Here is a 72,089-nt window from a genome sequence, read left to right as displayed (position 1 = left end):
CTGAGGCCAGGAATAAATGTGAAACATAGTCAGGCCACAAGGACTGTGGTCCTTGGGCAAGTATTGCTACTGCTCTAGGCTTGGATACAATGGACTTGGGGTGTGCATAGCTGCAACACCAGCTGTGCTGGCCAAGGGAGTGCTCGCATCGCCCCTCCCCTGATTCCAGGCAGTGCAGCTCAGAGAGAAGCTCCTTCCACTTGAAAAAAGGAAAGGGAAGAATACAGGGAACTTTGTCATACACCTTGGCTGCCACCTCAGCCACCATAAAATCAAGTGCCACACAGATACCTGAAGTTCCTGATTGCAGACATTAGCTCCCACATGACATTACTAGACATAACTCTGGACAACAAGGGAACATGCTTCCCTGAAGGGAAGGACTCAGCCCTGGCAAGATTCACCAGCTGCTGACTTAAGAGAACTTGGGGGCCTTGAATAAACACCAGCAATAGCCAGGATACATAGTCTGGAGTGACCAGAGCAATCCCAGCAGTGGATTGTGGTGGCTGTGTGAAGGGCTTGCATCATCATTCCCCCCACTCCAGGAAGCCCAGCATGGAGAATGTGGGGGAAACTGAATGTGGGGGAAACTGAATGAAGAGAGTGAGATGGTAATATAGGGTATTCTGGCGAACCTTATCCAGGCCCACCAATGCGGTACCACCAGGAGTCTGCAAGACTATTGGCGTTTCTGTGCTTGAGCGCCCCCTAGTTTTGACATGGCTGCAACGACCGAAGACTTAGAACCCAACACTCAATTCCCTCTGAATACCAACAACAATGGGTAAAAATATGCCCAGACCACCAACATTAGAATAAGTACAAAACTGTTCATTAATCAAAGAGAAATAAACATCCACAAGCATCATTACATCCAAGAAAACAAGATGTCACCAAATGAACTAAATAACTCACCACTGACCAATCTCAGATTGATGGAGATGAATGTCTTGGTATAACTCAAGGACATGAAGTTATTATCTTATGATTTTGTTTACAAGTATTATATTTTACCATTTATATTTAGCAATATGATCCATTATAGATTTTTTTCCGTGTGTGTTCGGTACAATGTTACAACAAGTTGTTGTTTTTCTCCCTATAGAGATTCAATTATTTGACTTTTGTTCGTCCACTGAATTGCTGGAAAAAGTTTTGTTGTTAAATTAACATACTGAATTGAGAGGGATTGACTTCCAGCCTGTTGTTCTTTTTGTCCACACTGCTTTAATTAATACTAAATTAAAACAACTGTACTTTAATTAGAAAATCTTTAATTCTTTAAATCTGATATTATCACTTTACCAACAGTGTTCTTCCCTTCAAAGAATGAGCTTTTGACTCCAGAGTTCAATCAAGTAATAAACGACATTTTAAAGACTTTCAGTATATTTACTCAATTTATAAATACCTATATCTCTCCATTCATTTAGAATCTTACATTTCTCTCATCATTTTTATTTTGGTTTTCAGTATGAAAAATTTTTATATCTTTTGTTAGGTCTTTACCCAAATGTTGATGTTTTATGCGATTTTTGTTTATTTTCTTTTTTAAAATTATTTATTTATTTATTTTTATTAAACCATAGCTGTGTACACCATGGAATATTATGCAGCCTTAAAGAAAGATGGAGACTTTACCTCTTTCATGTTTACATGGATGGAGCTGGAACATATTCTTCTTAGTAAAGTGTCTCAAGAATGGAAGAAAAAGTACCCAATGTACTCACCCTTATTATGAAACTAATGTAGGACCTTCACATGAAAGCTATAACCCAGTTACAACCTAAAAATGGGGAGAAAGGGGAAAGGGAGGGGAGGGAGGGGGGAGGGAGGGGGGAGGGAGGGGGGAGGGAGGGGGAAGGAGGGGGATTGATGGGATTACACCTGCGGTGCATCTTACAAGGGTATATGTGAATCCTAGTAAATGTGGAATGTAAAGGTCTTAGCAGAATAACTAAGAAAATGCTACAAAAGCTATTTTTGTTTATTTTCTTTCATTTTTAAAGTGTTTACATTTGATATATAGAAATATGGCTTTGTATTTTTTGCTTACATACAATTTTTTCAGATTCACTAATTAATTCTAGTACATTCCTTGCAGATTCCTTAGATACAGAATTATGTCCTTTGTTATTAATAACACTTTCCATTATTCATTACTTTTCCAATATTAATACCTTTAACTTATTTTTCTTGTCTTCTGGAAGTGCGCAGAAAACGTTCAAATAGAAGTGGTGTTTCTTAATCTGACCCCAGAAAGAAAATGTTCAGTTTTACCATTAAGTATGATTTGGCTGAAGGATTTTTGTAGATAGTTATTATTAGATTAAGAAAATTTACTTTTATTTTCTAGTTTGATGAGAATTTTTCTCATGCATGATTATTTAATTTTATCAAGTGCCTTTTCTACCTCCTTGAGATCATGCTTTTTCTCCTTTATTTTGATCATGTGGTGAATTGATTGATTTTCTAACATCAAACTCATGCCTAGAAAAAACCCACATCGATCACCAAATTCTGTTTCCGTTAGTTCTCACAATGTTACAATCGCCTCCACAGAGGAGGGACACAATGTAAGTCTTCAAGATAATCATAAATTTTTTCTTAATATGTTGACTGCAGGGTGCTTTGCTCAGGCTCTCCTTGGCTGGGGTACATGGTTAAAGGGGAGTGGACAAAATGCACATAAGTAACTTATAATATTTCTATTTCTCATTGGGCTCCTTTGGTCACAGAATACAAGAGGAGTTATAATACTTTGATCTCATTTACAAGGCTGGCATTGAGTCTGGGTCTCACCCAACAGGTATCACTGACTATTGTTGCTTCTTTCAAGCACTGGGCTTCCATAATAAATCCCAGCTTCTGGGCAAGTACACCTATGTTAATAAATTTGCACTCATAGCCTTATATTTTCTCCCACTTGCTCTTACAACCTTTTGTTTCCTTCTCCAATTTGGTCTTGTGTTTCTCAGGAGAGTGGCTACAAGCTGTAGCCCTGCCTTGCTCTCGCTGCAGGGGATTAGGTACTGGATGTTTACAATGTGCCTTTCACAGGAACTTCTTTATCTTGGTGAAAGGACCAATGCCTACATATCTGACCTGTAACCAGCTATGTCTCTTGCAGGAAACTTATTTCTACTGGCAGATGCTCTTGTGGCTCTTGTCTTAGTAGATTTAAGTTTATTCCTGTTAAGATAACCACACCCTACGAAAGCCTTGTCCAGGATGAAAGTTAGGGCAAGGATATCAGCCAAGTGAGACACAGAGGGGGCAACACAAACAATATGAAAAATATTAAATGACAGAAATTTATTACTTATGGGCCCGTGAAGAAAGAGAGGAATAAGTGAGGGCCAATAGGAAGATCCCAGGGACCGTGTGCACAGCCAACAGGTGGTGACCAAGAGAAAGATGGGTCTTTGGGCTTGGGCCTTCATTGGTGTCCAGGGCATTACCAAAGCAGGGTTCCCATGAGGAGCTCTAACTGATGAGCTTAGCGTAAACAGGTGCACATCTCATAAGGGTAACACCATGACTAAAAGATGGTCACTGTGCACATCTGCCATATGCAATTTTGGGGTCACTGGAGTGAGTCAGGTTGATGGAGTGGTGGTGAATGTCCCAGAGGGAGGTGTTCACCAGCAAAGGATTATAGACAACAGATGTCTGGACCAACCACACTTAAGAACTGGGAAGAAGTGGAGAACAGAAAGAGTGTCCAGGAAAACTGTCCTGCTTCCACTATGAGAAGGTTGAACCTATATTCACAGTGGATGCTGAGGAACTTAAAATATAAAAATCTACTACACATCCTCAGAATTCACTCCTACACGTGCTCTTCTACTCGTGCTGATGTAAATTGTAAACACCCTGTAGTTCCTTCCATATATAGGCTATCTTCCCCAGAAGCAGGTACCACCCCATCTATGTGGTGCTGAGAACTAACTCGAGGGCTTAGACAGGCAGTGAGGGGAGTGAGGGGTGCGATGGGAGGAGAATGACCTCGGCCTGTGAGCACTTGAGACAGGTGCTGTCACTGGAAGACTTTTCTTCTAACAGTGAGGCTGAGACTCCCTAACACAGCAAGTGAACTTCTGGGAAGATGGGGGCCAGGGAGACAGGGGTTCCAAAGTTCTCAGCATTGAGTGTGTTGCCCAATTTCCCATTTCTCCTTCCAGAGGCCCACATCTTCCCCTTCAAGCCTGATCTAGGCATGATCTGCGGCAGGATCCAGCACCAAAATGTAGCTACCAATCCAAATCATCATGATCAGCCCCAGGACTTGGTTTTCATCCTGTTCTGCTCTACAAAGAAAAGATTGACCCTTTCAAATTTCCCTGAAGGATGCCTTATTTTCCATGTGTGTGCTTGGTTGGATTCAAAATGTCCTTTCCCTATGCTAATTTTAAGAGCACCCAGAAGAAACCAGATAGTACAACCTTTATACCCTTTGGGTTTTGAGAAATCCTAATTGCCACAGATCCAGGATCTCCGGTCACTGTGCCATGACCCTCACTTTATCCTCAACCAACACTGGTGATCTTCTAAATATTGCTGCATTTCAGGTATCACTCCTGAGCCATTCTCCCAGGAAGGAGAGGATTCCTGGTACATTAAATTTTAAAATAATCCAATTCCATAATTCCATTTTTGAGAGCTTGATTCCTGCATCCACTTCAGACACCATTTATCACAAGAATCCACACAGGAAACAGAACCATCAAAAGGATAATAGAAGTAAACTTTAATAAAGGCACTGTTTACAAAGGGATGGGGGAGGGGGATGAAAACCACCAGAGATAGTGAAAAACCATGAGGCTAGTAACTGGAAGGCCTTTGCACCCCAGGCCTGACAGAAGAAAAGGAGGGGGCAGTTATCAAGGCAGAGAGCTAGACAGAGAAAGAGAGAGAGGGGTGCAAGGCCTGCTGCCTGGTACAAATTGTAATTCTTACTTAAAGATGCAGCAGGCACAAGTTAGCAGTTCCTAAATAAACTTTTCTACCTCCCTCTCTTTCCTTCCTCCAATCTCTGCTACATCTCTCTGTTGACTACACATACCAAAAGGCAGAAAATAATGCAGCCTGTTGTTGAGTTCATAATGATCAACTTCCCATAGTCCAGGGTACAGTGGAAAGCAAAGGAGAACCGATCTGGAGAAACAAAGAAAAGCTGTCCAGCTCACCCCCAGTCAGTGGTATGTGGTATCTTAAGAAAGACTATGAATTCTGTCCTGTATATTACTAACATATTTTTCTGAATTGCCAATGCTGTCTAGAATGCTGACTTAAATCACTTTTTTTTCTGCCTCTTACTTTCTGTCTGCTGTTTCCAGATCAATTCCGTTTTCATCTAAATTTTTTTTAATGTGTTAGGAATATGAAAGAGATAATTTCAAAATAAATTTCTGTTCTCTTTCTCAAAGTGCTTTTAAGATAAATTTTCCTCCTGTGTACTTATGGTATTGTTCCTATTCTCTTATTTTCCAAATATATTTCATAAATCATTCCTATTTCTAATAAATCATTCAATGAGCTGGGAACTAACCAAGCATAGAGTTTTCCAACAGGCAATTAGGTCATGGACATTTACAATAGGCCTTTCATGGGAAAACTTCTTTATCTTGGTAAAAGTACCAATGTCTACTTACCTGACCTGTACCAGGTATGTCTCTTGCAGGAAACTTATTTCTACTGGCAGATGCTCTTGTGGCTCTTGTCTGACTAGTGTTAAGTTTATTCCTGTTAAGATCACCACACCCTAGGAGAGCCTCATCCAAGATAGTTTTTATGGCAAGAGTATCAGCCAAGTGAGACACAGAGGGGGCAACACACAATATGAAAAATATGAAATGACATACATTTATTAATAATAGGCCAATGAAGGAAGAGTGGAACCAGTTAGGGCCAATAGGAAAGTCCCAGGGACAGTGTGCAGAGCCAATAGGTGGTGAGCAGGAAAGAGATCACCCTTTGGGCTCAGGCCTTTACTGGGGTCCACGGCATTACCCAAGCAGGTTTCCAATGGGGGCCTCTAATAGATGGGCTTAGAGCAAGCAGGTGCACATCCCAGGTGGTCACACCATGTTTAAGAGATGGTCACTGTGCACATCTGCAAGGCCATATGGGATGTAGGGGTCCCTGGAGTGAGTCAGGTTGATGGAGTAGATATGTCAAATGGGATGTGATCACCACAAAGGATTGTATAAAACAGATCTTGACCAACCACACTGAATAACTTAAAAGAGGTGGAGAACAGAAACAGTGTCAAGGGTAACTGCACCCTGTTTCCAGTATGAGAATGTTGAACCTATATTCACAATGGATGCTGAGGAACATGAAATATAAAAATCCACTACACATCCTCAGAATTCACCCCTACAGAATGCTCTTTTACTCCTGCTAATGTAAATTGAAAACACCCTGTAGTTCCTTCTGTATATAATATATAGGCTATCTTCCCCAGAAGCAGGTACCACCCCATCTGTGAAATACTGAGAACTAACTCAAGGGAAGAGATCGGGGAAGTAGGGGTGTGGGGAGAATCACCTCATCTTGTGAGCATTTGAGACAGATGCTGTCACTGGAAGACTTTTCTTCTAACAGTGAGGGTGAGACTCTCTAACTTTGCAAAGGAACTTGCGGGAAGATGCGGGTCAGGGAGACAGGGGTTCCAAAGTCTTCAGCATTGAGTGTGAGTGCCCAATTCCCCATTTCTCTTTGTTAGCAGTCCCATCGTCCCCTTCAAGCCTGATATAGGCATAAGCCATGGCAAGATGGAGCACCAAAATGGAGCTAGATCTAAATCCTCATGATCAGCCCCAGAACTTGGTTTTCATCCCGATTTGTTCTACAAAGAAAAGATTAACCCTTTCAAATTGCCTTGGAGGATTTCTTATTTTCCATATGTGTGCTAGGATGGTTTTAACATCTCCTTTCCCTATGTTAATTTTCAGGGCTGATAATACTACAACCTTTATATCACTTGGATTTTGACAAATACTAATTGCCACAGCCCCAGGATCTCCCATTGCGGTGCCATGACTCTCACTTTATCCACAACCACCAAGGATGATCTTTTGAATATCACTGCATTTCATCTATCACTCCTGAGTCATTCTCCCTGGAAGGAGAGGATTCTTGCTATACTAAATGCTCAAATAACCCAATTCCATTATTCCACTTATGAGAGTTTGATTCCTGCATCACCTTCAGACACCATGTATCACAAGAGTCAACACAGGAAACAGAACTATCAAAAGGATAATATAAGTGAACTTTAATGAAGGCACTGTTTACAAAGGCATGGGGGAGTGGGATGAAAACCACCAGGGATAGTGCAAAACTCTGAGGCTAGTAATAGGAAGTCCCCTGCACCCCAGGCCTAACAGAACAAGAGAAGGGGGCAGATATCAAAGCAGAGATCTAGAGAGATAGAGAGAGAGAGAGAGAGAGAGAGAGAGAGAGAGAGAGAGAGAGAAAGGTGCAAGGCCTGCTCTCTGGTACAAACTGTAACTACTATTAAAAGATGCAGTAGCCACAAGTTAGTAGTTCCTAAATAAAATTTTCTACCTCCCTCTCTTTCCTTATTCTAATCTCTGCTACAGCTCTTTGTTAACTAAACACACCAGAAGGTAGAAAATAGGCAGCTTGTTGTTGAGTCCATAGTGCTCAACTTCCCATAGCACAGGGCACATTGGAAAGCAAAGAAGAGCTGATCTGGAGAAGCAACAGGAAGCTGTCCAGCTCACCCCCAGTCAGTGCTATCTGGTTCAATCTGTTGTTTAGCATTTTTTTTTTTTTGTTCCATTTTCAAGGTAAGGTGAGGGTACAAACAACAAGGTTACAATGTTTGCATTTGTCAGGGAGTCCCTTCTTATAGTTTTGTCCTATGCCCAAAAGGTGTATATACCCTTACATGATGTCCATTAAGTGGGAGCACACCAATCCCCTCTCCTCCTCCCCTCTACCTTGTTCCTCGTCCCCACAACCTGAATTGAATTGAATTATTCTCTTATGTCAGCTTGTAGATGACCCGTTGTTTAGCTTTAAAGAGTGGGCCTTCTCTAGCAAAAGGGCTATTAGAAATTAAAACATGGATAGCTGCTCTTTGTAGCTGCAGAGGACAGACGGAATCAAAAACTGCAAATCAGTTTTGAGGTCTGGTTCATTTGATTCGCTGTAATAAAGTGTTAACCTGAGTAAATGCACATAACATTCTCTTATACTCTATGGTGAAGTATACAGCGTCCTGTTCTGCTGGTCAGTCAAATATAAAAATGTGCTTGAGAGCTGCATAAACGTGACACAGACACACAGTCACTGCAGCTGCTGAGCAATCCCGCTGCTTTGGGCAAGTGGCGGCGGCGGGGCCAGCCCAGAGTCCGGAACACCAGTTCCCGCCCGCTGGTCCTCCAAGCCGGCCCCTGCGCCATAGTCACCTCCTGACCAGGCGCAGGAGGCAGGGATCCCACCGGCTTCTGCCAGCGGCGCCAGCTGCTTGGGCTGCAGTGGCAGCCTCTCTCTTACCGCCAGGCGCTCTGGGAAGCCGCGCGTCTTATAGATGGCGACCGCCAAGGCGGGAGAGCGCTCCCACGGCGGGGACCGCCAGCCTCGGCTCCTCCCACCCACCATGCTGCGCTCCGCTTGCCGCGCCTCAGCGCCTCTGACCTTCCCAGGGCCCCAGGCCCAGGCGAGGCCCTCTCCAGCACCTCCTTTGCGCAGGCGGGCGGCAGAGGCCCGGGGTGAGGGGGATCCGCGGAGGCTGCAGCCCCTACCACCACGCAGCCCGGCTCAGCACCAGCCCCTGCCAGCTCCTCCTGCCCAGGAGCTCAGAGCTGGGGGCGTGGCCGCCCTCCCCTCGCAGGGCTGGTTGCTGGCAGGCCCTGCCCTGAAGGGGAGAAGCCTCTGGGGGCGCAGGAGATGGGGCCTGCCCCAGCGGCCACTCCCTGGACCCAGCTCCAGCAGGACCCTGGCCCCTGCCTCTGCGGGGCGCCCCCGGCCTGGAAGAGTCCCCAGGGCAGGGAGCAGCTCCAGGCAGCAGCTCCAAAAAAAAAAAAAAAAAAGAAGGGACAGTGGTCAGCTTGAGCGACCTGGACCCTCCTTGCGGTGTTTGGAACCAGAATCTGTCACGAAGTCTGCCCTTGGCACCACCACTCCAACTAGGGCAACCCCTGCCAGGACCTGGACCTGCACCCCCTGCACTTCCTAGATGGCCGCACAGTTGTGCCACCCATCTCTTCCGCAGTCTCCCTCTGCCTAGAGGCAGTCATGGCCAAGAACCTACATTAAGAGACACATTCAGATACACCACCCATTTGTAGAGCACCTGTAGCGTGCCAGATAAAGAAGATGTCAGATAAACAGCAGGTCAAAACTCTGGTGCTGGGGGACGAAGGCAAGATGGCGGACTGAAGCCAGCTTTCCACAGAGGCTCCCATCCAGAAGGAGAGTTAAGGGACAGAAGTTTAGCAAGTAAGCTGATGGTTTGGAGCTGAGCCAAGGGAGAAGGTTGAAGAACACACATCAACCCTGCTGAGGGGAGCTGCGACCCTCAGGATACAAACAGTAGGTACAAAATCCATGGCCAAGCTGATGGGAGTCCCCTCCCACATGAGAATGGCTCATAGTATATCTTCTACAAACAAGCTGGCAGAGTTCAAACATTCTTCTATTTTATCCCATGGGAGAGACCCTCTAAAAACCAGAACTCCTTACCCTGCTAGGGTGCTATGGTACTCTCCTGCCAGGCATAAAACTGTTTAAAACTGTATATATTCTCCACCTGCAATTCTGAACTCCCAGCACTCCCCTCCACTGTCACTTCGAGATTTGGAAACCTGTCCCCCATGGAGTCCAGATTCTTGGGAATTTTCTCGAGAGGTGTGGACAGGGCATGGGCTGTTGCAGGTCTGTGCTGATTCTGTGGCAGGGGGTAAGGAGAAATGGACTGAAGGAACCATATGGGAGAGGGAGAGGCGGTGCCCTGAGGCACAGAGCAGCAGCGCTACCAGTGGGAACAATAGGGCTCACACCCCTGGAAATATTTTGGAGAGACACTCCCTATCTCTCTGGGCAACCAGAGAAACCCGGGCATCTTCTCAGGTGGCAGACACTGGCGGAACAGATCTGAGACGTTAACACAGGCCCAGTGAGTAAAGTGTATGCCTGAGGTGGTACCTATTTGGGCCGGGCACAGCTAGACGGAGAATAGAAGAGGCCAGCGCAGAGATGGCATACTCCCAGGGTGGGGATGCGCCAGGAATGCTTAGTGAGCCTAAGAAACACCCCACCCTCAGGTATCATATCTGAGATAAAGGCAGGGGGGCAGAGGCTGGAACTCAGAGGCGAGTGTGAGCTCTAACCACACCTGCCACAACACAGACCTCAGTAGAGACAGAAAAACCAGCTTTAGGCAGTGGCACAGACCAGGGCTGACTCTCGGTTACTGTGAACTCAAACAGCACCTGGTATACAGGGGAATATAGCCAGGACAGAATCACAAATTCTCTGAAAATGTCAGCAACATCAATCAGGGGTGGGTCTGGAACTGAGTGAAACGCCTCGGCTTCCATTAACCACCCAAAGTTGTCAGGCATTAGCTCCCCATGCTGGATGGTGACAGAGTGTGAAGGCCTGGCCAAGGAAACATAGATCCCCCTGGAGGAGAATCTCCTCATTGGAGGCAACTAGGTCACAGCCCTGTGGGGTTACCAGTGACTGGGCAGGACAGAGGTGGAAGGTGGGGAAGGAGGCATCAACCTTCCCAGACTAATTCATTTGCTGGTGTGTGTGTGTGGGGTCCTTTTGACTCGACGGAGCACCAGAACAAGTCATACTCCAGCTGCTAGCAGACCCCCTATCTAGTTGCTGTAGACCTTTTGAACTCTCCAACTTGAGAGCGTGTGCTGAATGTGATGATTGATTTGGATCTCTCAGACTGAACCAATCACCCGAGGACCATCCAAAGTGGTACCCTAAGTGTGTGGTTGTGGGAATGTTTGTTTTCCTTTTCCAGCTGCTGCCCATGGAGGGTGGGGTGACTTAATTGCTGGTATATGTCCACAGCTGAGACTTCAATCCAGAGTAACTGATTTACTAGGGTAGGACAGAGACCAGCTGAAAACAACACAGAGCCACTTAGCCCCAACATACCAAGTAAGTCCCCAGTGTCTCAGGCCATAGCACTGTACGGGTCCTTTGCAAAGCTCTAGGGGAAAAGATATAGACACCAGTCCCAGCTCTTGGGCAAAGGGCTGGTTAATCACTACTCCAGGAGCCCTCACAACACAACTTTACCTTATCTGCTCAACTAGCTAAATGGTATAAAATAATCACGGGCAGAAGCAGCAGAAAAACTCCAGTAACATGAATAACCAGAGTAGATCAACTCCCCCAAGGATCGATATGGTGGACATAACTGAAGATCCCATTCATAAACAAATGACTGAGATGTCAGAAATTGTATTCAGAATTTGGATTGCAAATGAGATTAATAGAATGGAGGTAAAATTGGAATTAGAAATTCAAGGAACATTTTAAAAGTTGTCTCAAGAATTCAATGCATTCAAAGACAAAATCACCAAAGATTTTGACACATTGAGACAAGAACTTGCAGCCCTCAAAGATCTGAGAAATACAGTAGAATTCCTCAGTCACAGAATGCTTTATAGGATGTATTCTGTAGGAGACTTTGGGCATGTTAAACTGCTGGCCTGCCTTATTAGTTCATGAATTACCTAAATAATGGTTTCAAATTCTCACCTTCTTTAATAGTTTTAAGAGCCTTAAAATTCAATTCATTTCCCCTTTGTACTTTAAGATAGATATCCAAATATAAGTATGTCTTATACTTCCTTCTATTTCTAGTATCTCTTTCCATAACATCATATAGATCACAAATGTATGATTTAATGTAGTGACTTCTACTTTCGATAAGTTCTACTGGTAAATATCGAGTTCATAGTAGAATTAACCTACTTAAACCTTTACTTCTCTATATAAAGTAGAAGACAAAGACATAACTCAAAGTCCCTTTATGTACGTAAGAATTAGAATGTGTTCTTCCTTAGTTTCTTTCTCAGCCTTCAAGTTCATGGTCTTTGTTGAATTATTAAAAAATGTAGGATATAAATTATGCACAATATGCAAATTGTTGCCAGGATTAACTATATTTTTAAAAATATTTTAAGTATTTTTACTTAATTTTCTAAACACACGTATAGAAGGGTTAGTGTAGCTGGTATAGAATAGTGAGTCATGAGAGTTTCCACTTAAAACTTGGATAATTCTTCAGTACAGTATTGCATTGGTGTTTTGTCAGGAGAAATCTCAACCCTGTTTGGTTTTCTATTCCTTTCTAAGTAATCTATTTCTTTGGCACTGACATTTTTGTTTTGAAAATAAAACATTCCTAAAACACCCAAATATTAAGAGGATATGTGTAGGGTTTTTTTCCATTAATATTCCCTAGAGTGTGGTATGGTTTTTCATCTTTGATGAGATTTTTGGATTCACTGTAATATTTGATTCAATTTACTATAACTTTCATGTTTTCTTTTTTCACCTGGTTCTATAATTTCTGTGCAAATACTATTTTTCCTAAGTTAGAGTTCCATGTACTCTGCATACCCAACTTTCTTTCTTGTTTTACTCACTGTCATTTTAATCTTCCTTTACTCTGTCTCCTGTTCTTAATGTGTTAGGAACATGAAAGAGATAATTTCAAAACAATTTTCTGTTCTCTTTCTCAAAGAGCTTTTCAGTTAAATTTCCCTCCTAAGTACATATGGTACTGTTCTCCAAATATATTTCATAAATCATTCCTATTTCTAATAAATCATTCAATGAGCTTGGAACTAACCAAGCCTAGAGTTTTCCAACAGACGATCAAATCTAACCTCTCTCACCTAAAGGAAAACCCTATATGTTCTCTGTTTAGGGGGAGAGAGGTGGTCAGGATTCCTTTTATAAATTAATGAAAGCTGTAGTCATTGTCCACAGAAAATATTTGCAGATATTTGAAGGCTGAAGTATCGCTTTCTTACTGACCTCTGCTATGCGATAGCACAATTTCTTCACTCTAATGCATGTTCAGTAAATATAACACAGATGTAATAACAGATTTTGCAAAGGACACTAATGGCGGAGTCCAATAGAAGATTTGGGTGTGTTGTCCAACAATTATACAACTATTGTGTGTGTTAGTATATTAACAGTTAATATTTCATAAATGCTAACTATGGACCAGGCTTGATATTATGACTTTTCAGATATTAAGTCAATTTGATCTTTCTAGCATCTGCTTGAAGATGCCATCATCATTAGTATTATTCCAATTTATAAATGAGTAAGTACATAAAATACCTCTCCAAGGAAAGTTATAGGCAAGTAAGTTGGAGAGGCAGGATTCAAGCCCAGCCATAGCTCACAGTCTACATCATAGTTCTCTACAGAAACTAGTGACATCTTTATCACAAGAGGTGGTCAACCGCAGAGACTTATGACCACTAATCAGAGCTGTTGTAAAAGTGACATATACATAAAGTGGACTAGAAACTGTCTACACTCCTTTTATTTCCAAGAATCTAAAAACTCTAGGAGACCTACAATCATCATGCTACATAAAAGTATAAATACCACCTTAAAACTCAAGTCAAATCCTAGAAGAATAAATGAAAGGTAACTCCCTTTTTTGCCATACCTAACACCTAAAACACTTTCAGTGTGAGTTTTAAAAATGATCAAGAGCTCAGGAGTGCCATAGTTCTTGCCAGTCCCAGAGGGATATTCTCAAGTTTGTCATGGACAGCAGGAGAGAGGGGCCCGTCTTCCAGGGAAGAGGTTAAACCCACACGTGAACCCTGGCTAAGCTATCCAAGAAACTCTCACTAGTCATCCATCCTTCTGCGAAATACTACCTGAGAGCCACTGTGTCCCCTCTGGCCACAAGTGAAGAGATGCATCTTTTTTCAAAAATTACTTTGACTTTGGCCCAAAGTCAAAGAGGAGCCGGAGGAGCCACATTTCCGGATTCTTTATAACATGCTGAATAGCTCCTCATTTTCACTATGCTATGTTGCACCTGCTTCACTGGGAAAACTGCAGACTCCTCATCCTCAAGTTCTACCCAGGACAGCTTCTTCTTCAACTCGGCCTGACAGGTGGGAAACTTGGGGTTTTTCTTTCTAAATCATGTGAGTCCTGTTTCCCCTGCCTAGGAAATAGGGACTAGAAACCTGACATCCAGAAAATTTGCTGGCAGGGGCTATGCCAGATGTCTGCACACTTCTCATTGTGGAAGAGGAGTGAAGGCCAAGAGCCAGGACACGTCCTGAAAGCCTCTGGGTGCTATGCACTTTGGAGATTAAAATGCACTACATTCTCTCATTCTCTATCTCCTTTGATCCTCACAACAACCCCAAGAGGTAAGTAGAATTATTATGTCATTTCTCAGATGAAAAAATGGTGAATTGAGTTGCCTAAACTCACACCAAAACCAGTGGCAAGATTTGGACTCATACATTGTCCTGTCTCCAGTATCCAAATTCTCAAGACCAAATGGCAAAAATGTGGGGAAAGAGACAGGGAGATAGAGAAAGAGAGAGGGACACAGAGAGGACCATCTTCTTCTAATAATGCTTCTTACTGGGTTTTTGTCCATTCGAACAGGACCATCAAGGTGTTGTTCTATAACATTACCCAGTAGAAAGGTCCCCCTAAGGAAGTCGGTTTGTGTGTGTGTGCATGTGTGTAAATGTGCACTTACACAAGTACAGCATCTTAGACAGGAGCTACAAATACATCTTCCACTCCCACAGTTGATGGTGCATCCTGATGAGCCCCTTCATAAAAATGTTATCACTTTGTCAAAGCACTGGATGACCTTAACTACCAGGAAGCCTCAAATTATTCAGGGAATACCTCTTTACCTTTAGCTTCTGCCCCTGATTCCAATATTAAGTATATGGCCTCTTCTGTGTCTGAGAAACTCATCAGCCACATCACACTATGTGCCAGAGCACAAAAATTTGCCAGGAAGAGTAATTCAGAAAAGTAATTCAGTGGCCCCAGTGGCTCTTAATATACCTCTAGCATTCTTGTTGATTCAACTACTGGTTCCTCTTTCTGGGATTGTAAGGATCTTTTGCCCTCTTTCTCAGTTTTTAGCAGAAATTATCTTTTCCCTGACAACCTCTTGGCATCCACTACTGTGTATCTCTATGCTCATGTAGTGGATGCCATACCAGTGTTTTTCAACTTTTTTATCTCACAGCACACTTGAACCTATAGTTAAACTTCCATGCCACACTTAAATGGTGTTGATCAAAAAAGAGAATAAAAGACGATACTTACTGTTTTATGAACTTCTTTCCAAAATAATTTAGTGATATTTAAAAATGTCTGTGACACACTGGTTTCTGATTTTCTTTTCCTTTTTTTTTATTAAATCATAGCTGTGTACATCAATATGATCATGGGGCACCATACACTTGGTTCATAGAATATTTGACACATTTTCATCTCATTAGTTGACATAGCCCTCCTGGCATTTTCTTAGTTACTTTGTCAAGACATTTACATTCCACATTCGCCAAGCCTCACATGTAACCTTGTAAGATGCACCACAGGTGTGATCCTTTCAATCCCCCTCCCGCTACCCACCTACCCCATCCCTCCCCACGCTTTCCCCCTTCCCTCTGTTCTTAGGTTGCAACTTGGTTATAGCTTTCATGCGAAGGTCCTAAGTTAGTTTCATAGTAGGGGTGAATACATTGGATATTTTTTCTTCCATTCTTGAGACACTTTACTGAGAAGAATATGTTCCAGCTCCATCCATGTAAACATGAAAGAGGTAAAGTCTCCATCTTTCTTCAAAGCTGCATAGTATTCTATGGTGTACATATACCACAATTTGTTAATCCATTTGTGGATCAATGGGCACTTGGGTTTTTTCCATGACTTAGCAATTATGAATAGGGCTGCAATAAAGATTCTGGTACAAATATCTTTGTTATGATGTGGTTTTTGTTCTTCTGGGTATATGCCCAGCAGAGGAATTGCAGGATTGAATGGCAGATCTATTTTTAGATCTCTAAGTGTTCTCCATATATCTTTCCAAAAGGAATGTATTAGTTTGCATTCCCACCAGCAGTGCAAAAGTGTTCCCTTTTCTCCACATCCACGTGGTTTCTGATTTTCATCACCACTTCCTACTGTTGCTCAGGAGCCTCTCTCCTCTGGTTCCACTTTTTCTAGTTACCTCATTGATTGTACCAACGACTTTGTTTCTGGTGCCACATTTCTTGTGGTTTTTACCTCTTTATCACCTTGTGGTTGTCCTCAATATATTGTTCTATTGGTAAGTCTTTTAACTTATGTGCCCACATATAATATAAAAGATTGCTTGCATCTGTTATCAGAAAAGATTAGGACAACCTATATCTGCTGTACTAATTCTTAACATCTCATGAACATAGCACAAAGTTCTTAATCTAAACTTCTTCCCAGGCTGATTCCTCCCTGCTTGTATGCTTAGATCCTAATTAAGTTATGTCACACATTTTTGCCTGAAGCTACTCTCCACCATCTGAATGCTGTCTTTGAGGATTTCTCCATGATAAAGAGCTTGGACATCATGTGTTAGGAGATGGATAGAGAGGGAGTGATCTTAAAGAGAGAGACAATTATAAATAGAGCTGCAATAAACATTCTGCTACAAATGTCTTTGTAGTAAAATGATTTTTGTTCTTCAGGGTACATACCTAGTCATGGAATCGAGAGATCATATAGAAGGTCAAGTTTTCGATCTTTGAAGATTCTCCTTACAATGGAGTTGAAAAATAGTCTTTTTTTAAAAGATTTCAAAAATGGAAAAATAAATATCCAATGTACTCAATACTAATTTGATCCAATTTATAAAAGATTACATATTCACATGAAGAACAAAACACAAATATAGTCTAGTATATGATCATGGAAAGGGGGGAGAATGGAAGACAATTCACACAGAAGGGAGGCTATGAGGGTATCTCACCTAATGGGCATAATGTGTGGTTGGATATTATAACCCCTGGGTAAGGAGTTCTTTTACAACTGGAACTTTACCTTGGAACTGAGAAGAATGGAATAAAAATTTGTAGTCTCATATTAATTTGAAATAAAAACCAAAATAAAACAATCGACATAAACATATTTGCATATAATAAATGTGACTTTGGGTCCAGTAACCAGATATCTGTATAAAGAAAACTGGCTGAGAAAGGAAGATAGAAATGGAATCATAGTTAGAAAGGTTAGAAGGTAGAGATATGAAGATAGAGATATATTCATTGAATGACTAGAAACTATAATGTGTTTGTCACTTAATGGGAAATAGCTGAACTTGAAGCAGATATTGTGCAGAAAATATGCCACAGCTGAAAGAAATTGATGATCAATATAGATAAGACAGAAGAAAATAAAGATGAGAGAATATTGAGTGCAGGTGCACTATGCTTCTGAGTCTTCCAAGAAAAAGAAAAGAAAGGATGTGGATACCTGAAAATGACTCCAAGGTAAAATATGGAGGAAATAGTCCCTAGGGGGTTAAATTTCTATGTGAAGGGGAAACTGATACCCAGGTCACCAGGAGAGTTTTAATGTAGAAATTGGTGGTGAGTTTGTGAAGACTGGCAAAGTTTTGGATGCACTGCCATGGGTAACGGGAAAGACAGGACCACTGAAGATTGATGGCATTCCCAGTGAATTCGAACATCATGAATTACAGCTCCTGCCTTTTCTTCACTATCTCTCGGCTATTCAGAAACAGGGAGTGAAAATATGGGCAGCTTCTCATAGGATGAAGGCTTTGATGGAAGGGTGCCTGGCCATGGACATTAGACTGGGGAGGGATAAGAGTGCTGGAAGTGGGCTGGCTACCTGGTACACAATACAGGATTAGAGGCTGCAAATTACTGTCTGCTCAACAAGCAGGTAGATGCAAAATGAATAAGCTGCAAGCAGCAGCATTTGGCAATTAAATAACATTAACACATTAGTGTTAAAGACAATCTCTACTTGCATCCACTTAACTCTTTGGCTTCCTCTAACCTGAATTTCTTTTTCTCCTAGCATGATATATGTCCACTGGCTCCCTCTTCCATAAACTTTTGCTTACTGGAAATCTCCTCACAAGCAATGCTTTCTTTATCTCACCTACCTCCAGGATAACATGCACCTTACCTGTCCAAATACTGGCCACATTTGGAACCAAGTTATCAATTAAGCATGTGATATTTTTATGTTCTTCACTTTCCAGTCAGGAAACCACACCATTAAGGTCTGTGTTTCCACAGCACATGAGCATGCCTCACATAACAGGTTCCTTACCACTAACTACCCTGTTCTTTACATTCCCCTTCAGCCAGCCCAGTATCCAGCACAGCAACAACCCCTCAACCACTCCCAACCACCCTCACTCACCTGTGTGATCCTCTGCTCACTGACTTTTTCTGAGACATTAGACCATTTTCTGTAATACATACCTATCTTTATCCTGCTCTACAGATATGGAACTCCTATCTTGTTTAATCATCTAAGGCAGGGGTTCTCAACCTTCCTGATGTTGTGAGCCATTAATACAGATCCTGTGGGTTGTGACACACAGGTTGAGAACTGCTCCACTAAGGGATATAAGACAGACAATGAGAGAGAAGGTGTGAGCTGCAATATAATTCCATGAAGGGCAACAGATGGGAAGCAGCCCATCTTCTCAAACTTCCTCAGACAGGGAAGAGGGTGTGGGGAGACATAATATTTCTTAATATTCCTGACAAAGCACACACTCTAGGTTCTCCAAAACCTCTGTCCCCAAGACAGCACAGAGAGAAGACATGACTTTAAGAACATTTATTGGGAAGAATCTCTTGATTCTTATTTTAAGGGAGTGAATTTTCCTCTCAGGAAATACAGTGAAGCAGGCAGACCCTGTAATCTCAGCTGTAGAGGGGGACACGAAGGCATCAGGCCAACTTGCAGCCTGCATGGGGTCATGCATGGGGCACAGGCTGTCTGTTGGCTATGGGTGGGAAATGGTTCTGACACAACAGGGGGCTACCCTTTTCCAGAGAATCTTCTTGCCCCTTCTGTTTTATGCTGCATTTAGAAATCCACTCCCAACAAAGAATCATTTACTTACTAATGTGGTGTTCAATAGGAGGCCAACCCTTCAGTGACAGGGATAGGGAAGACATGTGCTCCTAAAGATGTCCTCATGCATCTTGTCTACATTTCCATGATGGGTGCACAGAAGAGTCTGCCTGCCATTCTTAATTGTACGTTCTCTGTTCGCTCATGCTTTGTATAAAATGGAGATTTACTTAGAGCTCCCTGTCCTTCCTTTGCCCACAGGTGAGGAGGCAGGAAGAAGTAATCAAAGTTGGCAACTGAATTTTTAGTCCCAAACTGTTCTACGTGATTAGCTTCAGAGCTTCTTCTGGGTGGAGGCTCGGACATCCCACCTTCAGAATTGGTGTTCCTACCTGTTCCAGTTGTTTCAGACCTAGGCTCACTCTTGAGGGCCTTGAATTATTCCCTGATATTTTAGCCTTTTCCGAGAGTTAGACACAAACCCTTATCTGAAGACCTCTCTGAATAATTCATCAGATAATCTTTTAGGCCATTCCTCAGGCTAAGTTTCTGATCCATCTGAGCATCCTTGTTAAGTGAAGCATTTCTCAGCATCTTTCTTGGAAGCTTCCAGTTAGGCTGAATCCAAAATTCCTTTGTGATGCTGCTGCCCTGTTTTCTTCAGAAGCTCAGTGCTGAGAGAAAAATCTCACAAAAGGATGGGGGTTGGAATACAGACCTTGGAGGATGGGCTCGGCCATGTGAGGTTGGGAACCGGAGGACAACATTCTTCCTGGGATTTCTTGATCACAGAGCACAAACTGCTCTTCCTGTGACACATTCCAGACCAGATGGAAAATGTTAGATGGCATAACACGCTGTGCCTCATTGTGTGGTTTAAGAAAACACATTCCCAAGAACCTAATCTGGGCTAGGGAAACAGGTGATAGGACTGGGAGCCAGAATTGAAATTGGGTCTGAGACTGGATCTGACTCAGGATTAAGGATTGAGATGGGGCAGGGTCTGACACATGGAGAGAAGTTGGAGATGGTTAATTACTGGTTATCCTTGAGCTAGGAACATATTTGAGATTGAAGAACACAAATGTTGAGGAACAGCCACTTGATACTAGCACCACAAAGGGCAGAGACTCACCCTGCAGAGACAGGAAATGCCAGGAGAGCTGGATGTATTTTGCTCTATGTCATCCTCAAAGGTCTAAGGACACAGGAGCTGCTGTCCATATGCAGGTGCTCTGGTTTGCCTTTGATGGTTCACAGAGGAAGGAAATCTTCTGAGTCATGCTTGTTGGCAATTGATACTAATATTGTCCATGAAAAATTTACCATATTTTTCCATGTATACTGTGCAGCCAGGTTTTTGGCTGAAACATTCTGAAAACCCAACTAAATACTTGGCCAAAAGAGACACATGTGTTAAGGGCTAGCATTCCTCTGTAAACATTCAGATTGTGCTAACCTTCCGTAGCCACTCTGTCAAGGCTGCCCCTTCCCTTGGTCCTGGGAGCCATTCCCTTCTCACCACATCAGGGGCCACACACAAGTTTCCCACACATGTGGCCACCGGGTCAGGAGCTTGTGAGGTGCTCAATCCAAGGGCAGCCATGGTGGATCCCAAGATCTGCACAGGGCTCCCATTCTCATCTGTGCAGCAACACCATGGGCCACAGATTCTGCACCACAAGGCCAGGGCCTGCCTCGCCAGCCCCACCACAAACCCTTCCCTTGTTCATGGCACAAGGCGGAGGCCATACTGGCTCACTCCCACCAAATCTGGGATTCTCCTGGACTGGAGCCCCAGAAACACAGTAGGCCCAAAAAGTAAACCACAACAGCTCCTGGAGGCTCATTGGGCACCCCCACTCTTAAGCCATACTACCCACATATGATGCACATTCTTGTTTATCCCTAAAATTTGGGGCAAAAAGTTGCACATAATACACAGCAAAGTTTGGTAGCTGGGTGTCGGGCCTAAGTTGCTTTGGGAAAGAAACTGTTTTCTTTTCCTTTTCTTCCACATCATAAAATCACCACGGATTTAAACTTGTCTCTCCAAGAGGGCCAGAACATAAGACTTGGGCAGGGAGAGATAACCAGATGTTATAAGGTTGGCGGCAGGGTCTCCCACAAATGAAGTCTTAGAAGGTGAAGGGGAAGAAAGTCCGAGGATGGAGGCTCCTGCAGGAGAATTCTGACACTGCTTTCAGGGTTAGTACCTCTGATTGCTGGCACATAGGGGACGACTCATCAGCACGATCTGGGGAGAATGTCTCCAGAACAAGCTTCCTGAGATGGAAACATGTTCAGGTTGAGTCCCAGCTAAAGTGCCATCTGGTGGTGGTGAAGCAGGCAGGCCGTTGGTTCCTGATGATAAACATGGGCTACCAATGGAACCATTTTTTGGGATTAACTTGATAAGAGATTGACATCTCTTGAAAGGCAGAAATCAAAACCACTTGATGGTGTTCAGAGAGAAAGTCACCTCAGCTTAGAGAACAACATCTGCTCCCTGAGTGTCCCATGGTGGGAGATGAAGAAAGGAAAGTTGATGGGGTGCTGAATGTCTGCTGGGAATGTGGAATCCAACGGAGGAACAGGCAATGGGAACAGAGAGTGACTGAGTGGTGAGGGTGAAGTTGTCAAATGAAGGGGTTCTCAGGTCAGAAGAGAAAATGGAAGGTGGAGGTGAAGAAGGCTGGGACAGAGAGGCTGGTGTTAATTCTCCTAAAGGGTTTCTTGAGAGTGCAGAGGACAGAGTGGGTAAAGACTGTCTCACGGAAACCACAGCAGTGAATATGCCTGTGGAGGAAGCAGCATCTTCGGGGACTCCCAGGACACCAGTGGCTTGACTTAACAGTCATTCCACGGCACATCTCACAGTGGGTCTGGACACACGGCTGACAAATGTGGACAGTACCACGGCACTAGCCCGGGGGCTGCAGAAGACAAGAGGCACAAAGCTGCGGCCAGGACCACAGCAAGGAAAAGGGAGCCTACTCGTCTAGCAGGGTTGGGCTGCCTGAAGCCTGCTCCCCCTCAGCTCACCCCACCCGTGACTTCACAATACCCTCTGTGGCCTCCTCCCAACTCCATCACTCCCATCTCCATCCCATGTCTACCCCCTCCCATGACCATGGCAGGACACACTGAATACCTGAATTATATAGAGCATGCTTTCCAAAGGGGCCACGAAACACAGGGAAAGATTCATCACCTTTTCAGAGTAGAATTCAGCTTCCTTCACTCTTCTTTTTCTCTTTAGGTAACTCACCAAACCTGGGATCCTGGAGAGTAGGTGATATGTAAGGAAGATAGGAGCACAGGGATCATACTGGAGTCCCTTTAGGGGAGAACCTTGGGTTATTAAACACTGATGGCCCAAAATCGGCTGACAAGGTCAAATGATCAACAGTAATATTAGCAGATTCAAGTCTGTGTGGTTTCATTTATCCAGTAAATTACCCCACATGCTTCTGAAAACCACAACGTGAAGCTCAGACATCAGTGGTTACTTCAAAGAGGAAGCCAAGCACCCAGGAAGTCAAAATCCTGATATAGTCAGGAGACAGAAGGGCTGACTCCAATCCAACCTATAGTCTTTCCTGGACATCTCACATGGCCGCCTATTGGGGAAAACCCAGTGCCCAGGTCAGTCACTGCTTCCTGTCTACAGATGGGAAAAGTGGAGACTCTGAGAAGTGTCTCATTGCTTAACATCTTCCTAGGAGCCTTCCTTGGAGGGCTCTCTTTTCCAACAGAGACTGTATCTAGCAACTGACAGCCTCTGAGAGCATGGACCTGGGGTATCACGGAAGTAACATGAAGGTTCATCATCGGAGAACTCGGTCAAATACACATGACCTTACCTTTCAATGTTCCACCTTCCTTTCCCCTGTTGGCTGCTGAGAAGAAAAGGTAAAGAAAGGGAGGCTGAGAGACTCTCTTCCCTCAGACCTCTTCCCTAAGAGGCTCAGACATTAATTAAGCAAGGATAATGTGCCTCTTCATTTTAACAAATAGAAATTTATTCCTCTTATCCAGTTTTAAAGGTGATAGAATATTTCCCATTTTTCTTCTCTGAGTAACTCAAGGGATGATTTTGTTGTGGAATCTCCACTTAGTGTTCTCAGAAGTCCTCTGCTTGGGGAGGACACAGAATCAGAAACCAACAGTCACATCTGCTCCCTCAGAGGACCCTGTATTCTGAGGACAGAGCTTGAATGGTCTGGACATTGCTGTCCTGATAAGCTCAACGTGAAGGAAAGGTTGGCTGAGTTATACCAAATATGGGAAAGCAACATCAAGTGTCACTTTATCCGTATGCCAATCTGGAATCACAAGGTCACGTGTTTGGGGATTTATCTGAGAAGTCCTCACCACACGCTGATAGGCAGCCTGAGAGCCTAAGGTGGAAGCCTTCATCCTCCTGAACCCCTAGGCCTATCCAACGTCTCTCCCTGGAGGAGTGATGCTCTATCACTCTCCAAGCCAGTTAGATTCATTTACAAATGTGCGAAAAGGAAGGGGAAACAGCAACAGAAAATCTCTCTTGGTTATTCCTTACCTTGTAGATGTCTAAGTTGTTCCAGAAGGTTGGTGAAAATGCTTTCAACACAAGGTAGCAGAGGTACAAAAAGAATAATCTGAAACAGAAGCAGAACTCAGCAAGGGCTCAGTATAGTTGTTCAGAAAACAGAGACTCTTCTGCACTGTCTGGAGAGTGGGGCTGCCTGAAGCAACTGAGTGCTGAGGGTGTTCAGGGTTGGCTGTAGCCCCAGGCCTGCATCACACAGCACAGGAGAGTCACAAAGGGGTTTTGAGGGTGGGGAGGTGACAACAGGAGGAGGGCAGCCACAGCCCCCACCCACCATCCCGCAGATCCTCTGCCCCTGTTGGGACTTCTGGGTCCCTGTTCCCTCCCCTGCCATCCCATTTTACAACTTCACCCTTTCTTCATACCATAAGTTTGCCTCAGGGAAATGTTCTGTTTGTTTTATCTGTAACCAGCTATTACCTGTCCCTCCTTTGGTTTGTGCAGCTTTTGATTTGGACATTCGAAGTCAGAAACAGCTGGAATTATTTTCCTCTTCCCAGACATTTATATTCTCAGGGTTACACAGATCCTCCAATCCGTGTTAGCTACAGAAATTTTATGCCTCACTCTAACCTAGATATAAAACCTAGTGTTCTATTATACTTACTTTAGTTTTATGAATGTTGAATAGAAAATGTTTTCAATTCAGCCTTTAGTGTTTTCAATCAGAGTAGCTGATTCCAATAAAACTAATAATGTATTATTCAACATTCCAAAACTAAAATAAGTATAAAATAAATGTATATAATTAAAACTTCAAGTGATATTAAGGGTAAATTTAGAGCACTTATTTTTCTGAAGTTAGTGAAACTTAAACTGTACAAGGACTAAAGACATTCTCTATACACGAACAAATGCACACACGCACCTACACATTCTTTGATGAATGAGTCCAATATTTTCAAATTCAGGAATCTATTCCCACTTATTACTTCAATCTTCAATTCATTATATTGATCATACATTTTTCTCTTACCCTGCCTAAGGAACAGATAGTCCCAGGCCTCTACATTAATTTCATTACAGGTCTTTGGCTCCCCCAAGCCAGGCGTAGGAGACAGTGTGATAAACTGTTGGCTCCCTCAGCCCATGCTGGAAAGGTAGGACCTAGGAGTGTGAAAGCCTTCAGGCAGAATCTGGCCTTGAGCAGCCTCACCTGAGTCTTCCATGGGTAATGTGAACCTGACCTTTCCCATAGTGAGGCTCTTCATGTCAGGTGTATATACTCCCTATTTTGCTCCACCTTTTTCCTATACCTTCTTTGTAAACTCTTTCTCAGATGATAGCTGTCCTCTGAACTGTCTCCCAACTTCTCATGTCTCTCTGAAACTCTAAAGGCCTTCACTTGCCAAGAGCTTTCACTCTGTCCTCACTTTGCTATGCATCCTCAATCAAATTTTCATTTAAGAAATATTTTCTTCTGGAAACTAGGAGACAAAGACATCGACATATTTGGGGTTCTGCCCTTGACTTCATAATGCAATTTTAGCAGTAAGTCCTACATAGGTCAAGATCTATTCAAATGCAGAAAGTTGGTTTCCCTACCCCCAGCATTGGTAACTGCCAAGTAACCTCTGGAACAAATCTGATACTGTGGGAAATAACTTCTCCCATACATTGCATTCTTGGCATTACAGTGCCTCACACTACAATGTGCACTAGTTGGCTATTCATAAAATCAAAAAGGGGACATAAAAACTAAAATGTCAATAATTCTGGAATTATTGTGCAGTTTGTTATACTCATATCATGGAATATTATGCATTTTCTTGTTGTATAGACAGAGTCACCAAGCCAGACTGGAGCAAAGTGGTACAATCATAGCTCACTGTAACATTAGACTCCTGGGTACAAGATACCCTCTTTCCTCAGCCTCTAAACTATCTGGAACTACAGTCATGCATCACCTCTAATTTTTGTAGAGATAGGGTCTTGCTATGTTGAACTGACCGGTTTTAAAATCATATGCTCAAACAATTCTTCTGCCTCAGCCTCACAAGAGATTACAGGCATGAGCCAGGTGCACCTGGCCTGGAATATTGTGTTAAATGAGATAATGAGAATATTTAAAATTTTCATTGTTTTAACTAAAACACAAAATACAAAATTAGATGAAAAACACAATATTGTTGTATATATTACACACACAAAGGTAGAAATGAATATTCCAACCACATGAATGGACCTGTTAATTAACATGATTAGGGTGATTATTTCATAATGAGGGCATATGTCAAACTACCAAGTTATATGCCCTAAATACACACAAATTTTACTTATCAATTATACATCAATAAAACTGGAGAAAATTCAAACTGAGAGACATTTTTACAAAATAAACGACTGGTTTTAAAATGGGCAAAAGATTAAAATAAATGCATCAAAAAAGATAACATTCAAATAATTAGCAAGTTTGCACTAAGGTAAGATGCTGAACCCCATTTCTCATCAGGAAACAGCAAATTAAAACTACAATGAGTACTACTGAATATTACTCATATAGTTAAAACAAAAACACTGACAATATTAAGTGTTGAGAAGAATGCAGAGTAACTGAAAATCTTGTACATTGCTAGTGGGAATTTATGTTGGTATAAATATTTTGGAAAATTGCTAGACAGTACCCTGTACCCTTTAACAGAGAATTTCTAGTGCTAGTGGTATACCCAAGAGAATTGAGTGCAATGACTCCCAAAAGACAGGTAAAAAATGTTCATAGCAACTTGACTCCATAGCACCACAAACCAAAAATATCCTAATAATGACGAAGGAAAACATAATTTTCAGTTTATTTTCATCATAGATATGAATAGATACACACTACACACACACACACACATATATTCATCTGAGTATACAAGTATAATAGGAGATAAGGTCCTTGTTTTTTGGATGTATCCTGATGATCACCTCTCATTTAGTGGCTCATCCTTTAACTCTCCTTATCACGAATTTTGCTGAACACGGTTCTGAATTTTGATAAGTTACAATCTATCATTTGTTATTGTGAGTGTCTATCTGTGTGTGTGTAGGTATGTCTTGTGTAAAAATCTTTGCATAGTCAAGAGGTGGAGCAAGATAGTCAAATAGAACCCTCCAGGAATTGTCCCCTTCAGGAACACCAAATTCAACAACTGTGCACACAGAAAAATACCTTTGTAAGAAACAAACAACAGACAAGCAATCACAGTACCTAGTTTTATTGTCATAACATAGAAAGAGTCACTGAAGAAGGTAGGAAAGGTGGTTTGCTTTGGCCACACAACATCACAACACTCCACTATCCCCCACCAGTGTCAGGCCAGTGCTGGGTGCAAAGAGAATCTATGTGCTTGGGGAAAGGAGGGCAAAGGACTGTGGGACTTCAAATTGGAACTCAGGGCCACCCTATCATACGGGAACACAACACAGGGCAGAATTCTTCTGGCACCCATGAAGGGAGCATTCACACCAGCTCCAGAAGGGAATCTTCCACCCCAGCATTAGGAAACTGAATTCTAGCTACTCCACCAGCAGCTCATAAAAGTGGCCTGAGGCCAGGAACACATGTGAAATGTAGTCAGTCCACAAGGACTGTGTTCCTTGGGCAAGTGTTAGTGCTGCTCTAGTCTTAGATACAATGGACTTGGGGTGCGCATAGCTGGAACACCAGCTCTGGTGACCAAGGGAGGGCTAGCATCTTTCCTCCTCAAAGTCCAGGTAGTGTGCCTCAGTGACAAGCTACTTTCAGTTGGGAAAAGGAAAGGGAAGAGTACAGTGAAATTTGTCATACACTTTGGCTGCCACCATAAAATCAAATGTCACACAGATGGAGTTCCTGATGGCAGACATTAGCTCCTGGATGACATTACTAGACATAACCCTGAACTACAAGGGAACATGCTTCCTGAAGGGAAGAACCCAGCCCTGGCAAAATTCACACTTTCTAACTAAAGAACACTTGGGCCTTGAATAAACACCAGGATACATAGTCTGGTGTGACCAGAGCAATCCCAGCAGTGGTGGCTGTGGGAAGAGCTTGCATCATCACTTTCCCAACTCCAAGCAGCCCAGCATAGAGAATGAGACTCATTCCATCTGGGGAAAAGTGAAGGAAGAGAGTGAGATGGTAATCTAGGGAATTCTCGCCAACCTTACCCAGGCCCACCAAGGCAGTACAACAGGAGGTTGCAAGACTCTTGGCATTTCTGTGCGTGAGCGCCCCCTAGTTTTGACATGGCTGCAGTGACCAAAGACTTAGCTCCAACACTCAATTCCATCTGAATACCAAAAACAATGGGTACAAATATACCCAGACTGTAAAGATTAGAATAAATACTGAACTCTTCAATGCCCAGACAACAATAAACATCCACAAGCATGAATAACATGCTGGAAAATAAGACCTCATCAAATGAACTAAATGAGTCACCACTCACCAATCCCAGAGGGATGGAGATGAATATCTTGGTATACCTCAAGGCCATGAAGATACTATCTTATGATTTTGTTTACAAGTATTATATTTTACCTGTTATATTTAGCTCTATGATCCATCTTAGATATTTTTCTGTGTGTTCGCTGCAATGTTAGAACAGGCTGTTGTTTATCTCCCTACAGATGTTCAATTATTTTACTTTTTTTTCCTCCAATGAATTGTCATGAAAGTTTTATTGTTAAATTAGCATACTGAGTAGAGAGGGGACTTACTTCTGGACTCTTGTATTTGTCCACAATGGTTTAATTAATACTACACTGTCTAAATTGATACAACACTACTTTAATTAAAATTCTTTAATTTTGAAGTCTGATATCATCACTTTACCAGCTGTGTTCTTTTCTTCAAAGATTGAGCTGTTGACTCCATAGTTCAGTCTAGTAATAAAAGACATTTAAAAATTTTCAGTATATTTACTATATTGATAAATAACAATATCTCTCCATTCATTTAGAGTCTTACATTTCTCAGCATTTTTCTTTTGGTTTTCAGTATGAAAATTTTTTTTCTCTCTTTTCTAGATCTTATCTAAATTTTGATGTTTTATGCTATTTTTTCTTTCATTTTGAAGTGTTTATATTTGATTTAAGGAAATACAATTTTGTATTTTTTACTTATATACATTTTTTTCAGATTTATATTTATTTATTTATTTATTTATTTATTTATTGTTGGGGATTCATTGAGGGTACAATAAGCCAGGTTACACTGATTGCATTTGTTAGGTAAAGTCCCTCTTGCAATCATGTCAGATTCACTTATTAATTCTCTACGTTGCTTGCAGATTCCTTAGGATACACAATTATGTCCTTTGTAATTAATAACACTTTCCATTATTCATTTCTTCTCCAATATTAATACCTTTAACTTATTGATCTTGTCTACTGGAAGTGTGGAGAAAAATTTCAAATAGAAGTGGTGCTTTCTTTTTCTGACCCCAGGAAGAAATTGTTCAATGTTCTACCATTAAGTATGATTTGCCTGAAGAATTTTTGTAGATACTCTTTATCAAATTAAGAAAATTTACTTTTATTTTTCAGTTTTATGAGCATTTTCACAATGAATGATTACTTAATTTTAACAAGTGTCTTTTTCTACCTCCTTGAGGTAATTCTTTTTCTCCTTTATATTAGTAATGTGGTGAATTGATTGATTTTCAAACATCAAACTCATGCCTGGAAAATACCCACATTGGTCACCAAATTCTCTTTCTGTTAGTTCTTACTGTGTCACAACTACCCACTTTCTCTGGCCTACAGAGGATGGATACAATGGAAGTTTTCAAAGATAATCGTAAAGTCTTTCTTGATGCTTTGACTGAAGGATGCTTTGCTCACTCTCCTAAGCTGGGGGTTATAATTAAAAGAGAGTGGACAAAATGAATATAAGTTACATATAATATTTCCATTTCCATTTTGGTCACAAAATACAAGAGGAGTTCTAATACTGCAAACTCATTTCAAGGGGCCAACACTAGGTCTGGGTCTCAATCAGCAGGTCGAACTGAATATTGTTGCTTCTCCCCAGCACTTGAGCTTACATAACAAATTCCGGATCTGGGCGAGTACACCCATGTAAATAAATTTGCACTCATGGCATTGTATTTTATACCACTTGGTCTTATACCCTTTTGTTTCCTTCTCTAATTTGGTCTTGTGTCTCTCAGGAGAGGGCTACAAGCTCTAGCCCTGCCTTGCTCTGGCTGCAACAGATTAAGTCATGGATGTTTACAATGTCACTTTCATGGGGACTTCTTTGTCTTGGTGAAAGGACCAATGCCTACTTATCTGACCTATAAGCAGGTATGCCTCTTGTAGGAAACTTATTTATACTGGCAGATGCTCTTGTGGCTCTTGTCTGACTGGTCTTAAGTTTATTCCTATTAAGATAACCACTCCCTAGGGGAGCCTTGTCCAGGATGAAAGTTAGGGCAGCGATATCAGCCAAGTGAGACACAGAGGGAGCAACATAAACAATATAAAAATATGAAACAACAAGTATTACTTATTTCCCCTTGAAGGAAGAGGAGAACCAGTTTGGGTCAATAGGGTGGTCCCAGGGATTGTGTGCACATCCAGCAGGAGGTGATCTGGAGAGAGATGGGCCTTTGGACTCAGGCCTTTATTGGTGTCCAGGGTATTACTCAAGCAGATTTCCCATGGGGAGCTCTAACAGATGGGATTAGAGCAAGCAGGTGCACATCCCATGGGGTCACACCATGACTTATATGTCACCGGGCACATCTGAACAGGCCATATGCAATTTCGGGGCCACTGGACTGAGTCAATATGTCCCAGAGAGAGGCGATAACCAGCAAAGGATTGTATAAAACGGTATCTGGACCAACCACGCTAAAGAACTGGGAAGAGGTGGAGAACAGAAAAAGTGTCAAGGGTAACTGTGTCCTGCTTCTGGTATGAGAATGTTGAACCTATATTCACAATGAATGCTGAGGAACATAAAATATAAAAATCTACTATATATCCTCAGAATTCCCTCCTACACATGCTCTTCTACTCCTGCTGCTGTAAATTGAAAACACTCTGTAGTTCCTTCCGTATATACGTGATCTTCCCCCAAAGCAGATACTGCTCCTGCTCTGTGTGCAATGCTGAGAACTAACTCAAGGGCCTAGACAGGCAATGAAGGGAGATATGGGTGGGATGTGAGGAGAATCACCTCAGCTTGTGAGCACTTGGGACAGGTGCTGTCACTGGAAGACTTTTCTTCTAACAGTGAGGTTAGACTCCCTAACACAGCAAAGGAACTTCCAGGAAGATGAGGGCCAAAGAGACAGGGGTTCCAAAGTTCTCAACATTGACTGTGAGTGTCCAATTTCCCATTCCTCCTTGGAGCAGCCCACATCTTCCCCTTCAAGCCTAATCTAGACATGAGCCCTGGCAGGATCCAGCACCAAAATGGAGTTATGAATCCAAATCCTCATGATCAGCCCCAGGACTTGTTTTTCATCCTGATCTGATCTACAAAGAAAGGCTTGACCCTTTCAAATTGCCCTAGAGGATTTCTTATTTTCCATGTGTGTGCTTGGTTGGCTTCAATATCTCCTTTCCCTATGCTAATTTTCAGAGCACCTAGAAGAAACCAGATAATATTACATTGTTTAGACTACTTAAGTTTTGACTAATCCAAATTGCCACACCTCTAGGATCTCACATCACTGTGCTGTGACCCTCACTTTGTCCTCAACCAGCACTGATGATCTTTTGAATACCCCTGCATTTCATCTATCACTCCTGAGCCATTCTCCAAGGAAGGAGACAATTCCTGCTATATTAAATGTTAAAATAACCCCATTCCATAATTCCATTTTTGAGGTTTTGATTAATGTATCCACTCCAGATACTATTTATCACAAGATCATTACAAGAAACAGAAGCATCCAAAGGATAATATAAGTGAAGTTTAAAAAAGTTACTACATACAAAGGCATGAGGGGGAGGGGAATGGAAACCACCAGGGATAGTGCAAAACCCTGAGGCTAGTAACACAAATGCCTTTGCACCCCAGACCTGACAGAACAACAGGAGGGGGAAGTTATCAAAGCCGAGAGCTAGACAGAGAAAGAGAGAGAGACAGACAGACAGACAGACAGACTGGTGTAAGGCCCGCTGCCTGTTACAAATGGTATTCTTACTTAAAGATGAAGCAGCCACAAATTAGTAGTTCCAAAATAAACTTCTCAACCTCGTTCTTTCCTCCAATCTCTGTTACAGTTCTTTGTTGAATAAACATAGCAGAAGGAAGAAAATAAGGCTGCCTATTGTTGACTCCATAGGGATCAACTTCCCATAGTGCAGGGCACAGAGGAAAGCAAAGACAAACTGATCTGGAGAAGCAAAGGGAAGCTGTCCAGCTCACCCCCAGTCAGTGCTATCTGCTGTGATCTGTGTAGCTTTTATTTCTAATTTCAAGTTAATGTGAGGGTACAAAACATATAGGTTAGGGGCGGTGCCTGTGGCTCAGTGAGTAGGGCACCAGCCCCATATGCCGAGGGTGGCGGGTTCAAACCCAGCCCCCGCCAAACTGCAACCAAAAAATAGCTGGGCGTTGTGGCGGGCGCCTGTAGTCCCAGCTGCTCGGGAGGCTGAGGCAAGAGAATCGCGTAAGCCCAAGAGTTAGAGGTTGCTGTGAGCCGTGTGATGTCACGGCACTCTACCTGAGGGCAGTACAGTGAGACTCTGTCTCTACAAAAAAAAAAAAAAAAAAAAAAACATATAGGTTAGAACATTTGCATTTGTCAGGGAGTCCCCTCTTATAGTTTTGTCCTACACCCAAAAGGTGTGCCATATACCCTTACATGGTGTCCACTAAGTGAGAGCACACCAATCCCCTCTCCTTCTCCCCTCTACCTTGTTTCTCCCTCCCCACAACCTGAATTGAATTGAATTATTCTCTTATGTCAGCTTGTAGCTGGTCTGTTGTTTATCTTTAAAGACTAGGCCCTCTCTAGTAAATGGATTTTGGGAATAAAAACAAAGTATAACTGTTCTTTGTAGCTTCAGAGGGCAGAGAGAATCATAAACTGAAAATCAGTTTTGAGGTCTGGTTCATTTGATTTGCTGTAATAAAATGTTAAGTTGATAAAATGCATAAAATCTTCTCTTATACGCTTTTGTGAAATATAAAGCATCCTGTTCTGTCACTCAAATATAAAAATGTCCTTGAAACCAAGTTTTTTCAAGAAATTTACATTTCAACTTTTGTTTCCATATTTTATAGAATGTAATCTCTAAGAGTTTGGGGGCATGTTAAACTGCTGGCCTCACTTATTAGTTCATGAATTACCCAAAACATGGTTTCAGAGGTTCACCTTCTTTAATGGTCTTAAGAGCCTTGGAATTTGGCCAGCACCTGTGGCTCAGTGCAGAAGGCACTGGACCCATAACCTTGGTGGTGGCAGGTTCGAACCCGGCCCCAGCCAAACTGCAACAAAAAAAACATTCGGGCATTCTGGGAGCCACCTGTAGTCCTAGCTATTTGGGAGGCTGAGGCAAGAGAATCGACTAAGCCCAGGAGTTGGAGGTTGCTCTGAGATCCGATGCCACCTCACTCTACCGAGGGTGATAAAAGTGAGATTCTGTCTCAAAAAACAAACAAACAAAAAAGCCTTTGAATTCAGTCCATTTTCCATGTGTACTTTAAGATAGACATCAACCTCAATAGACTTCTTATTTTAACTAAAATTATAAGGACTTTTATATTTCCTTCTATTTCTAGTATCTCTTTCTGTAACATCACATAGATCACAAATGTATGATTTGATGCAGTGACTTCTATTTTCAATAAGTTCTACCAGCAGATATCGAGTTCATAGTAGAATTAACCTACTTAAACCTTGATTTCTCTATTTATGAAGTACAAAGAAAAGCCATAACTTATGTTCCCTTTATGTGACATAAGAATTAGAATGTGCTTTTCCTTGGTTTCCTTTTCAGCCTTCAAATTCATGGTCTTTGTTGAATTATTCAAAAATGTAGGATATAGATTATGCACAATATGCAAATTGCTGCTGAGAAAATTATACTTTAAAAATATTTTCAGTATTTTTACTTAATTTTGTAAACACATGTACAGAAGTGTTAATGTAGCTGGGTATACAATAGTGAGTTGTGAGAATTTCCACCTAAAACTCTCATAATTCTTCAGTATTTTATGGCACTGGTGTTTTCTCAGGAGAAATCTCAAACCTTTTTGGTTTTCTATTTCTTTCTAAGTAGTCTATTATTCTCTGGCATTGACATTTTTATTCTGAAAATAAATTATTCCTAGACCTAAAATACCAAAATATCAAGAGGATGTGTGTATGGGGTTTTCATTAATATTCTCTCAAGTGTGGTGAGGCTTTCCATCTATGATGAGATTTTTGGATTCACTGTAATGTTTGATTCACTTAACTATAAATTTCATGTTTTCTATTTTTCAACTTGTTTTGTACTTTCTCTACGAATACTATTTTTCTTAAGTTAGAGTTCCATGTACTCACCATACCCAAGTTTCTTTCTTGTTTTAGACTCATTGTCATTTTAAACTTCCTTTAAGAAAGACTGTGAGTTTTGTCCTGTATATTACTAACATTTTTCTGAATTGCCAATTCTCTCTAAACTGATGATTGAAATCACTTTTTCTGCCTCTTACTTTTTGTCTGCTGTTTCCAGATCAATTTGATTTACATCTAAATTTCTTTTAACTCTGTCCCTGTTCTTAATGTGTTAAAAACATGATAGGGATAATTTCAAAACAATTTTCTGTTCCCTTTTTCAAAGTGCTTTTCAGGTAAATTTTCCTCCTATGGACTCATGCTATTGTTCCTATTTGCTTATTCTTCAAATATATTTCATAAATTCCTATTTATAACAAATCTTTCAGCGAGCTGGGAACTAACCATACCTAGGGTTCTCCAAAAGACAATTGAATCTAGCCTCTCTCATGTAAAGGAAATCCCTACATGTTCTCTGTTTAGGGGGAGGGGGGGGGTCAGGATTCCTTTTACAAGCTAATGAAAGCTATAGTCATGGTTCACAGAAAATATTTTTAAATATTTGAAGTTTAAAGAATCACTTTCTTACTGACATTTTCTCTGTCATTCCACAATTCCTTCTCTCTAGTGGGTGTCCAGGAAATAAAACAGAGACGTAATAACAAATTTTGATAAGGACACTGAAGGCAGACCGGATAGAAGATTTGGGTGAGTTATCCAACAATTATATAACTAGTGTGTTTTTTAATAGAATAATATTTAACATTTAGTAAGTGCTAACTCTGGGCCAGGCTCGATATTATGATTTTTCAGATATTAATTCAATTTGACCTTCATAACAACAGTTTCAGGATGCTGCTATTATTATCATTCCCATTTTACAACGAGTGATTACATCAAATAACTCTCCAAGGTTAGTTATAGGCAGTAAGTGGGAGAGCCTGAATTGAGGCCCAGCCAGAGCTCAGTCTTCATCATAGTCCTCTACACAAGGTACTGATCTCTTTATCACAAGAGGTGGTCAACCACATAGACTCATGACCACTCATCAGAGCTGTTGTAAAAGTGACACATACATAAAGTGGACTAGAGAATGTCTACACCCTTTTCATTTCCAAGAATCTAAACATTTTAGGAGACCTACAATTATCATGATACATAAAAGTATAAATATCATCTTAACCTTCAGGACAGACCCTAGATGAAAAGATGAAAGGTAATTCTCTTCTGCTACCATACATAACACCCGAAGCAAAGTCAGTGTGGGGTTAAAGAATGATCAGGAGCTCCAGTGTGCCATAGTTCTTGCTGGTCCCAGAGGGATATTCTCAATTTTGTGATGGAAAGCAGGAGAGAGGGGGCCCATGTATGAGAGAAGAGGTTCAGCCCACACTCGGAACATGGAGAAGCTCTACAGGAAGTTCTCACTATTCATACCTCCTTCTAGGAAATACTACGTGAGAGCCAGTGTCCCCTCTGAAGACAAGTAAAGAGCTGAGTCTTTTCTCAACATTTCCTCTGACTCTGGCCTGAATGAAGACCGGGAGACCAAGTTTCATGATGCTTTATAACCTGCTGAGTAATTCTCCATTTTCAATATGCAATGTTACACCCTGATTCACTAAGAAGACAGCAGACTCCTCATCCTGAAGCTCCACCAAGGACAACTTCTTCATCATCTCTGCCCCATAGTTGTGAAGCTTGGGGTTCTTCCTTCTAAACCACTTAAGTCCCATTTCCCCTGTGAGTCCTGTTTCCCCTGCCTCAGGAATAGGGACTGGGAACCTGTCATCCAGTGTGGTGCCTCCAGAAAAAAGTGCTAGTAAGTGCTAGACCAGCTGGCTGTACACTTCTCATTGTGGAAGAAGAGTGGGCCAAGGGCCAGGACACTTTCTTTAAGCCTCTGGGGGCTATGCACATTGGAAAATAAATCCTTTATGACAGTGACATTAAGGGATAGATAGCCAGCAACTGCAACACATGCTCTATCTCCTTTGATCCTCACAACACTCCCAAGAGGTAAGTAGAATATTATATCTTCTATCATATTTAAAAATGGTGAATTGAGTTACCTAAAGTCACACCAAAAGCTACTGGCAAAATTTGGATGCCACATATTATCCTGACTCTAGTACCCAAATTCTCAAGACCAGATGGTAAAAATGTAGAGAAAGAGACAGGGAGACAGAGAGAGAGAGAGAGGGACACAGAGAGGACCATGCCCTTCTAATGCTTTTTACTGGGTTCTTGTCCATTAGAACAGGATCAGCAATGGGTTGGTGGGACATCGACATTTAAACCCTACTTTTCTGAAATACATGGCTATCTTTGGCCTGCTCTCCAGATACAGAAGACTTATCTTGTTTTGTGCTCTAGAGGATATAAAACAGACTATGAGGGAGAAGGTGTGGGCTACAACAGACGCCCAGGAAGGCAAAGAGATGGGAAACAGCCCATCTTCTCAAACTTCCTCAGGCAGGGAAGGGGATGTGGGGGCACATAATATCCATTCCTTCACAAGAGCTCCAGAGCACTGGCCAACTTTCGGAGGCCAAATAACTAATGTGAAGAAATGAACTAACTCCTACCTTTCCCGACACACTCTAGGTTCCCCAAAACTTATGGCCCCAGACAGCACAGAGAAAACACGTGGCTCTGAGAACATTTATTGGGAAGAATCTGTTGATTTTTATTTTAGGGGAGTAATTTTACTCTCAGGAATTGTAGGGAAGCAGAGAGACCTGGCATTCTCAGCAGTGCCAGTGGTGACCTAAGGCACTAAGCCAACTTGAAACATGCAGGGATTCATGGATGGGGCATTGGGGCACAGGATCTCTGTGGAGCATGTGTGGGGAGTGCTCCTAACACATTTGGGGCTGTCCTTTTCCAGAGGATCTTTTTGCCCCTTCTGTTTTCTTATGCATTTGGAAATCCCCTGCCAGACAGGAATCATTTCCTTTCTAAGGTGATGTCCAGGAGGAGCCCCTGTCTTCAGCGACAGGAAAAAGGAAGATGTGCTCCTAAGGATATCCTCACACATCTTGTCTATGCTTCCATGATACGGGCACAGAAGAGTCTTCCTGCCATTCTTTTTTTTTTTTTGCAGTTTTTGGCCAAGGCTGGGTTTGAACCTGCCACTTCCGGCATATGGGGCCGGCGTCCTACTCTTTTGAGCCACAGGCGCCACCAACTGCCTGCCATTCTTAATAGTCTATATATTGTCTGTTGGTTCATTCTTGGTATAAAAGGGAGATTGTATTAGGGCTGCCTGTCCTCCCTTTGCCCACATGTGAGGAGGCACGCAGGGATGATCCAAGCTGGGAACTGCATTTGTTGTTCCAAAATGTTCTTCATGAAAAGTTTCAGAACTTACGAGGTGTTGGAGATCCTACCTTCAGAATTTGTTGTTCCCACGTGTTTCAATTGTTTCAGACCTAGGCTCACTCTTGAGGGCCTTGAATTATTCCCTGACTTTCTAGCTCTTTCAGAGAATTAGACTCAGACCCTTGTCTGAAGACCTCTTTGTGTCACTCAACAAATGATCTTTTGGGCCATTCCTCAGGCTATGTTCCTCATCCTCCGAGTATGCTTGTTAAGTGGCAGCATTTCTGAGCAGCTCTCTTGGAAGCTTCCAATTTGGCGGAATCCAAAATTCTCTTGCTGAACATGGAGCCCAATTTTATTCAGAAGCACAGTGCTGAGAAAAAAATCTCCAGAAGGATTGGGTTGGAATATAGACCCTGGAGGTCTTCCTGAGTAATGTGAGATTACGAACTGGAGGACAAAAGTCTTCCTGGGATTTCATGATCACAGAGTGTAAACTCCACATAATTTCCTCTTCTTTCTCTGACACATTCCAGATCAGGTAGGAAATACCAGATGGCATAACACACTGAGCATCATTCTGGAGTTTATGAAAACACACTCCCAAGACCCTAATCTGGGATAGGGAACCAGGTGTTAGATTGGGAGTGGATTGAAATTGGGCCTGAGACTGGACCTGAGTGACAGTTAAGGACTGAGATTGGGCAGGGTTTGACACATGAGAGAAGTTGGAGATGGTTAATTACTGGGGATTCTTCATCTATGAGAGCATTTGAGATTGAAGGACACAGATGGTGAGGAATAGCTACCTGGGACAATTACCACAAAGGGCAGGGAGTCACCCTGCAGAGACAGGTGATGTCAGAACAGCTGGATGTCTTTTGTCTTTGTCATCATCAAAGGTCTTTGGACACAAGAGCTGCTGTCCATGTGCAGGTGCTCTGGTTTGCTTTTGCTGGTTAACAAAGGAAGGGAATCTGATGAGCCATGCTTGTTGGGAATGGATATTAACATTCTCCCTGAAGAATTTACCATATTTTGCCATGTATACTGTCCACTGAAGTTTTGGGGCCCAAACTTTCTGGAAAACACACCTCAGTTCTTAGCCAGAAGACACAAGTGGGAGGCTAACATTCCTCTGTAAACATGCAGATTGTGCCACCTTTCCACAGCCACCCACTCTGCAAAGGCTGCCCCTTCCCTCACTCCCAGGAGCCATTCTCTCATCATATCAGAGGCCGCATCAAGATTACCACATATGTGGCCACAGGGGCAGCAGCTTCTGAGATGCTCAAAACAAGGGCAGCTATCATGGTCTCGGGGATCTGTCCAAGGCTCGGGAACCCCTCTGTGCAGAGCTCCAAACTGCCTCTGCGCAGGGCTTCCAACAGGCTCTGTGCAGCAACACCTTGGGCCACAGACTCCACCCCTCAAGGCCAAGGCCTGCCTCACCAGCCTCACCACAGCCCCCTCCCTTGGTCATGGCACTAGGGGGAGGCCACGCTGGCTCACTCACACCAAATCTGGGATTCTCCTGGACCGGAGCCCCATACACCCAGCACACCCAAAAGGAAAAGCACAACACTCCAGGAGGTCCATTGGGCCCCACACTACCAAGTCATAGTACCCACATATGATGCACATCCTTGTTTATCCCACAAAATTTGGGCACAAAGCTGTTCATTATACATGGGAGATTTGGTATTTGGGAGTCTGGCCTAAGTTGCTTTGGGAAAGATCCCATTTTCTTTTCATTTTCCTTCCACATCATGAAATCACTCGTTTTTAACTTGTCTCTCCAAGAGGGCCATAAAATCAGAGTTCGGAAGAAAGAGGTAACCAGATGTCAAAATGTTGGTTGCAGGGTCTCCCACAAATGATGTCTCAGAAGGTGAAGGGGAAGAAACTCCGATGATGCAGGCTGCCACAAAATTCTGACACTGCTAGGCTTGGAGGATCAGTGTCTGTGATTGCTGGGAAATAGTGGACATCTCATCAGCACCATCTGGAGGGAACATCTCCAGAACAAGCTTTGGTGGATGGAAAAAGATTTAGTTGAGTCACAACTAAAGTCCCATCTGGTGGCAGGTGGGTGGCGCCTGATGATGAACATGGGAATCAGTGGGACCACTGCCTGGGATAAACTTGGCAAGAGGTTGACAACTCAGGAAAGGCAAGAATTAAATAACTTTGCAGTGTTCATAGAGAAAGTCACCTCTGATCCGAGAACAACATCTGCTCCTTGAGTGTCACATGGTGTGAGAAGAGGAAAGGCAAGCAGCTGAGGTGCAGAATGTCCACTGGGAATGTGGAAACCAAGAGAGGAACAGGCTCTGGGAGCAGAAGTGACTGAGTGGTGAGGGTGAAGTAAAGTCACATAAGGGGGTCCTCAGACCAGGAGAGAGAATGGTGGGTAGAGGTGAAGAAGGCTTGGCAGAGGGGCTGGTGTTAATTCTCCTGGAGGGCTTGCTGAAAATGCAGAGAACAGAGTGGGTGAAGATGTTCCCTACTTTCCATGTTTTCTCACGCAAAACAGGGGAGTGAACAGGCCTGCAGAAGGAGCAGGATCTTCAGGGACTAACAGGACACCAGAGGCTTGACTTCAGCAGTTGTTCCATGACACATCTCACAGGGCATCTGGACACAGAGCTGATGAATGTGGACAGTATCACGATGCTGGCCTGGGGGCAGCAGAAGACAGGAGGTACAAAGCTGTGGCCAAGATCGGGACTAGGAAAGGGAAGCCTAGTGCCTAGCAGGGTGGGGACACCTGAAGCCTGCTCTGCCCACCTCGCAGCACACATGACTTCACAGTACCTTCTGTGGCCTCCTTGGAAGAGCCAAGGACGGCCCTCTCATCCCCATCCTATGTCTACCCCTTCCAAAACCATGGAAGAAGGAACTGAATCCCTGAAATGTATAATATGCTTTCCAAAGCGTTCAGGAAACACACAGAAAGATTCATCACCTTTTCAGAGTAGAATTCAGCTTCCTTCACTGTTCTGCTTCTCTTTAGATAATTCTCCAAACCTGGGAAACCAGGAGATTGGGTGATATGTAAGAAAGATAGGAGCACAGCAATAATACTTGAGTCCCTGTTGGGGACACCCCTGGGTTATTAAACTCTGATAGACCCCAAAACAGCTGACAAGATCAAATGGTCATCAGTAATATTAACAAGGTTCCCATCTATATAGTTTCATTTATGAAGTACATTACCCCAACTGCTGCTCAAAACCACCTCGTGAAGCTCAGAAGGTTGTTGAAAATGCTTTCAACACAAGTTAGCAGAGGTACAAAAGGAACAACCCCAAACTACTCAGAAAGGAGAGGTAAGGTTTGATATTCCAGAAAGCCCAGGCAGAGCTCAGCCAGGGTTCAGTATGATCGTTCAGAAAACAGACTCCTCTGCACTGTCTATAGAGGGGGGCTGCCTGAAGCAACTGAGTGCTGAGGGTGCCCATACTTGGCTGTAGCCCCAGGCCTGCATCACACAGCACAGGAGCATCACAAAGGGGTTTTTAGGGTGAGGAGAGGACAATGGGAGGAGGACAGCCACAGCACCCCCCACAGCAATCCCAGCAGACCCTTATGCCCTCCCTCCATCCCGTTTTACCACTTCACCCTTTCTTCATATCATATGTTTGCCCCAGTGAAATGTTTTGCTTGTTTTATCTATAACCCAGCTGTTACCTGACTCCCCCTTTGCTTTGTGGAACCTTTGACTTGGGCCTCTGAAACAGTGCCAGCCCCATACACCATAGCTGGCGAGTTTGAGCCCAGTCCAGGCCTGCCAAACAACAATGACAACTACAAACAAGAAATAGCTGGGAGTTGTGGTGGGCGGCTGTAGTCCAAGATACTTGGGAGGCTGAGGCAAGAGAATGGCTTAAGCCCAAAAGTTTGAGGTTGCAGTTAGCTGTAATGACATGGCACCCTATGGAGCATAACACAATGAGACTCCGTACAAATTACTTTTACTTCAATCTTCCCTTCTTTATATTGATCATACTTTTTTTCTAATCCTATCTAAATGACAGATAGTCCCACCCCTCTATATTAATTTCAGAACAGGTCTGTGGCATCCCCAAGCCAGGTCACAGTGTGATAAACTGTGGATTCCCTAAGCCCACACTGGCAAGGTAGGACCTAGGAGTATCAAAGCCTTCAGGCAAAATCTGAGTCTCACCTGAGTCTTCCACAGGCCATGTGAATGTGACCTTTCCTAAATTCCTTGGCACACACACAAAGCTTGAGGAGATGAATTCTATATAATCACCCCCGCAAATGCTCAAATTTCAACTAGTATGCCAGACTTTATTCAAGCTCTTCATGTCAAGTGTATATAAGCCCAATATTCCTCCACCTTTTTCCTATACCTTCTTTATAAACTCTTTATCATATGATAGCTGTCCTCTGAACTGTCTCCCAACTTCTCAAGTCTCTCCTAAACTCTGCAGCCCTTCACTTTCCAACAGTTTCAACTCTCTCCTCTCTTTGATGTGTATCCTCAATCAAGTTTTCATTTAAGAAATATTTCCTTCTGGAAACTAGGAGAAACACTGGGGTCTCTGCCCTTGACCTCATAATGCAGGTTAAGCAGTAAGACCCACATTGTTCAAGAGCTATGCAAATGCAGAGAAGAGGTTTTCCTACCCCCAGCATCTGTAATTGCCAAGTGATCTCAGGAACAAATCAGATACTGTGGGGCATAAATGCTCGCACACATCATGTTCCTTCTTCACAATGGCATTATACTGTCTCAGGGATGTGCATTACTTGGCTATTCTTAAAAACAAAAAGGGGAGAAAAAATAAAATTTCAACAACTGTGGAATTATTTTACAATTTACTATACTAATATCATGGAGTATTATACATTTTGTTTTTATAGACAGAGTCACTCACCCAAGCTGGAGTGAAGTGGTACAACCATAGCTCACTACAACCTCAGAATCCTGGGTTCAAGAGATCCTCCTGTCTTGACCTTTGAACTATCTGAGACTACAAGCATGCATCACCTCTGATTTTTGTAGATATGGGATCTTGCTCTGTAGCTCTGGCTTGTTTTAAACTCCTGGTCTCAAGCAATCCTCTTGCCTCAGCCTCCCAAGGGATTACAGGAATGAAGCATGTGTTTCTGGCCTGGAATATTATATTCAGTGAGATGATGAGAATATTTAAATTTTTAAGTGTATTAACTTAACTGGTTAACATAGCCTTCCTGGCATTTTCTTAATTATTGTGTTAAGACATTTATATTCTACATTTAGTGAGTTTCACATGTACTGTGTAAGATGCACCATAGGTGTGGTCCCACCAATTACCCTGCCTCCGGCCATCCTCCACTTTTCCCTCTGCTCCCTTTCCCTTTTTCCCTTTCCCATATTCTTAGGCTACAATTGGATTATAGCTTTCATAGGAAAGCTATAAATTAGTTTCATAGTAGGGATGAGTACATGGATACTTGAGCAATTGGACACGTTTTCTTCCATTCTTGAGGAAGAAATGGATACTTGAGCAATTGGACATGTTTTCTTCCATTCTTTGCTAAGAAGAATATGTTCCAGCTCCATCCATGTTAACATTAAAGAGGTAAATTCTCCATCTTTTTTAAGCCTGCATAATATCCCATGGTGTACCTTCTGTAATAACATTCCTTTATATTCATTTTTAAGGTCCTTATCGACATAATAAACAACACACAAATTTTCTGTCTACATTTTAATCCCTGGTCCAGATCTGGGATATAAGGAATAATGAGGATTAGAGACCATCAATTGGCTTAATAATGACACAAGGATCAATACAATAATGGGCATCAGCTGGATAAACAGAAAAACCTCCATCTCTTCTTTTTTCCTCTCTTTCATGGCCACTATGTTGATGTTGATGTTGCTGTTAATGGCTGTAACCAGCCCGTCCATTTGAAAATGAATGTACACTACAGGAAGGAAATCCACCACCAAAAAATATATTAAACAAGTCTTCTGGAGTTCTATCAACTTGACAACCTCTATGGAAATTAAATCTCCCATTGTTTGGGTGATTACAAGCTTGTTCTTCATTGCCTGTGAGGTCGTATTGTTTTCTTTTTTCTGGATTGCTTAAAACAGCATAAGCGTTTCCAATCTTTTTAAAAGCATCTGTTGCTCCAGGTGCATGGTTTTTGTCTGGATGAAACTTCAAAGCAAGCTTTCTATAAGCCCTTTTTAAATCTACATCACCAGCATCTTCATAACTCCAACTACTTCATAGTAATTTTTCCATTTGTTTATGCTGAGAACTCCATCTATTTGGTCTTTGGTACAGCCTTTTCTACCTTCATCACTACCAGATGTGCTGTCCTTTGTGCAATTAGGCTTGCTTTGATCATCACCTCCTGATGATTTTCGGCAAGGAGCGCTATTTCCAGCTGTGCTTCTGTTTTTCATAATTATTTCCAATACTGCGTGCCGAGGGCAATGGATGGAGCTTCTCGGCTCCCGCAGGAAGCGCGGGGCCTTCTAGCGGTGCCAGCGTTCCGGGCCTCTCAGGCGATCCTGAGCGATTTCTCTACCTCATCCCGGTTCCCCTCCATGGCCTGCGGCTTCTTTTGTTTCCTCCCGTAGCGCGGCTATCAGGGGCAGAAGCCATCCAGTGGAGAGGAAAGGCGGGTGGCAGAGGCGTGCAGCTGCAAGCGAGGAGGAGCGCAGGGGACCGCGGGGCGGCTGGCCTCCTCACCGCGGCCTCCCTGCCCCGCGCCAGCCGCTTCCCTCACGCCAGGACCGCGCTCTCAGGCCGGCATCCGAGCCCACCCGTCGGTCAGTTCACGCTGACCCCCGACGGAGAGCTGGCTGCTGCGGCCTGGCTGCTGGTCGCCTGAAGACTTCGGTTGAGCCCAGCCCCAGAACTCCAGGCACCACTCGCGCGGACAGGGCCAGGGAGAGCCCTGCCCTAACTTTTATCCTGGATAAGGCTCTCCTAGAGAGTGTAAGTTATCTGTTCTTTTCATTATTATTATTTTTTTAATTTTCAAACTTTATTTCTGCAAAGTCAATCAACAAGTACTGGAAGGAAAAAGTGTAAAAGTTATTCTTTGCATATTTGGGGAGAGTTTACAGGAATAAACTTAACACAAGGCGGAGCCACAAGGGCCTCTGGGAATATAAATAAGTTTCCTGTGAGAGACATACCTGGTTACAAGTCAGATAAGTAGGCATTGGTCCTTTCACCCAAAATAAAGACGTTGCCCATGAACACATTGTAAATGTCCCTAACTTAATCCCTCATAGCTGTAACCAGGCAGGGCTAGAACTTGTAGCCAATCTCCTGAGAGTCACAAGGCTAAAGAAGAGAAGATTATAAAAGTTGTAAAATGAAGTGGGATAAAATATAAGGCCATCAGTACAAATTTATTTACATGGGTGTACTCGCCCAGAATCTGGGATTCATTATGTAAGGTTAAGTGCTCCAGAGATGCAACAAAAGTCTGTTTGACCTGCTGATTGAGACCTGGATTCAATGGTGGCCCCTGTAAATGAGTTCGAAGTATTAGAACTCCTCTTGTATTCTGTGACCAAAGGAGACCAAAGAGAAATGGAAATATTATAAGAACTTATGCGCATATTCTCCACTCCCCTTTAACTATATACCCACAGCATAGGAGAGCCTGAGCAAAGCACCCTGCAGTCAACGCATCAAGAAAGACTTTACGATTATCCTTGAAAACTTTCATGGTGTCCATGTCTGTAGGCCAGAGACAGTGGGGTGGTTGTAACACAAGAATAACTAACAGAATTGGAATTTGGTGACCAATGTGGGTTTTTTCTGGAAATTAGTGCGTTTTAGAAAATCAATCAATTTACCACATTACCAAAATGAAGGAGAAAATCTAATTATCTCAAGGAGGTAGAAAAGACACTTGATAAAACTAAGTAATCATTCATGACAAAAATGCTCAGCAAATTAGAAAATAAAAAGAAACTTTCCTAATCTGATAAAGAGTATCTACAAAAATCCTTCAGCTAATTCATTATTTTTTTTTGTATAAAATCTTATAGCATTATCAGCTTAGAGGGAATTGATTTTTTATTATCAATTATATTCCAAAACATATATTGAGATAAATGAACTGGTGTAGAGTATCAGTTTACCATTTAGTTTTATGAATTGCTATACATATACATGCATAGAAATGAAAAGCTATACTGGTAGATTTTAAGAGAAATATGAGGAAATGGCTATACATATTAAATTAAAAGGCTTTAAACAGTAAAGTGCAGTTATGCCATTTGCAACTTCAGTAATTAAAAGGCGCCCAAATGTTCATGTACATTTCTTTGAAGGCTGCTAAAATTTATTCCTTAGAGAGGACCACCTATTTTTCTCCGCATGGAAATTGCAGTTTGTTAGTGTTCGTTAAAGCAGGATCCAAAAGTAATTTTTTTTTTTTTGCAGGTAAGTAATAAAAATTATTACTAAAATACAGCTTTGTGCCTTTAACCCTATGCCAACTTTCAAACATATAAGTAGATTACAGTACACTTACTGGATCAGAGCATGATCTGTTTGGCCACATGCAACAGTAAACAGAAGTACAGCAGCAGGTAGAATAGTGATTTAAAGCAAGTCATCCTTAAAAATTCTGAGTTAAAAATCTATTCACCATTGAATAATTGTATTAATCCTATGGGAATAAGCTCCTTGTAATTAAATCCATAATAAAACTAGAAAAATACAAGCTAGAAATTGAAGGGTTTTTTGCCTATGTATCGGATGTAAAAGTTTTTATTTTTTTTTTTTGAGTTCCTGATCATTCTTTTTTTTTGTTGTTGTTGGGGATTCATTGAGGGTACAATAAGCCAGGTTACACTGATTGCAATTGTTAGGTAAAGTCCCTCTTGCAATCATGTCTTGCCCCCATAAAGTGTGACACACACCAAGCGGATGTAAAAGTTTTGATTTCTTGTCTTCTGTGTTTAACAATTGTAATATTTTAATGATTTTACTTCATACTCAGTTAATGGAACATGAACATATTTTTGGTAGCAAGAAAATGCTAGGTAGTGGCTTTTTCCTTCTGTTTAAAGAGTTTTCTCTGAATTTAATTAATTTATGCCATCTGTTGAATAAAACTGCTGAAATGATCTCTTAAAAATGTTCTCTTGGAACCTCTTTTCTAGGTAAATCAGTAGAAATTCCTGATTGAATTAGGAGGTTAAACTAAGCAACATACTATATTAGGAAAACTGGACACCTTAACCAATTTTTTTATGGAAATCTGACCTTTAAGAGTACATATCAGTACTGAAAAGAAAATCCAATTGTAAATATTTTCTTGAACCCATAGAGTAAGTTAAAAAAAAACAACAGCGTAGCATTCTTATAAATTTTGAAAGTTCATATATATCAGAAACTTCATAAAAATTTAAATGAAAATTTCCACTGTTCATTTTTCCAGTTTTAATGGGAAATTTACATTATTATGGTTGATATTTATGCCAACTTACCTTTTTGTTGCCTAGGTTCTTTGTTCCTTAATTTCATCTTTAAGGGGATCAGTGAAGTTAGTTACCTAGTAAAGTAATATAAAGTGTATATCATAAAGTCATGTATGTCATTTGCTTTGCTGAATTCTGTTACATTTCATAAAATGCTCAGGAAATCATGATTAATAAATAAAATTTTCAAACACCTATGGTATGTCGTTGAGTGCCTGACCACAGAAGCCACAAAAATGTTAAGTAAAAATTGAGTCCTTGATGTCATCTACATCCTGGTGTAAGGACTAACAAATGTCTAAGACTTTTGGGTTAACTTTACCAAGTAAGAAGACTAGATATCTTGAGATGTAAGATGTTCATGTTTACTACTCTTTTTTAATAAAAATCTCAATATTTCCCATCTTATTTTTAGCTACATGAGTGTAGCAATTTCATTGCATCATTTTAATCAGCACCTATAAATCCTCAGTCTTTTGAGTTTTGTTTTACTAGTTTCTCTAACTGGGATTTTTAGTTTTGTTTTACTAGTTTCTCTAACTGGTATAAGTTTGGCAGAGTTATATTTATTAATGCTTTACATTTTTATCTCTTTTTATACATACATATATACATATATATACACATTATTGTCCTTCTGAGGGTTTGTGGGGAAAAGATATAATACCTTTTCTCCTTTTGATTCCTTAGTTCCTGAATAGATTAGTGATAGTCGTTTAGTCATTTCTAAGTTTCAGAATTTATTTTGATGAAATAAGATAAATGAATTCTCAGCAATGAAAAACGTCCATTTAGTATCAATTGAGGAGGTAAAAATAATATATATGTTGGAAACAGATTACACTTGAATGCTTAAGTACGTATTTGTTTCATAATCACTACATGCTTATTTATGATTTACAAAGATTTGCTGAAGAAAAGTGATGTCCTTAAGGCATATATATGCCATTGCAATCAACTACTCTGCTTTTCTGCCAGCTCAGGTGTTCACAGGAGCAGGAATGTGGAATGCCAGCCTTTCACTTTAATCGCACTTTTATGCTTAATTTTCTTTCTATTAAATCTTTATTTATACTAGTATGTAAAATAGTTACTAAAATGATTAATCTTTGGATTTCCACTTGTAATTTAAAAAAAATATAGACATGTGACTTGCTAATGTTATTTAATGTATTCCAACATATTTCATTAAAAAAAAAAATCTTTCACCTGTTAAGGCAGTGAAATATTTCTTGGTGTTAGGACCAAATGAACCATCTTTCCAGTTAAACAAGTTTTATGTCAGAGGACCAAGTGGTTAAAAGAAGAAAATTTGTCCCTTTACTTAGCTTCCCCATTCCCATTTGAAGCTTGGGTTCAGTACTACCCATATCACAATCAATCTTCATTCTGAGTGAAGTAAACTGAAAGGAAGTTCATATTTTTTTTTCTTATCTAAACAGATAAACTAATGAAATAGAACAATAAATCTGAGTTTTAATCTTCATTACATAGCTGGAAACCTTGTCTATTGGCCATGTTGGATTACTACCTAGTAAAAAATTCATAAACTTCTTTGTAAGCCAGTGGAAAAAACGAGTAACTTCTAAAATGTTTTTAAATTTTAATTTTCAATTATAAAGAAAAAATAGAATGAGGTTTTTCAAGGAGTTCTTGCACATTTCTCCAATAATCTGGAAGGCACAGTCTTAGAATTCAGGCTTCCTTTTTTTTTTTTTTTTTCATTACTATTAAATACTTTCATATGAATAAAAACATTTTTCCTCAAAATATATTAAAAACATACTCCATATATTAAGAATTATATACCAATACCAATAAAAGAGTTTACCAATTTTGTAAACTCCCCATATGTAACTCTTTCCTATTGATATGCAATTCCTCTTCATTTAATTTGATTATCTGCTGGTGTTGGCACCAATAAATTTGCAAATATCCTGTGGATGAGTCCATGTATAGGTGTATATATATAATTTTTTTCCAGCTAATACCTCAAATGTGTGATTGTTTACTATATACCACACTGTGTTTGCACAGAGCAGGGCTTCCATTAACAATGAGTATTTTTATTTCTACCTTTGAAAATCAGTTCACTGAATTTCATTGGTGTGAATTTTTTCTGTTCATCTTTTTCATGACCGAATGTAGATTCCTATTGAAAGGCCTATATATATTTTTTTCATGTGTTTGTAGATCGTGCATTTGTCTTCTTTAGAGAAGTTTCTCTTCCAGTGCCTTGCCCACCCTGAGATGGGATCACCTGTTCTTTTCTTGCTAATACACTTGAGTTCTCTGTGGATTCTGGTTATTAAACCTTTATTGGAGGTATAACCTGCAAATATTTTCTCCCATTCTGAGGGCTGTCTGCTGGCTTTACTTACTATGTTCATGGCTGTTCAGAAGCTTTTTAGTTGGTTCAGGTCCCAGTAATGTATTTTTGATACCACTTCAATTGCCTGGGGAGTCCTCCTCATTAAATATTCACCCAGGCCGATTCTTTCGAGAGTTTTCCCTGCATTTTCTTCAAGTATTTTTTATAGTTTCATGTCTTAAGTTTAAATCTTTTATCCAGTGAGAGTCTATCTTAGTTAATGGTGAAAGATGTCGGTCCAGTTTCAGTCTTTTACAGATCGCCAGCCAGTTCACCCAGCACCATTTGTTAAATAGGGAATCTTTTCATTTTTAATCATCGGAGAAATGCAAATCAAAACTACTTTAAGATATCACCTAACCCCAGTAACAGTAGCCCACATAACAAAATCCCCAAACCAGAGATGTTTGGGTGGATGTGGGGGAAAGGGCACACTTCTACACTCCTGTTGGGAATGCACACAATACCTTCCTTCTGGAAGGATATTTGGAGAATACTTAGGGACCTGAAAATAGACCTGCCATTCAATCCTATAATTCCTTTAGTAGGTTTATACCCAGAAGACCAGAAATCACAATATAACAAAGACACCTGTACCAGAGTGTTTATTCAGCCCAATTCACAACTGCTAAGTCATGGAAGAAGCCCAAGTACCCATCGACCCACGAATGGACTAGCAAATTGTGGTACATGTATACCATGGAATATTATGCAGCCTTAAATAAAGATGGAGACTTTATCTCTTTCATGTTTACATGGATGGAGCTGGAACATATTCTTCTTAGCAAAGTATCTCAGGAATGGAAGAAAAACTATCCAATGTACTCAGCCCTACTATGAAGCTAAATTCTAGCTTTCACATAAAGGCTATAACCCAACTACAGCACAAGACTATGGGGAAAGCGCTAAGGAAAAGGGGGGGGGGAGTTTAGGTTGGAGGGAGGGTAATGGGTGGATCCACACCTACCATGCATCTTAGAATGGGTACAGGCAAAACTTACTAACAGCAGAATACAATTGTCTACATACAATAACTAAGAAAATGCCAAGAAGGCTACGTTGAACAGTTTGATGAGAATATTTCAGATTGCATATGAAACCAACACATTGTACCCCTTGATGGCACTAATGTACACAGCTATGATTTAACAATAAAAAAAGAAAAATAAATAAAGGCCTATATTTCAAATATATATTAATTTTATCTTTCGATATCTAGAAATCTGGAAATATACATGGGTAAGAAGTATTTCTTAAAATGCCTTAGTTTAGTAAGTTATTAAAAATTGCGATGACTGGTTGCCAAGACGTCTAGTAACTGTATAGCAGATGACACCTGGCATGACTGTAATTCTCATTCACTTTGGCACCAGGTTCTGTGCATTCCACTCTGATATTCTACTTTGCCATTTAAGTACACCACTAAAATAATAGAGATTTTTCATGACATTGGAGTCTTTTAGTCATTAGTTTCAAAATGGATTGCTTTTGAATTGTAGGACTATACCAATGAGGAGAAGCACACATAAATGATGTTTTTGTTGTGTTAATGCCGAATGGGTGGTCAGTGACTTAGAGGTCAGGCCTGCTTTTTGAAATGTTTTGAGATAGAGAGGGCTAAAAGCTCTGATGGAAAACAGCAACTTTTTTTTTTTTTTTTATTTCTGACCAGTTTTTATAGCGGGTCTTGTACGTCGTGCACGTATACACTATTAATCTCAAATTACACAGTGACCTTAATGTTACAATGCAAAACTAAATTAACTTTTCCTTAGTGTGCATGTCTATGATAAAACTGTTACTGCTACACAATCTTCCAAAACTTGTATAATACCATATATAGTAGTAAAGAAAAACATGCTGTTAGCCAAATGCCCACAAACAGATAAGTACCGGCTGCAAGGGAGTGGGCTGCTTGTTCACCCATCCTCTGAAGGCCATACCATCTGGAGGTAGAGACCTTATCTTACAAAAATCACAGTGTGGAGATTCCAAAAGACTTACAGTGATGTGTCTGCAGGTGCCAGTTCCCGTAGCAAGTTTCTGAGTACTGGACTTTTACCTCCAAAGTACCCAGGCTTTATCGGCCTATTTAGGGTTCAGCCCCGGTTTCAGCCAGACTGTGCTAAGAAAGAATTTTGTCTCTGCACCATCTCAGAAAGGTGGGCATAGAGGCATATAGGCTTTTTGCCATAAGTTTTTAAATTTATTTGTACTAAGAAATGCTTCTTACATACTTTTTTTTTTTTAGTTTGGTTTTTAGATTGCTTCATAGGATTTTCCACTTAGTTTACTTTGTATTTTGAATAGCTGCAGGTAGTTTTCAAAATTTGATAGAATTTTAATGGAAGCCTTGTATAAATTAAATGAAGTAAAACTGGTAAAGAAGAGTTTACTTGTCTATAGTGAATTCAGGATTTAAAGTAGGTTTAAAAATGAAAAGTCTAATTTGTAAAATATTTAATGTTATACTAGACAGATAAATTTTCTGTGTGAGAATTCTGTCAAAGAGAATGCTTTTTATTTTTAATGAATGTTCTGCTGAATGAATTAGGATGCATTTTTGTCTTTCAGTCTCTGTAGTTTATCTCAATATATTAATAAAGAGGTCTGTTCTCACTGTAAAAAAAAAAAAAAAGTTCAGGCAGGGATACCAGCCAAGTGAGACACAGAGGGGACAATACAAACAATATGGAAAACATGAAATGACAGAAGTGTATTACTTATAGGCCCATGAAGGAAGAGGGGAAGCAGTTAGGAACAATAGGAAGGTCACAGGGACAGTGTGCACAGCCAGGAGGAGGTGAGCAAGAGAGAGATGGGCTTAGGCCTTTACTGGTGTCCAGGACATTACTTAAGCAGGTTTCCCATGGGGAGCTCTAAAAGATGGGCTTAGAGCAAGAGGTGCACATGCCCGCGGGTCACAGCATGACTAAGAGATGGTCACTGTGCACATCTGCACAGGCTATATGGGATATCAGGCTGACATGAGTGAGTCAGATTGATGGAGTCAACATGTCCCAGAGGGAGGTAATCACCTGCAGAGGATTGTATAAGAAGAGATATCTGGACAAACCACACTGAAGAACTGGGAGGAGCTTGAGAAGAGAAACAGTGTCAAGGGTAACTGTGTCCTGCTTCCGGTATGAAAAGGTTGGGCCTATATTCACAATGGATGCTGAGGAACATCAAATATAAAAATCTACTACACATCCTCAAAGTTCACTCCTACACATGCTCTTCTACTCCTGCTGATGTAAATTGACAACACCCTGTAGTTCCTTCAGTATATAGGCTCTCTTCTCCAGAAGCAGGTACCACCCCGTCTGTGCGAAGCTGAGAATTAACTCAAGGGCCTAGACAGGCAATGAGGGGAAGTAGGGGTGAAATGTGAGGAGATTCACCTCAACTTACAAGCACTGTAGACAGATGCTGTGTCACAGGAAGATTTTTCTTCTAACACTGAGGGTGAGACTCCCTAACACAACAAAGGAAGTTCCGGGAAGATGGGGGCCAGGGAGACAGGGGTTTGAAAGTTACTGGCATTGACTGTTAGTGCTCAAACATTCCATGCCTCCCTGCAGTGGCCTACATCTTCCCCATCTCAGCTTGATGTAGGGATGAGCCCTGGAGGATCCAGCACCCAAGTGGGGTTATGATCTGTATCCTCACCATTAGTCCCATGACTTGGTTTTTATCCTCATCTGCTCTACAAAGAAAAGATTGACCCTTATAAATTGCCCTGGAGGTTGTCTGATTTTCCACATATGTGCTTGTTGGCTTCAATATCTTCTTCCCCTATACTAATTTTGAGGGCCTGGAGAAGAAACCAGTTCATATTACAACCTTTATACCACTATTGTCTTGACAAATCCTAATTGCCACAGACCCTGGATCTCCCATTGCTATGCCAAGACCTTCTCTTTATCCTCAACCACCACTAGTGACCTTCTGAATATCACTGCATTTCATGGATCACTGTTGAGCTATACTCTCGGGAAGGAGAGGATTCCTGCCATATTAAATGTTAAAATCACCCAATTCCATAATTCCATTTTTGAGGGTTTGATTCCTGCATCCACTCCAGATACCATTTATCACAAGAATTCTTACAGGAAACAGAACTATCAAAGGTTACTATAAGTGAAATTTATTAAAGGCACTATTTACAAAGGCATGGGGGAGGGGGATAGAAACCACCAGGGATAGTGCAAAATTCTGAGGCTAGCAACAGTAAGGCCTTTGCACCCCAGGCCTGACAGAACAAGAGGAGGGGGGCAGTTATGAAAGCAGAGAGAGAGAATGAGAGAGACAGAGAGAAAGAGAGAGAGAGAGGCCCGCTGCCTGGTACAAATTGTATCTCTTAAAGATGCAGCAGCCACAAGTTAGTAGTTCATAAATAAACATTGCTACCTCCCTCTCTTTCCTTCCTCCAATGTCTGCTGCAGCTCTCTATTGACCAATCCTACCAGCAGATTCCCAAAGCTCTGGGCACAGTGGAAAGCAAAGGAAGCTATCCAGCTCACCCCTAGTCAGTGCTGTCTGCTGCGATCTGTTGTTTAGGTTTTCCTTTCTTATTTCTGGTTAATGTGATGTAAAAACAACTAGGATACAATATTTGCATTTCTCAGGTAGAGTCCTCTCTTGCAGTTGTGTCCTACACACAAAATGTGTGCCACATACCCTGACATAGTGTTCATTAAGTGTGAGCACACCAATACCCTCGCCTCCTCTCCTCTCCCTAGTTCTGCCTCCCCCCAAACTGAATTGAATTTAGTTATTGTCTTATGTGGGCCTGTAGATGATCTACTGTTTAGCTTCAAGGACTGGGCCCTCTCTAGCAAAAGGGGTCTTGGAAATAAAAACAAAGGATAGCTGTTCTTTGCAGCTGCACAGGACAGGCAGAATCACAAACTGCAATTCAGCTTTGAGGTCTGGTTTCTGTGATTTGCTGTAAATTTTAAAGCTGAGAAAATACACAAAATGTTCTATTGTACTCTTTTGTCAAGTATAAAGACGGGTAGAAATATTAAACTCTAAGCATTCCTTTCTGCTTGTCAGTCAAATATAAAAATGTCCTCGAAAACAAATCTTTTCAACAAATTTACATTTCAACAATTGTTTTTATATTTTATGGATTATAATCTTTAGGAGCCTTTGGGCATGTTACACTGCTGGCCTCATGTATTAATTCATGAATTACCAAAATAATAGTTTCAAATTTCCACCCTCTTTCATAGTCTTAACAGCCTACAAATATAATTCATTTCCCCTTTGACAGAATCGAGCAAGATATCAAACAAATTATACATCATGACCAAGCGGTTTTTTTTTTCGGCCAGGGCTGGGTTTGAAGCCACCATCTCCGGCATATGGGACCAGCACCCTACCCCTTTGAGCCACAGGTGCCGACAACCAAGTGGGTTTTATCCCAGGGTCTCTAGGCTGGTTCAACATACGTACATCTATAAATATAATTCAGCAAGTAAACAAATTAAAAAAATAAAACCATATGATTCTCTCAATTGATGTAGAAAAAGCTTTTGATAATATCCAGCATCCCTTCATGATCAGAACACTTAAGAAAATTGGTATAGAAGGATATTTCTTAAACTGATAGAGGCCATCTACAGCAAATGCACAACCAATATCGTATTGAATGAAGTTAAATTGAAATCATTTCCACTCAGATCAGGAACCAGACAAGGTTTCCCATTGTCTCCACTGCTCTTTAACATTGTAATGGAAGATTTAGCCATCGCAGTTAGAGAAGAAAAGTTGATCAAGGGTATCCATATAGGGTCAGAAGAGATCAAACTTTCACTCTTTGCAGATGATATGATTGTATATCTGGAAAAGACCAGGAATTTAACTACAAAACTCTTAGAAGTGATCAAGGAATACAGCAGCGTCTCAGGTTACAAAATCAACACTCATAAATCGGTAGGCTGTATTTATACCAACAATAGTTAAGCTAGTCCCTCCAGAAAAGGGGGACGAGAGCACAAAGGCTTGGGTTCCTCACATGGAGGAGGAAAAAACATCTCAGTTGAAATAGGTGGCAGCAGCGATTTGGGAAGTTTCTGCTTTAAGCTACCATTAAGTTCATTAAACTCCCTTAAAAACTTTTAAAATTGATCATTTTGTCTTGTAAAGACTGAGCAGAAGAGGAAAGAGTCACCTCTTCCTTGTCTGGTTCACCCGAGTCAATATTGGGGGCTAATGGTTTCATTTCATCATTAACAGTGAGTCTACCAATATCAGGTTCTGGTTCATCACAGACATGAGGAGAATATCAAGAGTCCCATCTTTTTGAATCATTCGAAAATGTTTGTAATGCTAAAGTCATTAAATTATAAACAGTCCAAACAGCCATACTAATAATATTCCCTTGTTGATGAACTCTTTCATATCCTGTCCAATATCTTCCCAAACAGACTAATTTAACTGGTTATTTGAGTCAGGAGAAAACCAGTAACAACACTTTCGAATGGTTTCAAAGAGATGGAGAAAAGACTGAGTCTTAACTGACACTCAAATGGAATCTAACAAATATCTCAATAACTGAACATATTCCTCCCCTGTGGAAGCCATATTTCCCATTATGATGCCTTAACTTTGCCTTGTTGGGTGTCCTGAGTACCTTCAGCTCAGTCATATCCACCTGGTTTCGCCCATTCCCAGTGTTCTTACCTTAAGGTTGGAGACCGGAGATCAGGTAGACAGTTGGCCAGGTTTGGTCCAGCCATACCCTGCTTGCTGCACCAAATGTTGCTGTCTACTGGCCTACTCAGAGACAGGGAGGCAGACACTGCAGACAAAATTAATGATTTGTTTAGGGATGGCTGATGTTCACTCGGGCACAGCAGCAATTGGCCATCTTTACTCACATTCTTATATACCCAAAATCATCAGAGAAAAATAATCCAAGAACAAGGAAGATAAAAGGTAAAGATTCTTTATCAGACTTAATCCAGCAAAGTACATACACACCTTTCTAAACCAAGAATATCTTGTTTAGAGATAAACAACAATGGAGATGAACCACAAGGGACTGGATTGTCTGTTCTATATGCCTACTTCTCTATATGATTAACTGAAAGTTTCTGTGTAAATAGAGGTAGAGGATTAAGTGCAACAGTCCATTGCCCCAGGCAGATGCTCTGTCTCCAGCTATGAGTTGGCGAGGGTCTCCAGTACATTCTTTCCTTTAAGACAAGACTACAGCCCAAGTCCTGGAAATGTTCCTTCTCAGAGCCTCGTGACTTCGAGGAGCACAAATGAGACTGATTCACCTTACAAGGGTGCAGTGGACTGTGCCCCTTCATATTAATGTCTTAACACAATAACTAAGAAAATGCCAGGGAGGCTATGGATGGGACAGTAGAAGCTGTTGTATGTTTTTAGGCACTTTGATTTCAAGAGGTATATTAAAAAATTTAATATAACCATTTTTTTTTTACCCTATTGACATCCAAGGCAGGTAGGGTGGGTATATATTCTCAAACAAATATTCAAGAGTGAAGGTAGTATCACCCAATTTTATTTAAATCCCTTCCCCAGCCCCTATCCATTCACCTGTGATTGTTGGAATTATAAGGAATTCAGCCTTAGTCATCTCAGGATGAGGGGAAGGTTCCCAGGTCTTACACAGGATTTAGGGGAGGCTTCTCTGAGTTATATAGTCCACTGTATTTATATTTTCCCTAACTGGATTATTCCCTTAGTTGAAGCCCTAACTCTCTGCTTCTGTACTCAGCTTGAGGAACCAACAGAGTCCAGCCTGCCAAAGTGTATCATGCAGCTATTTTTCTCTGACAAATGGTAGCTGTAGATCTACCTAAAACTTTTGCAGCCTCCTTTTCCTCCTGTGTACAGTGTAGTGGCTATGACAGGCAGATTCTGAGATATCTCCATGAGTCCCACTCCTTGGCATTACCACCCTTGAGTAAGGAAGGGACTTGTTATTCACTTCTAGACTGTAGGATTTGGCTAAGGTTAAGGAATTTGACACCCTGCTTCTAGCAGTCCACGACTATTGACATGGGCATTGGTGTGCAAATACTTTTTCCTCTTGCTAGGGCAGAAGGGATCAGGTGTCAGGTCTCCAAATTGGTTACTGGTACCAAATTGATGGGATGAATGAGCAGAGCAAGCAAAGTGCCAAAATTCTGTTTAAAGACTGAAGCACAGTACATTCCAAAGAAGGAACAGGTCAGCCCTGGGAGTGGGGGAGACATTGAATTTGACAAGGTTTCTCCTTTTGTGATGACTCCCTAATTTTATGTTATATGGGGGCTGTGGGTGGAATATTCATGATTTTTCCTGCAAAAGGGTGGAAAATTCCTGAAACCAAGAGCCCTCCCCTTTTCTATCCTGTAAGGCAATTTCTGAGGGTTGTCATAGTATTTGTAAACTGTCATGGTGCTTGTGAGTGTGATTTTTTACTGTGTGAATGAGGGTAGTTCATTTAGGGTACTGTTTTTCAACCTTTCTTTTCTCAGGGCATACTTGAATCTATAATTAAACTTCTCCAGGACACTTAAATTATGTTTATTTAAAAAAGTGAAAAAAAGTATATATTTACTGTGCTTTGAACTTCTTTTGACAACAATTTAATTAATGATCTTTAAAATTTTTCAAAGCACACCTAAGATTCTCTCATGGCACACTGGTTGAAAATCACTGATTTAGAGACACTGTTACCTCAACTGTGCACATGTTCCAAAGATTCCCTATCAAGGTGTTGACAATATCTCTACTTTGTGGTTTATCTACCTCTTTCTGATTGGTCAGTCCTTAGAGACTCTCTATTGCAGACCAAACTTCTGGTTAGTCCTTGGGAACCCCCTTCAAGTGTCACTGGTCTTTCTTGGGAGCCTCCTTCCTAGGGCCTGAATCAGGCTGTTCTCCAAACACTCCAAGATGGCATGACCACATCTGTCTATCCATGACAGAAAGTCCCTGGGACATTAATCGGTCCCCTAAAACAACTAGCTCCCCCAAACAACCCACCTGTGAGGTCTTGTACATGCAAGGTCTCGGTTAGCCCTCTTCCCATGACAACGCAGGCTGGCCTGACTCAAGCCCGTCCAAATTAGCCTAACATCATCCACAGTCCACCCAGCTCTCCTAGTCTAATACTCACACCTTGGATGGAATTCTCTGAGGCATGTGTTCTCCACCTTCACCCAGAGTTTCCCCTGTGGCATTAAGCTCTGGTTGCCCAGAGTGCTAGCTGGCTAGATAGTTTACCCTGTATTGCCTGCCTTCCCTTCCCTACTGGTGCTTCCCAAAGTTCTTATGTGAGTTGCTAGCACTGGATCCTGGTGTCAGTGTCTGATTCAGGGAACCCAAACTGAGATGATGAATTAATACTTCAAAGGCATTGTCAAGGCCTTCCTGCCAAAGAACACCAGGGACACAGCTAGAGTTGAACAAATGGGTTTATCATTTTTTGCAGGAAGAGAGGACACATACCTTAAAAAATCATGGGGTTTCTCAGAGAGTGTTAGAATGAACTTAATGGATTTGGACGATTGGGGGAGAGCCTAAGAAATCAGGGGTTCACTCTATATTGGATGCTATCAGAAAGTGTGGGCAATTCTATGAATGAGAATCTCAATAAATCTCAACAGTACTGAGGGGACATTGAGGCTATAGTTGGGGAGACCTATAGGATGAGTTTAAAGTTATAATTGATAAATAAATATATACTCATTTTCCTTGGGAGTCATTTGGTGCTTTGTGGATGACACCAGAAACTTGTTTCTGTCTGTGCTTAGACAAAATTATGAAGTTGACTAACTTTGCCTCACCCTATTATGATCTCAGAGTGATCTTGTCTGAGTTTGGTATTCTGTGAGATGGCCTATGCGTAATAGGAGATTACTATCGCTTACCTGTGAGGCCAGGTTCTGAAAGTCAGGGCCTGCTTTCTTTTTTCTTTCTCAGCACTTGGAAAATGCCAGGCACATAGTAAACGTTCAGTGGCAACTACTAACAGCCTGAGCTTGGGGCTTTAGATGCATGCCCTTTTTTCATAACTATCTGTACTGTGTACAATGCAATGATTTGATATATCTTGTGAAATGACCAATCAAGTTAAGGAACATCTCTATCACTTCACACAGTACCTGTTTTCTTTTTATTTGTTTGTTTTTGTTTTTGTAGTGGTAACATTTAAGGTCTATTGTTTAGTAAATTTTAAGCATACAAAATACTATTATTAACTATAGTCATAAAGATACATAAGATCCCCAAGATATATTCATCTTATAACTGAAAGTTTGCACTTTTTAAACTTTCCACTTTTCCTATCTCCAGGTGCTAGCAACCACCTTTGTATCCTGCTTCTACAAGTTCAAAATATGCATCCTCTTTATCTTCATAATAATACTGAATTAGGTATGATTATTCACGGTTTACCAGTGAGGAAAGAAATGTGAGCAGAGCTGATGCATTGTCTCAACAGGCATATCACAGGAAGTTTTTTTTTTGGTAGAGACAGAGTCTCACTTTATGGCCCTCTGTAGAGGGCCTTGGCCTCACACAGCTCACAGCAACCTCCAACTCCTGGGCTTAAGCTATTCTTTTGCCTCAGCCTCCCGAGCAGCTGGGACTACAGGCGCCCGCCACAACGCCCAGCTATTTTTTGGTTGCAGTTTCGCAGGGGCTGGGTTTGAACCGGCCACCCTCGGTATATGGGGCCGGCGCCTTACCGACTGAGCCACAGGCGCCGCCCACAGGAAGTTTTTTAACGCAGGAGAAAAGCCAAGGCTGGAATGGTCGCAGCCACGCTACATCTCGCGACAGAGGGCAGTGTGTCCCGCGAAAAGTCAGAACCCCCCAAAGCTGCTCTAGGCGTTTGATTCCAGTTACTTTGCCTTGAGAAAACTGAGGGCGCGGTTTAAATGCAAGATGTTACTATTCTGATAATACCTGATTTAGCTCCCTCCCCGGACCACGAATTTAAACACGCGCTTAAAAAGAAAACATAAATTACGAAAAAGGTGTTACCACCCAGTGGGTAGTGTATGTCGCGTGCTGTGGCAATCTGCAAACCCTTGTAGGGCGCAGGGAGTCGGCCACCCGCACAGGGACAGAGAAACTGCCCTTCCCTGCTCTACAAAACATTCCGGGACTAGAAAGCAGCAAAAACCAGCCGCAAGGCCGAGCCAACACGACCGCGGGCGGGAACTCCGGGGTTGGAGGAGAGCGGGGGCGTCGCCACCCCGGGTTGACCCCGGCGGCGTTCCCGGCCCGCCCAGCCCGGGCTCTGCTTTCTGGCCCGCCCTGCAACCGGAGCTCTTCCAGCCGAGGGCGGAGGTCCGACCTGTTGCTGCTGTGCTGGAGTTTCTTTAGCCAAGGGTCCCGGCTGCCTTGTGGCCTCGGTCCTCGATGGGTAAGGCGGTCGGGTGCGTGCGGAGCGAGGACAGGTTTCAGGGCGCAAAGAGTAGAGGATGGGGCGTACCGAGGCGCAAGGACAGAGGAGCGCCAATCTCAGGGCGCAGAGAGCGACACCCCGGTGTCCCGAGGCGCGAAGACAGAGGACAGGGCGCCCCCAGGCGCAAGGAGAAAGGGCCACCAGATCTCAGGGCGCAGGGAGAGAGGACCACCTCTGGGTTCCTGGGCTGGGTTCGTATTTCACTAGAAGCATATGAAATCCTGGTGTGTGTATGGGAAGTGGGGTTGGTGTTCTTAGTTTAAACATTTTTGGTAACTTTCAAAGTTTTGTGTAGATAGATAGAGGTATGGAGGGATACAATGGGGGCGGCCCCTTGACTGGGAGAGGCCAGGGCAGGGCGAGTGGGCCCTGGAGGAAGCCCTGGCCTTACTTTTTTTTTTTTTTAATGAAGAAAATACATTTACTTATTAGTTATGGAATTAAACAGCAATACAAACAAATTCACATAAAAATGAAATTAAAACTTAAACTGTCTATTGACACCCCTTCCCACAAAAAAGTGAGGAGACGCATCTCAGGTTGGTTTCCACCTCTGTCACCTGCACACTTGTTTTGTCGCTGTCTTTCCATTCTATCCACAATTGAAATAAAATATGCAAGTGAAGACAGCTCGGAAGGGGAAGAAAGAGAGAGAAAAAAAGAATCAGCAATAATATCCAAGACTAAATTTAAAAATCTTAATAAACTTAAATCTTAATAAACTCTCCAACTAAATTTAAAAATCTTAATAAACTAAAAAGCAGAATTTCTTTAGCCAGGTAAAAAAATTAATACGTCAACTGTGAAAAAACTTTAAATTTGAAAACATGGGCAGCCATGTTTTTGTTGGTTTTTAAATTTTTGCAGCAATAGTTCCAAATGTGAATACAAAGAACTGGTGTGGTCATTCTCTCAACTAAGAGGACTTTCTTTGAAAAAGTGAGATTTGTTCTTGGGTACTAGGGTTTTCTGACACTTTCTCTTCCTGTAAAGACTAGGTGTAAGTCATTATAAAGGAAACCCGTTCTTAAAGAACTTTCTCATTTGAAACCTGCAATAGCTCTGTGAGGGAGAAAAGTCTTCTGAGATTTAAAAAAAACACACACACAAATTATTAGGATTGTAATAATGAGGTCGTACAGATCATATCCCAGGTCTTCTGACACCATTAAGCATTACAGTTTGAGAAAGGAAAAAATGAACTGTTTAAAAATTCAGTGCAATCTGGCAATACTGATACTCTTTTGCTTAATAAAAGTGGAAGTTTTGAGGATCAGAGTCTGGAGGCAAGAGGGACACCTGTTAGTATGATTTGTCTTATTCCTGGCGCAGGGAAGATTGGCTTTTTGAATCCCTGGGAAAAGAAAAGTCTTAACCCCTGTGAAGTGGGAGTTTTTTAAGGGAACCTCTATTTTTTTTTTTAGAAATAGAAATTATTACAATTAAAATCCCTAATTTCAATACTTTTGTTACTAATATCCAATAGAAATGTTTCATTTCTCATAAAACCTATTTGTAAAGTGCTATATTAATGTGTGCTGTTAGCTAGCAGCCTTCAGGTAAGTAAGCTTTTATGTCTGGCCCTGTACTGTGCCCTGGGGATGCAAAGATTTAAAAAATATGAATTTTGCTCTCAGCTTACTCTGATTTCCACTGAGAAAAGCAGTCATTCAATTGTTTATTATAAAAGTGCTAAGTTAGTGCCCACTAAGTGTTGGGGATTCTGTGGAGATCCATGGTTGAAAGACATTCCTACTTTCAATGTGCTAATATTCTCATGTATGTTTTTCAAGCTATGGATAATAACCAATAAGTGAGACCTGAAATAATTTAGTGGAGCAAAATAGACTTTAAGAAATAAATTGGAATCAAATAGGTTCTGTCTGAGTTCATCTATGTAGTGAGGTTCTTTCCTTGTGAAACTTAAGAAGAAATTAGCCATTCTTCTTTTTGTAGATTCTTTAATAACTGTGATACACATTGCCATTCTTCTTTTCCTTTTGTTTTTATAAAGAACAGTAACTTAACTATTTTTAGACAAATGTTTTCATGGGAATAAAAAAACAAACACCACAGTGTTAGTTCAGTATTAAACTGAAACTAACCAATGAGCACACATATGCATAGAGGTAAGGAAAACCCTTGTGTAAATGAATCAGGAAGGAAGGTGGAGGAAGGGGGTGGGCAAAAACCTACTTAATGGGTACAATGAACATTATCAGGGTGATGGGCACATTTATAGCCCCGACCCAAGCATGACAAAAGTGATCCATATAACCAAAAAACATGGGAACTCAAGCAATGCAGTTAAATTAAAAAAAAAAAAAAAAAGTAGCCCAAGACTTTTAGACTAGCCAGCCAGAACATTTGATGAGCATAATTCCAGGCATCATTTTACTTGGGTGTTTCACATTTATTTTTCTCTTAGAATCAACTTTGTTTCATTATCTTCTAACACTGAATTTTGTTAAAGAGGTAAAAGAACAGCTGGATATTTTTTCTTGTTTGTCTTCTCCTTATTTTTGTTTATTTATTTTCTATCTGGAAAGTCTAAGTATGTCTTTATTCAATTTAAAATTCTAGAATATAAGCTCTGTAGAGGTAAAGATTTTCATCTGGTTTGTTCACCATTTACACCTCAAATAGTACCCGATACACAGTAAACATGTAATACTCAATGTCTGTTATGTGAATGAATGTGTGTGTTGTGTTGCTATATATAAAGCAAATTTCTAACTATGGTTACATTGTCTGAAAAAACAAACCCAGTGACTCACCACAAAATATTAATAGGCTGTGAAAATGCATACAGCATGTATATGAACAAAATTGTGTATCTAGAAGAAGCAGGGAAGGCTTTGTAAAGGAGTTAGCTCCTAGAGCTAACTTTTGAAAGAGGAATTGGAATTTATGGGGCCCCAAAGGTAGTCTAGACATAAGGAGTAATGTAGAACAAGAAGTGAAGGAGCATGGCTATTTCTGAACATTTAAGTGGTTCCATATTGTGCAATTTGTGAAGTATCAGACCAAGGAGAAGTGGATGGAGATACGGTTGATGAAGTTACTGGGAGCTGGGACATGGTGGGATTCCCTTATTTATATAGCAAATTGAGCATTTACTGTGTGCTAGCCACTGTACTAGGGATGTGAGGATGATAGAAGAGCTGATTCCCATTCTCAGGAAGCTTGCACTCTTAATGGCACCAGAGAATAATACGGTGTGTTAGGATGGGTGTTATTGATCTCAAAGGGGGTCCAAAATATATGTCTTTTACTCCAGTCTAGAAAACAAGAGTAAAGCTGGAGGCTACAGTATGAATTTTATCAGGAGTTGTGAGAGCTAGTGGGCCTGTTCACTGGACTTGCTGTATTAGGCAGATTCACCTCCAGAGGAGGGCAGAACATTGCTCTCTGAGGACTGCTACACTCACTGCTTATACCTTATAGTTCTCTCAAAATTGACCAGACTTTCTTGGGTGGCAGGTTGGTTAAAAGCGGCAGGAGTCTAGAGTCATACTAATGAATTCCCCATAGGAGGGAGACCTCAGAACTCAGGAAGAAACATTTCCTACTCATGGGGATGTGTAAGGAGTGTTGAATTTTTTTTTTAATTTCAAAATGTTATGGGGTACAAATGTTTTTTTTTTTTTTTTAATTTTTTTATTAAATCATAAGTGTATACAATGATATGATTATGGGGCATCATACACTCACTTCATAAACCATTTGACACATTTTTATCCCAGTGGTTAACATAACCTTTCCGGCGTTATCTCAGTTACTGTGCCAAAACATTTATATTCTACATTTACCAAGTTTCGCAAATACCCCTGTAATATGCACCACAGGTGTGATCCCACCGATTCCCCTCCCTCTACCCACCCCCCCCTTTCCCACTTCCCCCTATTGTTAAGTTGTAGTTGGGTTATAGCTTTCTTTTTTTTTTTTTTTTTTTTTTTATTTTGGCCGGGGCTAGGTTTGAACCCGCCACCTCCGGCATATGGGACCGGTGCCTTACTCCTTGAGCCACAGGCACAGCCGGGTTATAGCTTTCATGTGAGAGTCCCAAATTAGTTTCATAGTAGGGCTGTGTACATTGGATATTTTTTCTTCCATTCTTGGGATACTTTACTAAGAAGAATATGTTCCAGCTCCATCCATGTAAACATGAAAGAGGTAAAGTCTCCATCTTTCTTTAAGGCTGCATAGTATTCCATGGTATACATATACCACAATTTATTAATCCATTCGTGGATCGATGGGCACTTGGGCTTTTTCCATGACTTAGCAATTATGAATTGGGCTGCAATAAACATTCTGGTACAAATATCTTTGTTATGTTGTGATTTTTGGTCTTCTGGGTATATGCCCAGCAGAGGAATTACAGGATTGAATGGCAGATCTATTTTTAGATCTCTGAGTGTTCTCCATATATCTTTCCAAAAGGAATGTATTAATTTGCATTCCCACCAGCAGTGCAGAAGTGTTCCCTTTTCTCCGCATCCACGCCAGCATCTCTGGTCTTGAGATTTTGTGATATAGGCTAGTCTCATTGGAGTTAGATGATATCTCAAAGTAGTTTTGATTTGCATTTCTCTGATGATTAAAGATGATGAGCATTTTTTCATATGTCTGAAGGCCGTGCGCCTGTCTTCTTCAGAGAAGTTTCTCTTCAAATCCCTTGCCCAGCCTGCGATGGGATCCCTTGTTTTTTTCTTGCTGATGCGTTTGAGTTCTCTGTGGATTCTGGTTATTAAACCTTTGTCAGAGTTATACCCTGCAAATATCTTCTCCCATTCTGAGGGCTGTCTGCTTGCTCTGCTTACTGTGTTCTTAGCTGTGCAGAAGCTTTTTAGTTTGATCAAGTCCCAGTAGTGTATTTTTGAAGCTGCTTCAATTGCCCGGGGGGTTCTCCTCATGAAATACTCACCCAGACCAATTTCTTCAAGGGTTTTCCCTGCATTCTCCTCTAGTATTTTTATAGTTTCATGTCTTAAGTTTAAATCTTTAATCCAATGAGAGTCTATCTTAGTTAATGGTGAAAGGTGTGGGTCTAATTTCAGTCTTCTGCAGGTTGCCAGCCAGTTCACCCAGCACCATTTGTTAAATAGGGAATCTTTTCCCCACTGAATGTTTTTAATTGGCTTGTCAAAAATCAAATAGCGGTAAGTAGCTGGATTCATCTCTTGGTTCTCTATTCTATTCCAGATATCTACTTCTCTGTTTTTGTGCCAATACCATGCTGTTTTGATCACTATCGATTTGTAGTAAAGTCTGAGGTCTGGTAGTGTGATTCCTCCTGTTTTGTTTTTATTTCTGAGTAATGTCTTGGCTATTTGAGGTTTTTTCTGATTCCATATAAAACGAAGTAATGTTTTTTCAAGATCTTTAAAATATGACAGTGGAGCTTTAATAGGGAGTGCGTTGAAAGTATATATTGCTTTGGGTAGTATGGACATTTTGATAATGTTGATTCTTCCTAGCCATGAGCATGGTATGTTTTTCCATTTGTTAACATTTTCAGCTATTTCTTTTCTTAGAGTTTCATAGTTCTCTTTATAGAGATCTTTCACGTCTTTTGTTAGGTAAATTCCCAAATATTTCATCTTCTTTGGCACTACTGTGAATGGGATAGAGTCCTTAACTGCTTTTTCAATTTGACTGTTGTTGGTGTATATAAAGGCTACCGATTTATGAATGTTGATTTTGTAACCTGAGACGCTGCTGTATTCCTTGATCACTTCTAGGAGTTTTGTAGTAGAGTCCCTAGTGTTTTCCAGATACACAATCATATCATCTGCGAAGAGCGAGAGTTTGATCTCTTCTGACCCTATATGGATACCCTTGATCGCCTTTTCTTCCCTAATTGCGGTGGCTAAAACTTCCATTACAATGTTGAAAAGCAATGGAGACAATGGGCAGCCTTGTCTGGTTCCTGATCTGAGTGGAAATGATTCCAATTTAACTCCATTCAATATGATATTGGCTGTGGGTTTGCTGTAGATAGCCTCTATCAGTTTAAGAAAAGTCCCTTCTAGACCAATTTTCTTGAGTGTTCTGATCATGAAGGGATGCTGGATATTATCAAAAGCTTTTTCTGCATCAATTGAGAGAATCATATGGTCTTTGTTTTTTAATTTGTTTATGTGCTGGATTACATTTATAGATTTACGTATATTGAACCAGCCTTGAGACCCTGGGATAAAACCAACTTGGTCATGATGTATAATTTGTTTGATGTGTTGCTGGATTCTGTTTGTTAGGATCTTGTTGAATATTTTTGCATCTATATTCATTAGTGATATTGGTCTATAATTTTCTTTTCTTGTTGGGTCTTTTCCTGGTTTGGGGATCAGGGTGATATTTGCTTCATAGAACGTGTTGGGTAGTCTTCCTTCTTTTTCTACATTTTGGAACAGGTTGAGTAATATAGGTACTAATTCCTCTTTAAAGGTTTGGTAGAATTCTGACGTGAAACCATCTGGTCCCGGGCTTTTCTTTTTAGGGAGGTTTTGTATAGTTGATGCTATTTCTGAACTTGATATGGGTCTGTTCAACATTTCCACTTGATTCTGGTTAAGTCTTGAAAGGTGGCGTGCTTCCAAGTATCGGTCTATTTCCTTCAGATTTTCATATTTCTGAGAATAAAGTTTCTTGTAATATTCATTAAGGATTTTTTGGATTTCTGATGAGTCTGTGGTTATTTTGTCTTTGTTGTTTCTGATTGATGATATTAGAGATTTTACTCTTTTTTTCCTGATTAGGTTGGCCAGAGGTTTATCTATTTTATTGACCTTTTCAAAAAACCAGCTTTTTGATTTATTGATCTGTTGTATTATTCTTTTGTTTTCAATTTCATTTAATTCTGCTCTAATTTTGGTTATTTCTTTTCTTCTACTGGGTTTGGGGTTGGAATGTTCTTCCTTTTCCAGTTGCGTGAGATGTCCCATTAAGTTGTTAACTTCCTCTCTTTCCGTTCTCTTGAGGAAGGCTTGCAGTGCTATAAATTTCCCTCTTAGAACTGCCTTTGCAGTGTCCCAGAGGTTCTGATAGCTTGTGTCTTCATTGTCATTTTGTTCCAAAAAATTGGTGATTTCTTTCTTAATCTCATCTCTGACCCAGCTATCATTCAGCATAAGGTTATTTAACTTCCATGTTTTTGTATGGGTATGCAGATTCCTGTTGTTACTCAATTCAAGTTTTATTCCATGATGGTCCGAGAAGATGCATGGAATAATTTCTATTCCTTTAAATTTACTGAGGTTAGACTTGTGACCTAAAATGTGATCAATTTTGGAGTAAGTTCCGTGGGCTGATGAGAAGTATGTTTATTCAGTTTTGTTGGGATGAAATGTTCTGTAGATGTCTGCTAAATCTAAATACTGGATGGTTAGGTTTAAATCTAAGATTTCTTTGCTCAGCTTCTTTCTGGAGGATCGATCCAACACTGCCAAGGGAGTGTTGAAATCTCCAACGATTATGGAGCTGGAGGAAATCAAGTTACTCATGTCTGTTAGAGTTTCTCTTATAAATTGAGGTGCATTCTGGTTGGGTGCATAGATATTAATAATTGAGATCTCGTCATATTGAGTATTACCCTTAACAAATATGAAGTGACCATTCTTGTCCTTCCTTACTTTTGATGGTTTAAAGCCTACTGTATCTGCAAATAAAATTGCAACACCTGCTTTTTTCTGATTACCATTTGCCTGAAATATGGATGACCATCCTTTCACCCTGAGTCTGTATTTGTCTTTTAAGTTGAGATGTGACTCTTGTATGCAACAAATATCTGGCTTAAGTTTTTGTATCCAGTCAGCTAACCTATGCCTCTTTAGAGGACAGTTTAAGCCATTCACATTGATGGAGAGTAAGGATAAGTCTGGTGGAATTTTGGGTATCGAGTTTTTCAAAGGTCCAGTGGACATTTTTAATCCTTTCGCCAGTGTGGAAGTTGGAGTTTGATCCGAAGTTTCTGAGTGAGTTTACTTTTGTGGTATAGGATTGGGTTGGTCATTGTGGAGGATAGGTCTGAGAACATCCTGAAGAGCTGGTTTACTTAAGGCAAATTTTTTCAACATATGAATGTCATTGAAGTATTTAATTTCTCCATCATAGATGAAACTCAGTTTAGCTGGATACAAGATCCTGGGTTGAAAGTTTTTTTGCTTTAGGAGATTAAAAGTTGATGACCAGCCTCTTCTTGCTTGAAAAGTTTCAGCAGAGAGATCTGCAGTTATTCTAATATTCTTACCTTTGTACGTTATAGTTTTCTTTCGCCGGGCTGCTTTGAGAATCTTCTCTTTCATGTTAACTTTAGTGAAGCTAATTATGATATGTCTGGGAGATGGCTTATTGGGGTTGAATCGTGCTGGGGTTCTGAAGCTGTCTGCTATCTGAATTTCAGATTCTCTAGGCATGTCTGGAAAATTTTCTTTCATAATTTCATGTAGAAGGGCCTCTGTGCCCTTGGCTGCCACGTCATCAGCCTCCGAAATTCCTATAACCCTTATGTTATTTTTTTTCGAATTATCTGAGAGCTCTCTGAGTGAGTGATCCGTTTTTGCTCTCCATTTCTCTTCCTCTTTGAGAGATTGGGAGCGTTCGAAGACTTTATCTTCAATGTCAGAAATCCTTTCTTCTGCTTGCTCCATTCTGTTACTGAGGGATTCTACTGTATTTTTCATATCTTTGAGGGCTGTAAGTTCTTGTTTCAGTGTGTCTAAGTCTTTGGTGGTTTTGTCTTTAAATTCGTTAAATTCTTGAGACAGTTTTTGAATTTCTCCTCGAATTCCTAATTCCATTTTATTAATCTTGTCTGCAAACCAAATTCTGAATTCAACTTCTGACATCTCAGCCAGTTGTTTATGAATGGGATCTTCAATCACATCTGCCGTATCTTTTCTTGGGGGGGTTGATCTATTCTGGTTATTCATGTTACCAGAGTTTTTCCGCTGATTCCGCCCCATGGTTTACTCCCTTTGGTTTTTCCCCTGGGGTTTTATCGAGGGCCCGTACAGTGTTGTGGCCTGAGAAACTGGGGCCCTGTCTGGTGTGGTGCAGCAAAGTGGTTCTGTCTTGATTTCAGCTGGTTTCTGTTTGATCCTATTGTAACTTCTACTCTGGCTTGAAGTCTCAGCTGTGTGAAAAAATCAGCAATTAAGTCACCCCGCCTGCCCACCTCTGGCCCCAGTTGGAAAAGGAGAATGAAACCTTCCTACAATCGCACACCCAGGGCACCACCTGAAAAGTCCTCAGTCTATTAGCCCAGTTCAAAAGGTCCGAATCAACTGTCTCAATCGGCACTTGTCTCAGGTGGAAGGGTTCAAGAGGTCTCTGGGAACTGGATCACAGGGGCCTGGTGTCTCCTCTGAGACAGCTCACCCCAGACAGCTCACCCCTGGAGTCAGGAGGAGCCACCCCGCAAACAGAGCAGTCTGGGAAGGTTGACGTCTCCTTCCCCACTTTGCCCCTCCGTCGGACCCAGTCACTGGTATCTCTGCAGATGGCTAACCCAGTTGCCTGCAGTGAACAGACACTCCAGGGGTTTGCACCTGCCTGAATCGCGAGGAAGTCTGCCAGGCCCCCGCAGACTGCCGCTATCTATCAGGAGGAGATGGGGCCTGATATCTTTGAGTGTTTGATGCAGGTGATGGGAAGGAGGTGTTCACTCAGGCTTAGCCCCGTCCCTGATGGATGCTGCTAACAGAACAGAACAGAACAGACAACTTTGTGAGGTTCTGTCTCTGTTCCTGTCGTCGCCTACAGGAGACGGGCTGTTTTGAGTTCAAACGTCTTTGCTGCTGGAGAATTGCGTCTGAACACCTCTCTGGGTCGGCCCCGCCCTGGAGGCTTCTGGGTTTGTGAGCCGTGACACCGGTGGCCTCCTCTGGTTGCCCCACAAATGTTTTTTGGTTATATGGATCACTTTTGTCATGCTTGGGTCGGGGCTATAAATGTGCCCATCACCCTGATAATGTTCATTGTACCCATTAAGTAGGTTTTTGCCCACCCCCCTCCTCCACCTTCCTTCCTGATTCATTTACACAAGGGTTTTCCTTACCTCTATGCATATGTGTGCTGATTGGTTAGTTTCAGTTTAATACTGAACTAACACTGTGGTGTTTGTTTTTTTTATTCCTAAGATACTTCTTTTAGGATAATGGTCTCCAGTTCCATCCAACTTTGTTATAAAATGCATTAATCATTTTTTTATGGCTGAGTAGTATTCCATGGTATATGTAACACATTTTGTTAATCCACCAATGAATTGGTGGGCACTTGGGTTGATTCAACGTCTTTGCAATTGTGAATTGCACTTTGATAAACATTCAAGTGCAGGTGGGTTTTTGATAACATGACTTATTTTCCTTTGAGTAAATACCCAGTAGTGGGATTGCTAGCTCAAATGGTAGGTCTGCTTTTAGTTCCTTGGGGGAATTTCCATACAATTTTTTTCTTTCCCTTCCCTTCCCTTCCCTCCCCCATCCCCTTTTTTTTGAGACCGAATCTCACTCTGTCACCCTTGGTAGAGTGCCATGGCTTCATCATAGCTCACAAAAACCTCAAACTCCTGGGTTAAAAGGATCCTCTTGTGCTGGCTTTCCAAGTAGCTGGGCCTATAGCAATATACCACTATGCCTGGCTTGTTTTCTTCTACTTTTAGTAGAGATGGGATCTCTCTCTTGCTCAGGATGGTCTCAAGCTCCTGAGCTCAAGAAACCCACCTATTTTGGCCTCCTAGAGTATTAGGATTACAGGCTTGAGTCACTGTGCCTGGCATCATACAGTTTTTCACAGAGGCTGTACTAATTTTCAGTCCCATCAATATTATATATGCATTCCTATCTCTCTGCATCCATGGCAGCATCTGTTGTTTTGAACTTTTTAATAAAATCCATTCTAACAAAGGTAAAGTGATATCTCATTGTGGTTTTAATTTGCATTTCCCTGATGATTGGTAACATATAGCATTTATTCCTGTGTTTGTTGGCCACTTTTCTGTCTTCTTTTGAAAAGCTCCTTTTCATGGTTTTTGTCTACTTTTTTTTTTTTTTTTTTTTTTTTTTTTTGTCTACTTTTAAATTGAGTGGGCTTTTTTCCTTGCTGATTTGCTTGATTTCTTTGTAGATTTTGGTTATTAGCCCTTTATTGAATGCATAGATTCTGAATATTTTCTCCCATTTCATAGGTCGTCTATTTGCTCTGTTGATTATTTTCTTAGCTGCAAAGAATGTTTTTAATTCAATCAAATCTCATTTCTT

The 72,089-nt window shown here is 41.2% G+C and overlaps 1 pseudogene; it reads right to left on the bottom strand.

The window, feature by feature from the left end:
- Positions 1–17,642: 17,642 nt before the first annotated feature.
- LOC128563384 (dnaJ homolog subfamily B member 14-like) lies at positions 17,643–44,115 on the bottom strand (annotated as a pseudogene).
- Positions 44,116–72,089: the final 27,974 nt, after the last annotated feature.

Source organism: Nycticebus coucang, chromosome 13, assembly GCF_027406575.1.
Source record: "Nycticebus coucang isolate mNycCou1 chromosome 13, mNycCou1.pri, whole genome shotgun sequence".
Taxonomy (NCBI): Eukaryota; Metazoa; Chordata; class Mammalia; order Primates; family Lorisidae; genus Nycticebus; species Nycticebus coucang.
The sequence above is the reverse complement of the archived record's forward strand: the minus strand, read 5'-3'. Positions and strand labels throughout refer to the sequence as shown.